The sequence below is a fragment of the Ochotona curzoniae genome, unplaced genomic scaffold, assembly GCF_017591425.1.
Source record: "Ochotona curzoniae isolate NIBS_2020 unplaced genomic scaffold, NIBS_Ocur_1.0 contig_4064, whole genome shotgun sequence".
Classification (NCBI taxonomy): Eukaryota; Metazoa; Chordata; class Mammalia; order Lagomorpha; family Ochotonidae; genus Ochotona; species Ochotona curzoniae.
The window spans coordinates 8,237,878-8,307,740 of record NW_024466107.1 but is presented as its reverse complement, the minus strand read 5'-3'; the positions used below and the strand labels follow the sequence as shown (position 1 = coordinate 8,307,740).

General features: G+C 51.3%; 1 protein-coding gene across 3 annotated transcripts; it reads left to right on the top strand.

Annotated features, from left to right (window-relative positions):
• The first annotated feature begins 25,641 nt into the window (after nucleotides 1-25,641).
• TFAP2A (transcription factor AP-2 alpha) lies at nucleotides 25,642-46,447 on the top strand. Of its 3 annotated transcripts, none has more exons than XM_040983990.1 (7): nucleotides 25,642-25,880; nucleotides 34,890-35,324; nucleotides 38,320-38,371; nucleotides 40,066-40,297; nucleotides 41,882-42,000; nucleotides 43,911-44,052; nucleotides 45,696-46,447. In XM_040983990.1, exons 1-7 carry the CDS (start codon nucleotides 25,848-25,850, stop codon nucleotides 45,982-45,984), a joined length of 1,302 nt encoding a protein of 433 aa, XP_040839924.1. In that variant the 5' UTR covers nucleotides 25,642-25,847; the 3' UTR covers nucleotides 45,985-46,447. The 3 variants fall into 3 exon arrangements, with proteins under 3 accessions (XP_040839924.1, XP_040839923.1, XP_040839925.1); XM_040983989.1 differs by lacking the exon at nucleotides 25,642-25,880 and adding an exon at nucleotides 30,089-30,227; XM_040983991.1 differs by lacking the exon at nucleotides 25,642-25,880 and adding an exon at nucleotides 33,261-33,571 and having other exon boundaries at nucleotides 45,696-46,012.
• Nucleotides 46,448-69,863: the final 23,416 nt, after the last annotated feature.

The window sequence follows — 69,863 nt, the reverse complement described above, 5'->3', positions numbered from 1 at the left end:
GCACTCCAGACTCCTGGAGGCAACCTGCAGCTCACCTGCCTGAGGGCCAGGGTGGTGTGTCCCAGCTCAACTTTTCTTTCCTTCGCCACATATCTTAAAAACAAAAACAAAAACAAAAAGCAGAGGAAGGAGAGCAGAGCAAATTGGTCAACTGCCCCAGTGAATCATGACAGCAAATTTCTGGACAAACGGAGATTTGGAGGTGGACTGTGTCAGCCAATGGCCCTTGGCAGGGTACCCTCATCCTTGCATCTGCAAGATCGACAGCATTTCAGAACTATCAAAACCACCTAGGCAGAACCCTCGGGGCATGACCCACATCGGGGACCTTGGGAGACATCGCGTGGCTGTTGCCCATCCCTGGGTACTGAGGTGGTTGGGAGGCTGGGCATGGCTTTCCCCCTTATCTCTCCCCTTCCCCCAGATACAGGAAGAAGGAAAAAAAATGTGGAAACAATGGTCTCATCCACTTCCCCCGGATCTTGGACCCCTCCCACCTTGATCAACTATGTGAACATCCTCAAAAGAAAATAATAAAAGAAAAATAGACTAGAATAAACAGCTATGCTGGCACACTGGTATCAAAACAATCGGGCATTAACCAGGCCCAGAACGCCTGGCAGCTATTGGCTTTTTTCTCCCAGGAGTGTAACACTTGCCTAGTCCAAGGCAATCCAGATATGGCCTATAACTGGGGTTCACTTGTGCTCAGTGGAATTTTCCAGAGGCTATAGGATATTGTAGTTACATATTGTGGCAGTGACTAATAGGATGTGTCTTTGGCCACTTATATTTCAAAAACTTCTTAGTCGTAAAGTTTGACAGAGTAGGCATAGAAACAACCCATTTTTAAGATTGTGAAATGCCCTTACCCCAAATCCAGGAGCAAAGAAGCAGGAACTCCATCTGGTGTCCTGTGTGCCTGGCAGGGGCCCACAGCCTGGTACATTAACAAGGACCCGGATCGGAAGTGTAGCAGCCAGGGTGTGAAATAGTTCTCATCTGGGATGCTGGCATTGCAGACACAGGCTCGGCCCACTGCAGCACCCCGAGTTCTTTCTAGGATGGACTCAGGAAAACTGTCCAGGGCTCCTGCAGCCACACTGCCTATTTTACTGTCCACCCTAACGCTGTGTGTACAATTCTGCAAGAAGCAAAAGCACATTAGTTTAGCCACAATTTTCACTTTTTATCACTTCCTGTGCATAAACCGTCTCTGGTTTCCTGAATGTGCTGTGCCCTGGCCAATGTGGGCCTGCAGGGGCTAGTGAGCCTTTTAGGTTTTCTTCTTCTGGCTCTGAGCTAGTCAGATAAAGCATTCTCAAACGGTCTTAGTGAGAAGAACTCCGGATGCTTCAAAAGGATCAGCGAGTGTGGCCGTTCTTCATTGAGTTGATAGCAATCAGATGCATGTCAGCTAGCAGTGGTGAGGGAGGTATTAAAACAACAACAATAATAAGGATGATGAAGATGCTAGCAGAATAAACCAATACTCTGGCACCCTCTTCAGGTTAGCTTGCAAACTGCAACACTTTGTGTTCATCGGGTCTTTTACTGGGTGGTCGTTTCTGCAACTTTGAAATTCCTTTTTTTTTTTTTTTTTTTTTCCTAACGTGCTTCCTGATGGGTGAGCAGCCAGCAGCCTGCGTGGCGAGTAACAGGACGCCTGAAGCCAGACGTTCTGGGCTCCGTGCGTGTCGAGCTGGGCTTCCCCTGCTGCCCTCGGCTTTAAATGCATTCTCCTCTGAATTTTCCACAGCAAAGACCCTCCCGTGAAGGTGAGAAAGAAAGAAGGCTCTACAGATTGTGCTCAATCGCTCCCCAGGGTTGCCTTAGTTCCTCGTTTTGGGGCACCTTGGGTTCTTCATGCCCTGAAATGAATTTGTTTCTGCAAAGGACCCAGGAGTTGAAGCCAAATTTTAAAACCCTATAAACAGTTTGAAAAAATAAAAATTAAAAAAAAAAAACCCACACACAAAATGTGTTCAGCGTAAATATTAAAGAGCAAAAATGATGAGATGTGATTATGGAATATTCCGTCACTTGGCATATGGTGCTCAGACAACAGGGTGGGCCCAGACCAGGTGGGGGCTCGGCATCGAACCCGTGTCTTTCTGCTAATCACAGCTTGTGTGTTGGGGTCAAGAAGTTCTTGCACGTCTCCCTTCCGGGCAGGGTGTGGGGCTCATGGACCCTCGCCGGGGTCCCGGGTTCCCCGCATCTTTGCTCCTCTCTGCTTTCACTCTGTCCTAATTCCTGTCACTCTCCCACGTTTTTCCTTCAGTCGACCTCTGTCGGTTTTCTTTCTGCAAGGAAGGCCAGCCTGGTTTCCTTCTCCTCAGCCGGCGCGGCTCCTGACGACTCCATTCCTCTGCAGCGCCATGAACTTTCTCCTCCAAACGGCAGGCTTTTCTTCACTCATCAAAAAGGACCGTTCATGCGAGAATGCAAGTCCAAAGCAGGGACCCGAGATGGTCCCCGGCGTCTTCAGTGGCAACGTGGCGGAACTGTTCCTGGCGCGGCTTTTCCTCACGAGACTCATAAGCTTGAAGGAGCCGACACCATCTTTCATCCCTGAACTAACAAGGATGCGCCCCGAGTGGGCGCTTCCAGTGACGCCTCACAGGGGGTGTCACGTCACAGCTCGCGCCAGAAAGGACGCAGCTTGGGCTGGTAAGGACGCAGTCCTCGTTAGCAACGACGCAGCCCTCGTTAGCAACGACGCAGTCCTCGTTAGCAACGACGCAGCCCACGCAGGGGAGGGCGCAATCCTCGTTAGCAACGACGCAGCCCTCGTTAGCAACGACGCAGCCCGCGCAGGGAAGGACGCGGCCTCCTTAGTAACAACTAAATTCTTCATTTTGAAATCGCAGAAACTCAAAACTTACCCGAAACATACTTGCTTGCTTATATAAGAAAAACGTCTAAGTCATCATGAGTGAGATTTTCCTTCCTAGTGGCTTGATACTAAAATTTGTTCTCTACGTTGACTTTCTTCTTAGAAACCCCCTCCGTGTTAGGAAAGGTACCCATGGAAAGTACGAATTAAATACACGTGTTTATAACGCACCGGGGCTAGAAACTTTATTTTGAAAAAAATTGAGATTCGGGTAACCAGGCGATTCATGAAGATGAATAGCCACTAATAAATATAGTAAAAAGGTGAAAATTAATGAGATAAGTAGATACCCAAATTAGGAAAAGAACAGCAAGTCTAAAAGGAAGAAAAAAAAACCCAGCCAGTATAGAAGTTCCTTTTAGACCAAATGTAAGTTGGTTCTTCAAAAAGATTAATGAAAGTTTGTTCCTGACCCGGAAAATATTTTTAAGTTAATTTCTGTGTTTCTCCTGGTATTGTTTGTGTAAGAATCATAGTGCCTGTTAGGATGGACATTCTGACAACCGCGAAAGTGCTAATTTTAAGAGACTATACAGCTACAAAATTGAAGTCATTGTAGTTTTAGGAGGGTTTTTTTATTTTTAATAAGACGAGGATGTCTGCAGCAGATTCTGAGGTGTTCACAGGTGCAATTCCATGCACGTGGTGCCTTGCTCTTCCTCCCTCCCCCTCTTCAGCCTCCTCTCCTCTCTTCTTTCCTTTTTTTTTTTTACTTTCTGGAGATAAAACTATATTTATTTTTTAAAGGTTCATTTTATTTTCATTACAAAGTCAGAAATACAGAGAGGAGGAGAGATAGAGAGGAGGATCTTTCATCCTATAATTCACTCCCCAAGTGACCACAATGGCCGGAGCTGAGCTGATGCGAAGCCAGGAACCAGGAGCTTCCTCCAGGTCTCCCACACGGGCACAGGATCCCAAAGCTTTGGGCCGTCCTCGACTGCTTTCCCAGGCCACAAGCAGGGAGCTGGATGGGAAGTGTGGCCACCGACATTAGAGCTGGCACCCACATGGGATCCTGGTCCAGTGTTGTAGAATGTTTTGATATAAAACATGGCAGCAGCCTCGGTCCTTGTCTCACAGGAAAGAATTTTCATGCGGACAAACCCTAGTTCTCAAAGCAGGATTTATTTAGGAAAAAAAAAGAAAGAAGGGGGAGGGCTCCTGCTCTGGTGGCCTGAGGGCTCCATGTGTCCGGAGGAAAAAACCCAGAGCTCGTGCCATGGCGGGAGGATGGGGCTCCAAGGGAGGAGAGACCAGGGCAGGGGGTACTGGCATCTTTTAAAACTGCACTTCAAAGGAGTTTCTCTAGAAACAAGATAAAAGTCTGGTGTCCTTGGCACCTGGCTCTGAGATAAAGGGCTCAGAAAGGTGGAATCAGTTAGCTGCCTCAATTCCTTTCTAAACTGACGCCATTCAGACTCTCCCCTCCCCTCGACACCGGCCTGGAGGTGGAATGGGGTGGGTACTTTAGGTAGGGAGTGAATTTGTTAATTTTGCTCTCGTCTCTTGGGAGAAATGTGTTCTGCTGAATTTGACATAAGGAGAGGAAATATAATTTTTATGTTGTAGAAAAAAATAACTCGGGGACCTGGAAAACCCCCAACCCTAGCTGGCGCATGAAAGGCGAGGACTTTAGCCGCTAGGCTACCATGCCGAGCCCTGCTATTTCAGCCCGTATGCTTCCAGTTTAAAAAAAAGATTTTTTTCAGATTATTTTTATTGGAAAGGCAGATGTACAGAGAGGATGAGAGACAGAGAGGAAGATCTTCTGTCCAATGATTCACTCCTCAAGCAGCCACAGTAGCTGGAGCTGAGCCAATCCGAAGCCAGGAGCCTGAAGCCTCTTCCGGGTCTCCCACGCGGGTGCAGGGTCCCAAGGCTTTGGGCCGTCCTCCACTGCTTTCCCAGGCCACAGGCAGGGAGCTGGACGGGAAGTGGAGCTGCCATGATTAGAACCGACAGCCATATGGGATCCTGGAGGATTGAAGGCGAAGGTTTAAACCAGTACTCTACCACACCAGGCCCCAGATCCTTTTCAAGATCTATTTTGAAATTACAAACAAAAACCTACTGAATTTGTATGCATTTAAAGTAAGAAAAGTATCAATGTGTAGTTATCGATGCTAAATGTCTAAACATCATGTGTTGTGAACAATTACCGACATAGAGCAGGGGAGAGGAAGAGGCCAGAGGCATCTCCCTGGACCACAGGGCCACTGCGAATGGTGTCTTTGTTGCTGCTCCTGTCTTGTGTTTAAAATGAGAAATGGCTACACCTCCAGGAAAGAAACACAATTCTTCCAGAACATTCTCAGCACTGGTGCCCTCTCCCCAGAAGCCTCGTAGCTCTAAGCCACAGTGGCTCTCCTGACATTAAGGTGTCTTTCTTGCTCAGGGCCTCAGCCTGCCTGTCCCCCTCAGCCACCACTCCATGCAGTCAGGGTCCCTCACCTTGGGACAATGTGGGTGTGTCCTCCATGCGCCCCTCCCTCCCACCCCAGGCCAGCTGGCCGACTCAGCCCCCTCCCCACACACCTTTCTGTTCTCTCTGTTGACTGTGCAGTGAAAGCTTTTATCTTGTGTTCAAGCAGCAGGGGTGGCAGGCAGGCAAGTCCAGGCCCAGCAACTGCTACTGCAGACACACGTGACCCCCCGCGCCCTGCAGGGCACTGAGCCTCTGACACCCCTGGACGCCCAGCCTCCCTCTCGAATGTGTTCAATCAACGTGAGGTCTTTGTTTAGGATATCCGATTCCATTGTGCAAACAGTTGTTGTTGTTGTTTATTCAAAGTTTATTTTATTTAATTGAAAGACACAGTTAAAAGAAAAAGAGAAAAGGAGAGACAGAGAGAGATCTTGCATCCGCTGTTTTGCCTCCCGGTAAGGCCAGAATGGCCAGGGTTGGAAGACGTCAGAGCCTGAAGCTTCTTCCAGGTCTCCCGTTTGGATGCAGGACTCCAAGGACTTGGGCCATTCCTGCTGCTTTCCCTGCTGTGCTAACAGGGAGCTGGGTGGGAAGCGGAGTTGCCAGGACTCGAACCGGTGTTGATGTTGGCACGCAATGTCAGCCTCTATTTTTGTTTATGAATCGTGCAACCCAAGTGAAGCAGTAATGCAGTTAGTTAGTTGCTGGAAAGGGTCTTTCCTTCTTGAAGCATTTGTCCCACCCACCTTCCTCGGTCTCCGACCCTGCTTACTCTAATCAGAGGCCTCCCTGGGGGTACATCGCTAACTATGTGAACAATATTAAAAATAAATGTAAACGCCTTACCAATAGCGTTTACGTGTTTCCAGTTGTTGTTGTCGGAAAACATTCCACGCCACATACACATCTCCATCATTTGATGCACTTGCAGCCCCAAGTGCGCGACTGACACCTGCCACGCGCTGGAGTCACTGGGTTCAAGGGCATGCGTGCATCTGTGTGGGCGTGTCTCATAGCGAGGTCATGAACTTACGAGCAGGTGGGCAGGTCTCGTGTCTCGGGTCTGCTGGCAAAGCAAGAGAATGTCGCCCTGCACCACCCCGGGGGAGTCTCCCTCCCGAGCCGGCGTTCGCTCCCCCCTGTCACACAGCGTTTGCTGTGATGCTGGGACTCGGTCCTTGCCGTCAGCAGGTGAGCCTCGCTAACTTGCAGACCTCTCACTTCATGACATTTTTGCCATCAGCCTCCGGACGGGGACTGCCATGTCCCTGGGACGCCATAATGTGAGACATAAAAATAGAACTACTGCTGCTAATAGTTTGAGTCTCCATCGCCACCTCCTCACCCACGACTTAACGTTGCTTTGATTTGAAAGGAATCCCGGGGCTAGCATTGTGGTGTGGCAAACTAAGCCACCAGCTGCAGTGCTGGCCTCCCATTCAAGTTCTGGCTGCCTTGCTTCTGATCCAGCTCCCAGCTAATGTGCCTGGGAAAGCAGTGCGAGATGGCCTCATAACTCACACGGGGGACCCGAATCGCATTCCGGGCTCCTGGATTCAGCCTGGCCTAGTCCCAGCTGCTGCAGGCAGTGGGAGAACGAAGCAGAGACCGGAAGATCTGTCTGTCTCCACTGCCTCACCAACTCTTGTCAGTTTGTCAGTCTTTTTTTTTTTTTCCTAGAAAATTTCAAACATGGGAAGAAACTTAAATCTGTTGTATTCAAATCTTTGTGTATTTCTTAGCATTGAAGTGTTTAGGATTAAATCAAAAATAAAATCATGAAATTTTACACCTATCAGAAAAACTATCACCGCAGCAGGTTGACAAAATATGCAACAATTGCACTTGGACAAAATGCCAGTAGATGGCAGCATTGGCCAATTTTAGTCTTAAAATTAAGTTTTTCTTTTTTTCTTTTTTTTCTTTTTTTAAGATTTTTATCTTTATTGCAAAGTCAGATATATAGAGACAGGAGGAGAGACAGAGAAGAAGTTCTGTCTGATGATTCACTCCCCGAGTGAGTGCAACGGCTGGAGCAGTGCCCATCTGAAGCCAGGAGCCAGGAACTTCATCCAGGTCTCCCACACAGGTGCAGGGTCCTAAGGCTTTGGGCCGTCATCAACTTCTTTCCAAGACCACAGGCAGGGAGCTGGATGGGAAGCGGGGCCCATATGGGATCCTGGCGCTTTTCAAGGCCACTTTAGTCACTAGACCACCGCACCAGGCCCTAAGCTCTTTTTTTTAAGAACCTAATTAGCTCTTGCCTAAATTAAGTGCTTATTTTTAAAGTACATATTCATAAGAATTTAACATGCGTTTTATTATCTACTGTGCTCTAAAGTTGTAAATATAATGAAAGGCTGCCACTTCCCATCCAGCTCCCTGCTTGTGGCCTGGGATAGCAATGAGGACGGCCCAAGGCCTTTTGACCCTGCCCCTACGTGGGAGACGCGAAAGAGCTCCTGGTTTCTGGCTTTGGATGGGCGCTGCTCCGGCTGTTGCGGTCACTTGGGGAGTGAACTAGCAGATGAAAGATTGTCTGTGTAAATCTGCTTCTCCAATAAAAATAAATAAACCTTTAAAAAATAATAATCAAAGCCTTAGAATGGTTCTAGCAGACCACAGCAGCGTCATAAAAGGGAAGCTTTGTGGTTTTGAGCAGCAGGTGATGCTGGGACTTTGATAAGGCTGAGCTGTCCCTGCTCGCAGAGCTCGTAAGCCGAGTCTCCAACGTGACTGTAGGCAGAGCCTTTAGGGAGGGGATGAAAGACTGTGAGGTCATAAGGGATGGGCCCTTATCTGATAGCACTGAGAGCCTCTTCGGGAAGGGCACCAGCGGCGTGCACAGGTACTGGCAGGAGACAGCTGTCCCTCACCCAGGATGCCAGCCCTCCCGGGAAGCCGTCTTGAACAACCAGCCTCCAAAACAGGGGCACAATACTTTGAAGCCCACCCAGCCGGTGGTGTTTTACTGTGTCAGTCTTAGCTCGCTAGTGTAAACCCTCGTCATCTCAACTCGTAAGACCTCCCTACCCAGAGGTGGGCAGCATTGCACCTGCTCGTGGCAGCAGGCGGAGCCAGCCCCAGCCAGGGTCTCATGTGGTGAGTGTGGCTAAAACGTAGGAGCTCGTGACCCCCACATGCCTGCTCGTTTTTGCCAGATCCACTGGCCTCTGTGTGGCTAAAGCCTGGGACTCCCCCTGCCCTCCTCTCTGTCACCCTGGCAGCCGTCTTAGACTCGGTGATTCCTCCCGGGCTTTGCTCCTCCTTCGCACGCCATGACTCCTTTGGGTGTGCTTCATCACCCTAGTTCTAAGCCCGGGGGACCACCCACCCCCACCTCAGCCCAGTGCTCTGTGAGCTCGCCCAGAACGCCCACCAGGCTGCCTGCGGTTGCTAACACGTGCATCGGGTCACTTCTTCCATTGGCTCATCTACCTTGGCAGAGAAGCCCAAGCCCCTCAGTGGCTCAAGGGACATGTCCCCAGGGACGCCTTCACCCACCGTTGCTCAGCGTTCCCGTGGCCTTGGCCGTCACCGCTGTGCTCACAGGCACAGCACGCACCAGGCAGGGTTCTGCCTCGGGGACTTTGTGCCGCTGCTTAGTCTGCCTGGCATATTTGTCTGGTGACACACAAGTCCCCTTGTCCTTGGATGTCCCTTTTCAGATCACAAACCATCACCGTCTCAGTACTTCCTTCCTTCGTTTAGATCTTCTGTCGGCTGACTCACTACACAGTGGCTGCAATGGCTGGGGCTGAGCTGATCCGAAGCCAAAAGCCAGGAGTCAGGAGTCTCCTCCAGGTCTCCCATGTGGGCTCAGGGGCCCAGGGATTTGAGCCATCCTCGACTGCTTTCCCAGGCCATAAGCAGGAAGCTGGAAGGGAAGTGGGACAGCCAGGACACAAACCGGCACCCAAATGGAAACCCAGAGGATGCAAGACTTTAAGCCACTAGGCTGCCATGCTGGGCCCGGTCCAAGTCATTTTCCAACTACATATTTTATATATATTTTACTGATTTACCTTATTCGTTGTCTGCTTTCTCCCCTCCAAGGGCAGGAACGTCCTTGTCTGTCCTTGTGTTTTGGGCTCAAAGCCTAGAGCAGAGCCCAGCACGTAGAAGATGTGCATACTTACTGAATCACTGGAGAACCGTGTGCACATGATGACTGAGAATGGGAGAGGTCCCTGGGCCAAGCCAGGTCCCAACAGCTCTCTGCACCTCACTTAGAAAGAAAAAGGAAAAAATATATACAATCCCTGTGGAAGGACTGGATGAGAAAGGAAGAAAGAACAAGGAAGAGAGAAGGGAAGGGGAGCGGAGGGAGGGAAAGAGGGGGGGATGAGACGGAGGAGAGGAGGGGAGGAGGGGAGGACGTTTCCCATCTTATGAGTTACTCCCCAGAGGGCAGCAGTGGCCAAGGCTGGGCAGGGCCCAAGCCGGCAGCCTAGAGCTCCTGCAGGCTCCCAAATGGCTGGCGGGGGCCAAGCACTTGGAACATCGTGTGCTGCGTTTCCAGGGATCCACAGGGAGCTGGGTTGGAAGTAGAGCCTTTGGAACACAAATTGACGCTCATATTAGAAGTAGCATCCCAGGCAGAGGCTTAATGGGCTATGCCGCCGGGCCAACCCCTGGATGAAAGCATTGGATGCCCTTCCGTGCCAGGGTGAAGCCACCAAAGCGAAGGCCAACTCTGCAGAGGCTTTGGAAAGCAGCAGAGAATCCAGGCCCATGCGTGATGTTTACGCTCACGCTGCATAAAGGCATGGAAGGCGGGGCTGGCCAACTGCTCGTGGTTTTGAAAGTGCTGGTGTCCATAACCAAAAGTATGTTTTAATCCAATTTTTGGGCATTTAAATATCCAAATGCAATATCGTTGCAGGCTTAGAAGGTTTTATAGGCAATAAACAACTTTATAAAGCATTCTTTTTCTGAAAAAAAAAAATCTCACAATAATGACAACTATAAAGTTAATTATGGACAATCCTTTCAAAGATTGCATGATTCTGTGCCCTAAGGAAGTGTTGCATTGTTTATGGTATTCTTGAGTGTTATTGGCACACATCCATATAGCACTCTTCGGAGAAGCCCGTAGTGTGAATGTGTCTCTATGTCAGACACAAGTCATTTGCACATGATAAGTTCAGGTTTGCACATCACAGGAAATGTTCTGACACGTGGCCAGCGGTCAGTCCCCAACTGGATTCTACACATGCTGATGGAATTGTTTACACAAGTTCCAGCTGAAAGTGACGAGACAGGAAGACATTCCATGACGTCTTTGGGTCTCATGACTGCTTTCGTTTCTAGGATCACTGTTTCCGGGCCCTGTTTGGAAACTCAGCTGATGGGTTAGGATGTGATGCAGGGGGCTCTCGGAGCCGAATGGGCCTCTGGGACCGATGCGACTGACTCGCCTCTTGCACTACAGATCAAGCAAATGCCGCCCACTGGCAAGAAGAAACTTGCCCCAAATTGTCCAGCCTGGTTGTGGCCAGCTGACCCTTGGGTCCCAGTCGCATGCTGCTCCAAAAAGCCCGTAACAGTCCCAAGCAATCAAGCTGGTTCCATGGGAGCTGGTCCTCCGTTTCAGCAAGGACACATGTGGTACAGATCTAGGCTAGCCACGCACCTCTGGCAAGACCCAGCATGGCATGAGAATGCCGGCATGGCATTTGAGCACCATGGCAGAAGTGACAAAAGTCTGGTTAGGGAGATGGGCAACCAGAAGGCCTGGCACTTTGCTCTCCTGCTGGCGGGACCCTGGCTCTGACGAGGGTGACCTCATGCCCGTTGTGGGGCAGCAGGTTCTGCCAGACACAGCTGCTCACCTGTGGCTCTCCCCAGCCTCTTCGGGTTACAGTCGGTAGTCATGTCCACCAGGTGGCTTTGGCATCTTGGTACACACAAAGACGCTGAATAATGGGGCCTTTATTTAGGGAAGGATACATCAATCCTTTCTCCACCCTAAATCTGGTCTTTAGTCGGTTCAGTATTGGGCCATCTTGTAGTGGAAAAAAGTGTTTCAAAGACCATGCAAGCTGACCTGAAGTGTTGCGTATGAATTGTTAAGTTGTATGTTGCAGTAGTTGGCTACCAGGGTGAAAGTGATACCTCCTCAGGGCAGCTGCTCATTTGGAGTGTAGGTACATGTGTGCCCAATTCACAGGACAAGACCCACCCTCTACCAGTATGCCCCTAGGTCTGGGAAACCCAAGGATGCTAAAGACTTAGACTCAACTGACGGAACAGCCACTAGTCCCACCGCCTCGTCAACACAGAATGCTGTATAAGCATTCTGGAACTAACATGTGATAGTCAAAGTCAAGTTCATAAGAATGAGCTGAAATTGTTTCGCATCCCTGTTCCTAATGATTCATGTATGCAAACGGTAGAACCCAGAAGAGTAAAGGTGTTAAAATACAACCACAAAAGCCGACAACAGAAAAGCTATCGAAAGCTCCTTCTTCACATTAGGAAAATTAATTCTGATATGCTTTGTGGTACAGTGGGTTAAGCTGCCACTTCCAATGCCAAAATTCTGTATGAACGGAGGTTCCAGTCCCAGCTGTTCCACTTCTAATTGTCATGGGAAAGTAGTGGAAGATGGCTCAAGCCCTCGGGCCCCTGCACTCCCCCTGGAGATCTGGAGGAAGCTCCTGGCTGCTGGCTTTGGTCTGGCCCAACCCTGGCAGTCAAAGCCATTTGGTGAGTGAGTCAGTGAACAGAAAATATTTCTCGGGCCTGGTGCAGTGGCCTAGCGGCTTGGGTCCTCTCCTTGAACGCATCGGAACCCCATATGGGCGCCGGTTCTAATCCCGGCAGCTCCACCTCCCATCTAGCTCCCTGCTTGTGGCCTGGGAAAGCAGTCAAGGACGGCCCAAAGCTTTGGGACCCTGCACCCGCGTGTGGGAGACCTGGAGGAAGTTCCTGGCTCCTGGCTTTGGACTGGCTCAACTCCAATCTTTGTGGCTGCTTGGGGAGTGAATCATCGGGCAGAAGATCTTCCTCTCTATCTCTCCTCCTCTCTGTATATCTGCCTTTGCAATGGAAATGAGTAAATCTTTTTATAAAAAAAAAAAAGGAAGAAAGAAAACATCTCTCTCCCTCTCTCCCTTTCCTTCATCGTAGCTCTTTCAAATAAATAAATCATTAAAAAATAGATAAATAAATTCTAAATCAAAAGTTTTCAGAGAAATTGCTATGAACAATCAGAAGATTTTGCTGTGACAGTGAACACCGAATGAATGACTGATGGGGATAGCGTGGACATCAGCCGTGCTGTGTGGAAGGTGACAGCAGTAAACATGGCACTGGTGACGGAACGGATGGTGACAATCCAGGGGCTGCAGCTGCATGAATTCTAAGGAAAAAAAAAATCTCCTTTTTAGGCTTAAGTTTATTCAAGTGAAATAACAAATTTTCCACTTGTAGCATACTGCTTCTCTAATCCTTGGATTCTTTTTTCAAATAAACAGATTTCTTTACTTTTCTTTTCTTTTTTTAAGATTCTTGTGCTGATTTATTTGTTTGAAAATGCAAAGTTCTGGAGAAAGAAAGAGACGGGGCAAGAGAGATATCATCCAACCAATACCTCAGTCCACAGATGCCACAGTGGCAGTACGGGCCGAAGCCAGGAGCTCCATTCAGACTGCCCGTGGGGTTGGCAGGGGCCCGAAGGTTTGGACCGTCCTCCGCAGCTTCCCTGGGTGCACCAGCAGGTCGTGCTCGGATGGGATGCTGATGCTGCGAGCAGCAACTTAACTCACAGTACCACAATGCTGGCCTGGAAGGAACAATGTGTCTAACTTGTGCCCTCATCCATTTACTATGTGGATACACACACACACACACAATCGCACCTACAAAAATGGCCCTGTAGCACATAGCAAAGTCCCTTAGGGTTCCGGGGATTCAGTGGACATAGCTTAAGAAATCTGATTGAAATCCTGTACTCCTGGCTACTCTTTCAGTACTTTTTCTGTTATCACAATGAGTTGGCTGTGACAGCACGCTGCTCAGTGACCTACTTGGGTAGTGACGAAACCATCCAAGGCCTGACATCCTGTCCTTGTTTTAAGTTTGTTACATGGGAGCTTTGTCTATGCTCACAATATGGCTGCAGCAGCTCCAGATATTACAGCCCTTGGATTCTTGCATGCTAACAGCCAGCTATCCACAAGTCCCATCTCCTATAAGATGTCCCTTATAGCTCCTTGGTGTTAATTGTGTCCTGTGCTCATTTCTTTTTTAAAGATTTACTGCAAAGGCAGATGTACAGGGAAGAGGAGAGACAGAGAGGAAGATCTTCCGTCCGATGATTCACTCCCCAAGTGACCGCAACGGCCAGAGCTGCACCGATCTGAAGCCAGGAGCCAGGAACTTCCTCTGGGTCTCCCACGTGGGTTCAGGAACCCAAGTCTTTGGGCCGTCCTCAACTGCTTTCCCAGGCCGCAAACAGTGAGCTGGATGGGAAGTGGCGCTGCTGGGATTAGAACCGGCGCCCATATGGGATCCTGAGGCATTCATGGCAAGGACTCTAGCCATTAGGCCACCGCACTGGGCACCCTGCGCTCATTTCTAAACTAATCCAGAGAAGGGAATGGAATATTTTATTCATTGACTTAGAAAAGTCATCATAATGCAGGGTACACATTAGCATCACCTGGAGAGTTTTCAAAAGCTGTGTATTGCATGTTGGCTAAGCCTGAATCCCTGCAGAGGCTTGGGTATTTATTTTTCTAGCGCTCTCCAGAAGACCGGATCAACACTGAGCTTGCAAACCAGCCAAAGAGGAGTTTACCTCCTCAAAGAAGCAAAGGAGCCAGCATTTCTAAAACACGTGAGTGTCAAATAGCTGAACAAAACCTAGATGCCGTTACCGAGGAATTCTGCGGACAATGAAACAAAAAGGCCAAATTGGAGGGTCGGTACAAGGCATAACAAGTTAAGCTGCGCCCTGGGACGTCGGCCCGCACGTGACTGCGTGAACTGGCGCGTGACCTCTCTCCCTGTGTCTGTCGCTCTCCCCTTCAAGTAAACAAATCTGTTTGGAAAAGTTAAGTTTATTTGGGTGCTAAAAAACTGAAAACTCAAATATAAGTTTCTTCATAATAACGTACATTTTCCACGACACTTTTGAAGACCACTTATATATGTCTTCAAATATGTGTGTGTATTCGCGTGTGTGTGTTAAAACAAACTTGTCTCTTCATCTGCTTGGAAAGCGTTTTCTAGTACCTGTGTAAGACAAGAAAGCAACCCTCACGTGAAGTAAGAACTAGCCAGGGGCAGGGCCCGTTGGGTTGCCTGTGCCCCACACGGCAGCGCCTGGGTCGGATCTCCACCACCAAGTGCTCCCCGCAGCTTCCTGCAAGTTCTGGGAGGGATCTGGGAGCTCAGATCCCTGCCACTGCCACTCACCCGGCAGACCTGGATGTGACTGCTGGCTGCTGGCCTCAGCCCCTGCCAGGCGATGGAGAGTGTGTAAGGAATTAACCCCGTGGACTCAGACGCACACACTCTGTCTCCATCTTTCAAATAAATATATAATAACTACAATGTTCATGGAAGAACCAGGGACCTGCTGCAACTTAAGTTACCACTTGGCTACACCCACAGTGCGTAGTGGAGTGCCAGTTTGAATCCCAGCTATACCACTTTTGGTCTGCTGGCTCATGCTGGGCGGCAGCAGACGATGGCTCACAGATCTGGGTGCTTGTTACCCACTGGGAAGCTTGGGCAGAGTTCCCAGCGCCCGGCTTCAGCCTGGCGCAGGGTTGGCCATGGCAGGCATCAGAGGAAGGGACAAATGGAGGACACTCTCTTTCTCTCTCTGTTGTTCCACCTTTCAAGTAGATAAAACTAAATCTAAAAGTAAACATTAGAAAAAAAAAAATAGAGGCTGAAGGAGTCAGAGCCGTTGAAGTATGTGTTACCACCAAATGCCATGCGCACAGAAAATGATTTTAATTTTGAAGACGCAAGCAGTGTACTGCCTAATTGTTGAGCATTAAAGAAAATGAATTCCTTCTGTTCTCAGGCAGGCTCAGGGCTCCTCAGACACCGAGGAGCAGGTCCATCAGGATGGCAAAGCGCTGAGGTCATGGATTCCAAGTGACGAAACAGGAAATTCATTCATGAGTCTGGCACGCCTCCCACTTGGTGACTTCGCTTGCAAGGGAGTAACCGGATTCTCCCCGTGTCTCTTGTATTATCTTCCATGCGAATGGTGGAATGTGAGAGCTGGATGGGGCCTTGGAGCAGCCCTCCCCTCCCAACACTCCACCTGTCTCAACTTGGCAGAAATCAAGACAGAGAAGTCCGGGAAGAAATCAAGACAGTGACCCGGGGACAGTGTGTGTCCATGACAAAAGCCATGCTCACGGCGTCCCCTGCCACATCTTAGGGCTCAGGTCTCTGGTTGTATTCAGTGCCTTGTGGGAGGTGCTAAGGGAACAGATCTTGCTTTTACGCTGTTTCCTAAAGGGACACGTGGGGGCAGCAAATGTTTAGGGAAAAAGCAATTCCAGTTTCTTCAACTTAGACCAGCGACAAAGGTAGATTTGGGAAGGGCATAGTCCGTGTTTTTGTTTTGGGTGAGTTTTCTTTGTGGGTTTGTTGTGTGTGTGTGTGTGTTTTGGTTTATTTATGTGATGCTTTTGAGGTTGTTTCACATCTAAATGTTTCCATATGAGATGAAGAATTTCAGAGAAAGGAGTGGTAGCCATGATTCAGTTTGGCTTTCCAATCTACATCTGCTAAAAGACTGTGAAAAGCACTTTTTCTATGTAGGACATGCATCTTTAGAACATTGAAAAGCTAGGGGAGAATATATTCCTTATAGGAATTAATGCGAGTTGGTGTCACAGAGATTGAAATAAGTATAGTGAAACACATTGGCGAAGATTTGTTTCAATTATCTAGTATCATAACCTACTTTTTCCTAAGGCTTATCTAATGAAGGAGAAAGCGAAAAAGGAGAGAAGATCTTCCATCTGCTGGTTCACTCCCCAGTCGGTTGCAACGTGCACGGCTGGGCCAAGCGGAAGCCAGGAGACCGGCGCTCCATCCGAGTCTCCCACACATGTGGCAGAGACCCAAGCCCTTGGGCCATTTTGGCTGAGGGGCATTTGCAGGGAGCTGGTCTGGAGGCAGAGCAAGCAGGACTTCACTGGTGCGCATCTGGGATGGTGGTATCAGAAGGCAGCTGCTTAACCCAGCATAATACAGCACCAGCCCCATGCTTTGGGAGTGATGAATAGAAGAAGCCCTTTTGGTAGATGGTTCTGATGTTCATTGCCCTGCTCCTTCATGGTCTCACTGTCACCATATCATTTCTCCCCAATAGTCTCCAAGTAATTATTGAGTTTAGCCTAGGATTATTCCTGCTTTCGTACGCACACTAAAAACTAAATGTGACTTTACTGAAAGAGAAAATGATGATAGTATAAGACCAAGCCTAAACTATGAAAAGCTCTCCCACAGAAACGTTAGCCCTACTACCTGCCCTAAGTCCAAACTGTTTGAACAGGTGTATCCAGGCCAGTGGTTCACAGCTGTGGTTCCCCCTGGAAATTGAGTGGGCAGCAATGGCCTTGAACCCCAGAGCTCCGTCTCTAAGCTCAGCAGCCACTGCATGTGACCTGCATTCAGTTAACAAGAACACACACTATTGTGTTCAATCCCACCCCGGCTACAGCAGACGGAAGGCTGTGGGTTAGAAACATTCTCTAGTCACAAGGATGTCTTAATCAGGCCTTTATTGTTGAGCGTGATTCCCCACACTGGGAGGCAGTGAGGAGGGGGAAGGCCACCATCTGAGGCCACTAGTCCTGATCCCCCGGCCACCAGCAGCAAGCAAAGTGACGTGGGAACTGGGTTCAGTATATACCTCTGGACTGGGCTCAGTATGCACTCATACAGAGAGAGGGACATCACGATGAGACCTGCAAGGCTCTAAAATTCTTTGATTCTGATCATTTCTTCCTCCAAACAAAACACTGGAGAACACATTGAATACCCTATCTTTAGAAAATTTGAGCCAGGCTGCTGCTTATGCCCAGTCATCACAAATAACATTTTTCCTATGGAGGGTTTGGCATTAGAACATACAACAACTTGTCAAGGCTGAATAAATCCCACTGTTTTAAGAGGTTGTGCTTGGTTAGCTTCTTTTTCTGGTAGTTAAAGTGGAAAAGATGTCAAAGATCTTGTCAATATCCTGGGTAATATTTTTCTTCTGGTATAAAAATAGCTGAGTGCAGTAAGAATATGTAAATTGGATTTGCATTTTTCACTTAATCTGTTTTCTATAATAGTCACTTAAGTGCCTCATTAATGAAAGGAGAAAATATGCAGGCAATTTTAAAGTAGTCCTAACCTTTAAACAAGTTTAAGAAATTTAAAAATTAAAAGCAGTCACATCTTGCTTGTCAGAGTCTTTGTTCATACCCCTCAGGCAGTACAGGCTGTCAGTTCCTCAGAATTAGAAATAAAATATTGGAGCTGAAGATCAGTTAAGTGAGTACCCCCAAACTTTGGCATTTGAAATGGGGAGTCTTGAAGGGGTGAGTGGAGCTATGAAGGGAGGGGTGTGTGTGCGTGTGTGTGTGTGTGTGTGTGTGTGTGTGTGTTCTGGTAAGTTCTGGTTCTTGTTTTCAAACACTTTCCAGAGAGATTTCCCTCCATTCTTCCGAGTGCCACACTTCAAAGAAGAATTGTGTAATTCCTATATTCACAACATCACGGCTGAAATTATCTAATTAGAAAGGTTATACAATTTACATGGTCAGAGGCAGAAAGAGCACGTTTGGAGTTTGGAAACAGATGAAGTGATGTGTGTGCGCTGTCGATTTTTTTTTTTTTTTAAACCTCAAACACATGATCTGGCCTTGTTGTCAACTTACATTTTAAATACAATTTGCCAAGTTGAAATACATACAGAAAAACAGGCCATTGGATCAATGCGTCCCCAGGGTTCCAGAGTCAAGTTAAATACTATTTTACTTGAGAGAGGAAGTTGAAGGGATGACTTAAAAAAAAAAAAAAAGGAAATCTCGCCATACTCAGGAGGTAAGGTTCTCCTGGAGGTTTGAAAATGTGTGATTGAAACTCCAGAGATAAGCTTCTGAATCCTTTTGTGAGCTTTGATTTTAAAAAAAAAAGTAAGGATAGCAAAAATAAGGATAGCAAAATGCACTTCCACTCTTGCAGCACGGCTGTACAAAGCTCCTAAGGCCCCTCGGATAGAGACAGGAGCGGATTCTAGCAGGGCGACAGAGATCCAGGCGGCCCACTTGAGCTGTTCTCCGGTCCGTGGCAACGCGGTGGGGAGTCGGGAACCGACGGTGCGCACTTGGTCTGGGTGCGCCTCTCTGCAAAGCACCAGAGGGCAGGGGCGGGTGAGGCGGGCCCCACTCTGCAGAATAAGGCTTGAAGCGCGCAGTTGTCAACTTCCACGGCCAATCCCTGAGACACTCTACTCACGACATCTTCAGCCATTAGTTAGCCAAGACAAACTAAAAGTAAAGGCAGCCCTGCTACGAGTGGATCGGCTGCCCCATCCTTCTTCCCTCATCCTTCCTCCCCCACCCTTCCTCCTGGCAGCGGCAGGACAGAAAGGACACCTGGGGTCCCAGCACGCAGGACAGCGGGCCCGGCCCCGACCGCAGCCCGGGCTTCTCCCGGCACCAAGCTTTTGAGGCTTCCTCTCCAGACTTTCAGGAGACTTGCCTCAATTTAGGAGACTGACTGTCTTCACCGACGTCTCAATTCTGAAAGGGAATGAGCCCCGTAGGCTCCCTGGCCTGCCGGGGTTTGGCGCCAGCGCGCAGCGGGGTCGGTCCCTTTGGAGGGGGTAGCGGCGGGGGCGGGGGGCGCATTCCACCAGGCGCGGCCGCCCCCACTTTAGCCGAAGCCGGGGGCTCGCGGGAGCTGGCTGGAGTTGGCTGGGTAGGCACTGCACAGCGACAGCGGCCGAGTCCGGGCCCATCGCTTCCCTCCACGCCACTCCTAAGGAACACCCACCAGTTTGCCACTTCCAGAAAGAGACACTCGTAACCTCGAAGGGTGACCAGGCCACACCTGTGGCAAGGCAGAGCCACCTGGGGCACGCATCCTGCTGTTACATAACAGCAGTGTGGAGGGGCAGCGGTGCCCCGGTTGCCTGATGCCCGGGGAGCAGGGTGGTCGCGGGTGGGCCCGGCGCTTGCGTGAGGGTGGGTGCCAGAAGACGAGACCGCCACGCGCGCCCAGCCCAAGCTGGCTGTCAGATCTGGCGATGGGACTGCGGGTGCACCTGCTCAGAAACCAGCCCGCGAGTGGTGGGTGGGACTTCCACTCCTCTTGATTTAGCAGCAGCAGGTCGGTGACTGAAGAGTTTTGGGTCTCTCCTCCCAAGCACCTGGTAGTTAGGTTGAAGATTTGGGAGTTGGGGGTGGGAAGGGGAGGGAGGACAGACATGGGGAAACCCAGGAAGAAAAGATTTCGGAGCTGGAGTAAAAGTGACCTCTGATTCCAAGTAGGTTTCATTTCAACCCAGAATTTGTCTGAATTTCGTGGAGGTGGGGATACCCTGCCGCAAAGGTCCCTGATACTTGGTTTCAAATCGCCAGGGCCGCGGAGGAATGGAGGGAAATGGCTGTTTGCAGGCTCTTGCAGAGCAGGGACGTGGGTTGGTTCTGAAGTTGCTTGGCTGAACAGGTTTTCTGCTCCTCGCCCTGCCTTGGACTGGACAGAGCCTAAAACGGGAGTCTCTCACAGGAGCAGCGGTAAGGAGTGGGTGCACTTTGAAAAGTCAGCTCCGTACCCCCAGTTCGCCTCAGCCAGGGGCATGCATGTTCCGTAGAGGTCTCCACGTTTAGATGGGCACCAGCCTGATCAGTAAGACTCTTTCAAGAACTCGGTGTCAAGTTCCACCCTGAGAATGTTCGCTAGACCTCCACGGGTCCGCTGAGCATCTGCACCTGTCACAAGGAATGGTAATCTTCCCATTCCCATAATCGCATTTTGAGAATCGCTACCCTAAGCCTAAGCCATCCTCGGATTTGCCTGGGCAACTGCATCACCTATGGTGCTCCTAAAATGCTAAGTCTGGGTTCTGTCCTCTTACCCGCAAGAATTCTGAGTTAATTGTTTTGGGAATCTGTTTGGGAGTGAGGAGAATTAAAAAATATATATATTTAAAATTGTTAATTTATTTCAAAAGTCTGTGTTAGAGTTTTTCACTTGCTGGTTCACTCTCTGGATGGCTGAAAGACGGAGCCAGATTGAAGCTAGGCGCTCCACGTGGATGCCTGGGACTCAAGCACCTCGCCTGGTCTGCTGCTGTGTTCCCCAGGTCATTAGTAGGGCAGCTGGAAACCGGGAGCAGGTGCCCACAGGGGATGCCAGTGTCACAAGCAGTCCTCTCAGGCAGCAGCTATGTCTACTGTGGGCACATCAAGAATTTCCAACTGTTCACGTGATTCAGATCCTCGGTAAAGTGTGAAGCCACTGCCTCCATGTCATTCACTGTCCCCAGACAGCTTTCCGCCGGGCATGAGAGGCGAGAACCTTCTTGATAATTCTGCCTATCTGCTCCGCTCCAGTTCCCCACCCTTTGCACAGCAAGGTTTCACCTCGCAGAAGTTTTTGCACCGTGCAGTCAGCAGGGACGCTCCACTTGGGCCAGTCAGGCAGGAGTGACAAAAACATACTCTTCCGGGGCTCTCAATACGCACAAACTGGAGGTTGACTTCAGCCTGCAACGTGAGGCGAACTGCTTGCCCCTTGGGGGCTCAGGATAGCTTTGTCATGAGTGGTGGTGAATAGTCAGAAAATGATTGGCACACTTTGCAGACTAGGGTTCCAGGGACCAAAAGCGCAAATGCGGACTGCAGCACACTCACCTGTGTGAGTTTAAAGTCATCAAATGCTGATCTGCCACATTCATAAATCTTACTGCTGTCTAGAACAGGGAGGGATGGCTGGGCAAAGAATGGGGGCGGAGCCAGGGTGTCCAAGATGGCTCCTGCATAACCTAAACTGCTGGTACTCAAAGGTGACATTTTGATTCAAAAACTACCAAAGTAGCTGCTTCCTGCGGGACACCTGAAGGACAGGTGTCTTAACCTTTCTCCTTGTGAGAAGCTCCCAGAAGGAATTTGCTCTCCTCCCGGTCCTCCCCATTCCACTGGCCTTGGGTTTGGCCACCTGAAGGAGTGAGGTGCTGGGGGTGGCTGACCTGGGCAGGTTTGCTCAGGATCCCCACTGTGGCGGTCTTGCTGTAGTGTCTGCAGTATCCTTCAGTGGCCTTTCCTGAACTCGCACCTCTCCAAGAGGGAGCAAGTGTGCAGGTCTGAGCCAGGGGGATGCAGCAGAACTGGAGGGAGCAAAATCCTTCTCCCAGCCCCCACGCCCAGCTGGGAATTGCGCGCCAAAGAGACAGAAGCACTCCAAAAGGGGCTGCGGATCCACCTGTTCCAGAAAGAGACAAGAGGGTGATTTCTGGTTCCAAAGTTGGCTCAGCTCCGGGCATTATCAGACCCCTGCTCCAGGTCTTTTCTGACCTGTCCGGACTGGACACAACCCCTGCCACGACTCACTCATTGGAGTTGAGAGAGCTCTCCTTTCCAGGGTCTCCCCTCTCCCCGCCCCCCACACCGGGCGCGGTTCTCCGCTAGGGTTTCCCTCCGGGCAGATTACTTTATGACAGGGTGTGATAAGTGGTGATTTGGTTCCTCTTTTGATGGCAGGATTGCTTTGTAAACAGAAGCGTAAACTCACTCCGATAGTGGTTCCGCACCAGTGCGCGCGGCAGCAGCTCTGGCACAGCGGGCGGCTGAGACAGCGGCTGAACCTGTCGCCCTGGACCGGAGAGGCCCTGCGTGGAAGGGCGCACCCAGAGGTGACTCTCTCCTGGGCCTGGGAGGCGTTTCTAGGATTTTAGCCTCTGGACTTGGCGTCTTGCTACGCACTGGGCTTTGCGTACCCACTGCTCTCAGTTCAAGGTGTGCACCAGGGAGTGACAAGGTAGCTCATTCCACAGGGCTTCGGTTGCTCCATCGCTAACTTCTCCGTGGGCATCTGCGCTAAGTAAGAGTTTGGTTCCTCCCCCACCCCCACGATTACTGGTCATCCTATTTCTTTGCGCTAATCCAACTGAAGAGCCAAGAGGTTCCTCCAGGAAGGCCTAGAACCTTGGTGCAGTTAAGATCGCCACTGGGTTTCCTTTACTGCCCTTTGCTTTCTGCCCTGCTGGCTGCCATCCTAATGCCCGTTTGACCATTCCTAGAGGTCCAAGAGAGAATCCAATGTTTGCTTGGCTCAAGCACAGAGAGCGGCAGCTCCAGAAAGGTAGATGCCTGGAACTCGTGGATGGATGCTTCACCCTGCCCAGTGACCTCGAATCCCATGAAGTTGAAAGTCAAGCGGGACCATCACAGGAGTTAGCCCATTACTCAGATTCAGATGGAAATTTCCATGTGCCTTTGTGAGGTTTGGGCCAACGAGGGCCCCAGAGTGTTGAGGCACAAACAAAGTCTCAAGGCCTCTGGTAGCAGATCACTGCCGCACCCAGGGGCTGCCAGTTCTGGGAGGAGGATCCATCACTAGGTAACCACTTCCTGCAGCCCAGCTCTCCAGCAAGAACAGTGCACAGACAAGCTTGTAATCCACGGGGAGAATTCCAGGTCCTGCAGAGCCTCCTTCCTGGGGGAAGCACCTGCTGTACAATCCCTGAGGCTCTGATGCTCTGATCCCCACAAAAAAGTCACAGGACTGTGGACTTCCACAAAGACTGGAAACCTCCTCCAGAGGCTTCCTGGGTGCTGAGGCCAGCAGCCAAGGGCTGTTAGCATCCTTGTCCCTGGCCAACCTTCCAGGATGGCCAAGGGGAGCCCAGGTGCACAGTAAAGCTGAGAGACAGCTCCTCTCCAGCCCCTGCCACTGCCTTCTGGGAAGGGGCTGAGCCTGGAAAGACGACTGTATGAAGAAAAGCTCTGATAAATTAAACAAGTGTCCAGAAATAGGGGTGGCAATATCAGAGTTCCTGGGAGGGAGGTGTGTGTGTGTAGAAGGTGTCTGTGAGAACGGCAAAACATCTTACATCACCCTGAACTGAACTGGCCTGATATGTACCTCAGTATTCTGGTGGCAGAGTGCTGTCCAGGAGCATTCAACAAGAGGACTCAAGCCAGCTGCTTAGCACAGCCTGGGGCCTAGGGGGTTAGTGACAATGCTGACCACTGCCCACAGTGTCCACTCACCTGACCGGACCATCGTACTGAGCCCCATCTGCCACTTTGCTTCCAGCTTTCAGTATGTGAGCATACGTACACACATTCTCAAAAGCACTGGATGAGGAGCTGGCAATGCTGGCACCGGATCCCAAACCCCAGCCCTGGCACTTGCCCTCTTGCCCCTCCTGGGCTGGCCCTGGCACACCCAGTGAGGTCCACCCTGCTTGGAGCTAAAGTCCCTCACTGCTCAGTTTCAAGAACTTATATAGTGGGTCTGGCGCCATAGCTCCATAAACTAATTCTCCTCCCTCAAGCACCAGTATCCCAAGTTTGTATCCTGGTTGCTCCACTTCCCATCCAGCTCCCTGCTTGCAGCCTGGGAAAGCAGAAGAGGATAGCCCAAGTCATTAGGATCTTGCACCCACTTGGGAGACCTGGAAGAGGTTCCTGGCTCCTGGCTTTGGATCAGCTAAGCCTGGTCATTGCGGGCCATTTGGGGAGCGAACCAGTGGATGGAAAATTTTTCCCTCTGCCTCTCCTTCTCTCTGTAAAGTGCCTTTCTAATATATATGTTTTTAAAAGAAAAGAATGCTCAGTGCCCTCAGCGCTGGTGCCCTCTCCCCCTTGGGAGGAAGGAGCACGGCAGAGTAGATGCTCAGGAGTTTAAAGTGCCCCTTTTTTGCATGAAAATATTGCTCAATGAAAAAGAGACCCCTCCCATTTAAAACCCCCAAATCATCCATGGAACAAACCCCAACTTGTTGAATACAGCTATAAGCAGGTCCAAGACATTTTTCATTTAACTGAAGAATCAGAACTGGACAGAAAGTGCCCCGTGCTGCTGAAATGCACGAGAAAGGCCTGCACAGTTCTCCTGAGGTGGGGGGAGATGGAGCATTCTTCCCCTGCCCAGGGTCCCCAGTGAGAGCTGGGGTGCAGGAAATGGGAAAGGGGGATGTTGCTGAAAATCTTCATTCTGCACCTCCGCCGATCTTTGGCAAGTGATGGCCTGACTTGTCAGAGAAGAAACCAGTTCTTTGTTCATCCAGGATCGCCCCACCTGGAGCACCCCAATCCCAAACACAGTCAGATCCTGTGGTCACTCAGAATGGGGATGCCAACACGGCTGGGCGAGCGCCTCTCTCTCTCTCTCTCTCTCTCTCTCTCTCTCTCTCTCACACACCTTTCTCCCGGCCAGGTGTGGTTCCTGGGGCTTCTTTTAAAGCTCCCCTCTAATTAGGCACAGCGGTGAAATCACCCGGGCGATTTTTATCTGTCCTGGGAAAGCACATCCCAACTCAAACCTCAGTTGCCCATCCCAGCGCCACCAACGCCCCCACTCGCCCTCTAAAAAAGTTTTTAGAGCTAAAGAGAAAGGGATGGGGAGGAAGGACCGGGACCAGAGAAAGCCGGGAAACGACAGCGGGCCTGTCTCCGAGTGCAGGAGGGTGGAGGAGAGATTCAGGGTGTAGCTCTATGTGATTGTAGGGTGTTGTTTCTCTCTCCGAGGTGGGAGGTGACTAAATCTAGAAGCCAGAAATGAAACAGAATCACGAAACGTACTTCGTCCTTGCCGTACTTCTCTGATCTGGAATCCAGCGCTGCCACACTCCCTGCCCCGAGGGTGGCACGCTCAGGTCCGCTAAGACCAACAGTTCCCTAAACCCCGCGGGCTGGAGAGGAGCCGCGGCGGGAGCGACGGCCAGGCCCCAGCCACGTGCGCCCGGGTGCGCAGGGCCTCTCCTGCGCCGCGCCCTTCCCGGGGTTGTGCCCAACACCCGCTGCAGCCCGGATGGGAAGCGAGCAAGACTCCCCGCATCCCCAAAGTTCTGAGGGGAGAAGCGCCTGGGGAGGAGCGTGCAGATCTCCCCCAGGAAACACACACACACACACACACACACACACACACACACACACACACACACACTCACGCAGTCACACTCCCGGAGCACCCCTCAGCAGTCAGTCCGCTTCGGTTCTCCTGTCGGGGCATTGACCGGGAAAGCGGGTTGGGGCTGTTGGGAAAAGCTGGAGTAGATGGCGAGATTGGCGCGGCTATAAATCCATCACTTCCCAGGTCAGTTCCGCGAGGTGCTGGGACTGGGGCTGACGGAGTGAATTCCTGGGCCAGCGCGCATGCGTCGGCAGGTAGCAACCCAGCTCTTTATGACCAGGTGAGATGTTGGTGAGCAGGTAAAAAAAGGACGATTTGCCTAAGCGATTCCAGGGAGCGGGCCCGGCCGAGCCCTCCAGCCCATGCCCGGCGGGGACCCGTCGCCAGGAGCGCTGAGCCGTGATGTCCCTACTTGCCAAAATGGGGGACTGGCAGGTACGGGGGGTGTTTTGCCTTGGCTGGGGCTGAGGTGGGCGGGGGTGGAGCGGGGGAGGGGGCCGGGGCGGGAGACGGGTGGCGAGGCAGAGAGGAAGCGCTGTGGCCCAGGGCAGGGGAGTGAGGCACGCCTGGCAGCGCCCGGGAGTTCTCGGGAGAAAGACAGGAAAAGCGAGCGCAGGCGGCGGCCGCGGCGCTGGGGGCAAAGCGCGCCGCCCGCGGGCCCCGGATCCGCGCAAAGTCCGTCGCACGCTCCACAGGTGGCCCCGGGGGTCACTTGTGGTTTGTGCTGCAGCCGATTCCCTGCCTTTCCACCCCCCCCCCACCCCAAGTACAAACTTGGCTGAATGACTAAGTCAGCAGGGGGGGGGATGGGGAGGGCGCAGGGCTGGGGTGCCCGCGAGCACCTTGCTGGATCCCCGAGCCTACGGACCTCGCCCAGGACCCCTGAGCGGCGCGTTGGAGTAGGGTTTTGGTGCACCTGTCTCCGTCCGGGAGTGTCCCCAAGATTGGGAAACCCGGGGCGGGTGGAGAACTGGAGTCTGGACGCCTAGGGCTGCGGAGGCGGCGGCGGGACCAGCGTTTTGTTTTAGGAGTTGGCCTGAAGTTTAACTACCGGATCAGATAGGTCAGCTTCCTGAAATGGGATTTTCACCTCTCGCGCTAAGGATTTTGTGTGTGTGTGTGTAGGGGGGGGGGGACGGTGGGTGATGGGGGCCAGAGGTGGTGGTTTTTGCTGAAACCAACGCTTGCCGAAGTTGACCCAAGTTAGGCCGTGGCCACCAGCACGCGGCGGTCTGCGCTTTGGGAATGGTTTTTCTGGAGCCCCGAGTGCCACCAACCCCAGACCGAAGGGGGTTTCGCTCAGCCTCCCACTTTCAGATTTGTTCCCTGCAGAAGGCGGGGGACCACGCTCTGGGCCGGTGGACAGACAACTGAGTCTCCCCTGACCACCTGACCACCTCACAACTTCTTCCGGGGAGCCACAGGATCTCTTGGTTGCCCCAACCAAATGAAGCTCCGTCGTCGGTCGGTCGGGACCCACAAGCCTGCCTGCCTGGAGCTTGCCAGAGAAAAAGTCAGGGCCCTGCCCCCCCTGGGCCTGGCTCTTTGGCACGGGGTAGGGGTGGGGGACGATTCAGGCCATTGAAAGTAAAGTTGGGAGAAGCCACCACTTTGCTCAAGTTGGGAGCAAGGCAGGCCCGCGAGTGTGCTTGCGTGATTTTCCTGCTGTTGGGGGGCCTTACCAGGAGGGATCGCCTATGCACCCCTTAAGTCCCAAGAAAGGCAATCTGAGTGAAGGATGCAGCGCCATGCGGACACACCTTTCCGGTCGCTCTGAGCCTCCCTCGCTGTCTTTCTTTCTTCTGTGGGCAGGAAAAGTCCTTTGGTAAGGATAGTGAGGGCCTTTGCAGGCCACGGGAAGGCAGCCTCCGTGGCATATCCCACCTGGGGCTAGGCCTCCGGGGCTACAAAGTTGCTGCTCCCCGAGAGCTGCACAGGTTGACAAGAGGCCTGAGGCCTGGGTCTCGTGGAGCAGATCTGCCAGGCTTGACCTGTCCGGTTCCCGGGGTCGCCCTTGTGCAGTGACAGCCACCAAAAATCAGGTTGTCCTGGTCCGTCCCAGCTCCCTGTCCAAACATTTTTGGCAGGTCAGAATTCCCTCCACCCACTCCCCCAGCTCCAACCTTGCAGCCTGGCGCTGCCGATTTGGGGTCCCTGTGGGCTGCAGCATCGACTTGCGCGAAGTAGTGACTTGTGGACAAGAAGTACACACAAATGCAGCTGGGTGGGCTCCAGTGGAGACCCAGGAACTCTCCAGACCCCTTCACGCGCGCCCCACACTGCCAGGCGGCTGGCTGCTGGGAGCTTGCTGGTTCCAATCTCCACCTCAATGGAGCTTTCGGTGGGACGACAGCCTATAGCCCCTGCAGGGGTGGCAGTGTGTGTGTGTGTGTGTAATCCTGCAGTGGCAGCGGTGGGAGTGGGAGGGAAGAGGACAGTGTGGAGGTGGAGGTGGGGAGGGATGAGGGGTTCTGATACCTTCCCAGCCCATATCCAAAAGGAATGAAAAATGAAACTCCCAAGAGTTCCCCGGCCGCCTCCTCCTCGCTCTGCGGCACGGAGGTGTGGGTTCAGAATCCAAGCTCTCAGGCCTTGGAGTTGGCCTGCGGCTCCCCGTGGCTGAGTGGTGGCTGAGTGGCAGCTGGGAAGCTGGTGGTGTTCCCTACCGCTCAGGTCCTGAGTGTTTGGTGGCAGCCCTGGGGACAGCCCTGCAGCGTGGGGAGTGGGGGCGCTCCAAGTCTGGTGCAGCCCCGAGGCTGGGGAGTAATAGGGGGAGAGGAGGGGTCAGGGCAGGACTTTGGAAGGGGCCCCTGGGCTGGGAATCCTTCTGTCAGCTCTAGTCTTTGTCCTAGCTGGTTTTTTGTTTTGTTTTTGTTTTTTTTGGGGGGGGTGTCGGGGAGGGCTGGCCACTGTCTCTCTACTTGGCTTGGGGAGTTTGAGTTCTCTTGGAGGGAGAATTAGCCCTTGGCAGTTTTAACTAGAGTGTTTTGGGTGGGGTGTGAGTGTTGGTGGGGGATGGAATTCTTCCTCCAGTAGCCTTCTTTCCACCTGTTAGGGAACCTCCTGGAATTTGCAGACCTGCCACTCTCCCGGTGAAGAAACCTGGTCAGGCCTGGGGAAATGCAGCAGGAGGCCCAGATGAGGGGGTGCAAAACAAGAGCTACTCTCTTAGTAGAAGTCGGTGCTTTTTTTTTTTTTTTTTTGTAGGGGGCAGTAAACGCTTTTAATAGGGAGAAAAATGGAAGCTTTTTTTTTTTTAACAACACACGGAAAAATTCAGCCAGAGAAATGCATTTCTCTTTACATTTCGAATTGTTACATTAGGGCTTTTTTTTTTTCTACCTTTAAAAAGTTGCTACAGCAGAAGGGGGGAGGGGAAGGCTGCGTGAAGCCAGCAGGAGTCCCAGAGCTTGGACCGGCCGACCAGGGTAAGGGGCTGGCTGGGGGACCTCCGGGTTCCGCCTCAGCCGGGCCCTGAGCCGCCAGCGCGCCCGCTTTGGTAACATCAAACCATAAAGGAACTCTGCCTGCTTTAATTAAAAAGGGGAATCTTGGGAAAACTGGAGCAGATTAGCACAGAGAAACGTTGCTTCCCAATGATTTATTTTGATGCACGCATGACACGGTGTGTAGACTTGCAGGCGCATGCGAGTCCGTAATGGGCTCCACTCCAGAGGCGCTGAGCGGCTCCACCGCTCCGGATTCTGCTCCTTGTCCCACCCGAGAAACCCTAGCCCCAAACACCAAGTTGAACTGTCAGTTGGCTCTAGTTTCCTACAAACGGGAGGAAAGCCATTTAACCCCTGGAGCTGTCAAGTAACCTCTTCAGGGTACAACTTTTATTTTATATGCCGCAATTAAGGGATCGCAAACCCCAGCCGAGCTACTGGAGCTGTCTGGCAGAATCTCCAACCAGGGGGGAAGCGCTCAACCAATAAAACTCCCTAGGCGCTGCGGCCCCCGGGGGCAGCTGCCCGAGCGGAGGCGACCTCTCTGGTAGAGGAGGAAAAAAAAAATCCTGGACTGCTTTCTCCGGTCTTGGTTTGCTGGTTATGTTTAATTGCGAAAGGGATAATGATTTCTAATGAAATTGGACGGGGCCGAAAGGGCAGCTCCGAGAGAGGTGGCAGGAGTGGGGGCAGGGGGTTGCGGGGAAAGAGCTACAAGCCAGCCCCCGGTGCCTCCGCTGGGACCTGGCGAACAGCTGAGTTTTACCGGAGGCAGCACGGTCTAGGAGCAAGCCAGAAATGGGCGAGGGGAGTGGGGCGACAGAAGGCTGGAACGGGGAGGAGGGTGCGCTGGGAGCAGGGGAGTGAGGGGACGCTTGCAGGTTTCGCCCAAGCGGCAGGTGTGCGCCCTGGGGAGCGAGTTCCTGGCCAGGAGAAGCCTTTATACCTGGGTCGGAGCAGCCGGCGGCGGACCGTGGTACTGGCGAGCAATTGGACTATTGTTGATATGCTAATGAGGCGATTAGACTGTTGGTAAAGCGCTGGAAAAGGGAAAAGTTTCTACCATTAGAGGGAGATCTCCGAGCGCACACAGGAGCTCCTTCCCTTCTCTCCTCCTCCTCCTCCTCGCCCTCCTCCTCCTCCTCCTTGCCCTCCTCCTCCTCCTCGCCCTCCTCCTCCTCCTCCTGCGCTTACGGCCGGCAGCCGGCACTTTGCGCTTACCCAGAGACTAGCTCCACTTGGCTGCGAGGCGGAGAGGGGGCAAATCCATTCACGCCGATCCATGAAAATGCTTTGGAAACTGACGGATAATATCAAGTACGAAGACTGTGAGGTAAGCGCGGCGCCGGCTCAGTCATTGCTAGCGACCACAGGCTCGGAGCCTGACTCTCCTGTCGGCGGAGCCGGCAGCGAAACGCGGCTGGGACAAACTTTCCCCGGCGCAGCGCCCGCCCCTCGGATTCGCTCGAAGAACGTAGGGGCGCACGCGGAGGGGAGCAGTCCCTTTCGTCTCCTTCCGTCGAAGCCCCGTGTCCCACTTTACCCCGCTTTTGGTGTGTGATCAGTTTTGGCTATGCCGAAAGAGTGGGCGAAGGGACAAGTTTTTTTTTTTTTTAAGCAATTGCTCGCAACTGTGCACGCGCCTGTCTCGACAGAGCGATTCTAGGGGCCGAGTCACTAGGAAGAGAGGCGAGGGCAAAACCCTGTTTCCCTCCAGCTCCCTCTTTGATCTTTAATATTCCTCCTTTTAGACCTCCTCTTTCCTTTCTTCCACCCCTCCCCCTTTTCTGCAGAGGCCCTCGCCCCGGCTTTGGAGGTGGCCCCTTTATATTTCGCTCTGAGCTGCCAGCGGGTTCAACTTGGGAACACTCATCCCGGCTGCCCGGGTTTCGCACCGGACCTCCTGTGTTCTAAGAAGTTCTGAGTGGCTTGTGCCGCCCTGGGGGCGGGTTGGGGTGGGGGGGAGCGCTGTGGGGAGCCTTACTTGACCGCGGGGTCCCCGCCCCCCACCCCGAGCACCGGCCCCTACACCCCTTTCCGTCGCGCCAGCGCGACCGTGGGAATCTCGGTATGGCTGCCCACCGCCACCTCCTCTGGCGCCGCGAACTCGGCCGGTCGGCAGGACGCTCAGCTCCGGAACCCCTTTGAAAACCTAGGATCCCCAGACCTTAACTTCTTGGGGAGGGGTCTCGGGGAGAGCCAACCACCCACAGAAGCGCTGGGAGCCGGCTTCAGCTTCCCTTTGCAATCCCCGCGCGGTTGGGGGCGGGAGGCCCCAGATTGTCTAAGTAAAGAGCTGGCAGTTACGAATTTGCTTCTCTCTCTCTCTCTCTCTCTCTCTCTCTCTCTGAGCTGGGAGTGCCAGGCACAGGGGGTCTGGGTCGGGGCGCCGCTGCAGGGGGCCCGTCTTCACTTGAAACCAGATCCTGCGTTTATGGGAAGCTGTGTACCGCGCGCCGGTTCGTTCGTTTTCTTTTCTCCTTTCAAGCCCTCCACTCTCTCCCTCTTTGGCCTCCCGCTCCCTCCCAAGGGTGGATGGGGCGCCGGCTACTGGGCACTTTGTGGGGGGTTCCTGATGTGAGCAGGAAAAGGCGCAGGGACTCCAGGTCCGACCCGTCGCTTTGCGTTTCGGGACTGGGGTGGGGAGTGCGAGGCTGTGGGAGCAGGTTGGAATGGAAAGTGAGACCCCTCGGCGTCCCGGTTCGCTTGGTTGGGGTCTGGGCCACGTTGCTGAGGCCCTGAAGCCGGGCTCCGGGTGCCGGCGCCCTGGGCGGGCAGGGTGTGTGAACCTCAGCTCGGCTCCAAGTGCTGAAGGGACGGGTGCGGGAGGCGAACTTGCACCCCTAGAGGGACTCTGTGAAGGCGCGTGTAAACTTGCAAGGGTAGGAGAAACGAGAAAAAAAAAAAAAAGAGGGTGGTAGTTGGGAGAAATCTAGACAAGGGAAACAAGAGCCAGCCAAGTCTGTTCCCACAACTTTGGCGGCAGCTGGCGAGCGCTGGAGCGGGGTTTCGCAGCCGGCTCGGGGCTGTCGGCTTCTGCCCGGCCCTGCAGGTACACGCACGAGGCGAGGGGCCGCTTGTCCTGACAGCCCCGGCGGGCGCCGGCCGAGCGAGCCTTGTCATCCGGGCGGGGGCTGGGGGGCGTCGGGCGGGAGTGGCCCAGCCAGTCGGACGGGTTTGGGCCGGGGAGCCGGGAGCCCGTGCCAGCGGCGTCTCCGTGCGCGCCCCGGGGCCCGCGGCGTCTCGCAGCTTCGGTCCTGGGGAGCCGCAGGGCGCAGCGGCAGAGGGCCGCGGAGCGCCGGGCCCTGGTGTCCGAGGGAGGCTCCAGAAGGAGGAGGACGAGGAGGAGAGGGGCCGGTCGGAGCTGGCGGGTCGGTCCTGGGCCGGAGCGCCGGGCTGATGGAGCAGCCGCGCGGCAGCGGGCAGCGGAGTCCCGAGTCCCAGGCCCGGGTGCGGAGCAGAGGAGTCCGCGGCCAGAGCCGGCCGGGCAGCATCCCGCGCGCCGAGAACCCGACGGACGCCGGGCAGAGCTCCCCGGCCGCTCCAGCCCGCTCCGCGCTGCACCCCGAGGTCTGCCCCAGCCTTTAGGTCTGACTGTCCTCGCTCGCTTCCTCTCCCCCCTCCCCCTCCCCGCGGCCTCCCCCTCCCCCGTGCGCTCCGCTCCGTCCCCTCCTCCTCCTCCTCCCTCTCTCCCTCCCGCCCTCCCTCTTTCCCTCCCTTCCTCCTCGCGGGCTCTTCCTCCTTCCCTCCCTCCAGTCTCCCCACTCCCGGCTCCTCGCCCTCGCCCACACTTTCTTTCTCACACACGCACGCAGACACATTGCTGCCTCCCCGCGCGCTCCTGCCTCGGCCGCCCTCGCTCCCTCTTTCTCTTTCACTTTTGCATGCCCTGCAACCTTTTAAAATGTTGCCCCTTCCTTGTGATTCGCCAGACGCCGCGCCGCGGCCCCCCGCGCGCTCGCCCGCTCGCTCTCTCGCCGGCTTTTTGTCTCTCGCTCTCCCTCTCCCCACCTCCGATTTGCTACACTGAGGCGCCCGTCAATGGACTGCATTGAGAGCCGGCTCCGGCGCGAGTTGCCTCTCCGCTTCACGCTCGATTTCCAGGCATTCTTCCCTTATTAAGTATTCGTGTAATATTAATAGTCATGAATATCTGCTATTAGGAGACTCCAGGAACGCTGCCCGGCGCGGTTATTAGAAGCTCGAGCGAAGCCGCCGCTGAGAAAAAAGGGAGAGAGACACGGATTCAGGAACACGCACGCACGCACACACTCACCCACAGTTTTCTTCCCCCTTTTTTTGGGCTTTTAAAAAAATTTTTGGTTTTTTTGCTTTTTTATTTAATCAACATTTTTTTTTTAAAAAAAAAGAACTTTGCAACCTAACTGACCGCGGCACGATAGCGCGGGGTGGAGCAGCTGAAGGCGCCGGGCGAATCGGTGGTTCCAGTTCGGATGGACCCGAGCGGGGCTCCCGAGCTCGGGGCAGCGGCGCCGTGACTGCGGCGTCCTGGGCGGCGCGGGGCTCCCGGAGCCTTTTGTGTGGGGCGGCGGCCGGGGCTGCCGGGCGCTCCAGGCTTGCGTGGTGGTTTTTTTGGTTTTTGTTTTTTTCCTTTTTCCACCCTGACTCGTTACCCCAGACTCTTCGCAGATGTTAGTTCACAGTTTTTCAGCTATGGTGAGTCCCACCCGTCCCCTCCAAACCCCCAGCCCTGTTTCCTTGGAGATTTCCTTTCTGGAGACTTGGGGTGGCACGCGCAGGTTTCCTGCAGGACACCTTCCCCACCCCACCCCACCCCATTTCTTTGTGCATTTCGTCCTCCTTGCCTCCTTTCTCTAGCTTTCCCCCCCACCGATCTCCTCCCCCGAAATCCAATGCCATGCCTCCCACCCGCGCCCCGGCTCGCCCTCTCCGCGCGCAGACCTACCCGGCCGCCGCCGAGCCTGCCGCCCGCTCGAGGCGCGTTCCCCCGCGCCTTCCTCTTTGATACTCCACTTTGCTCCTGAGATGTTCTCAGCATTTGAGGCTTACTGGGTCTGCAAAAGAGAGAGAACGCAGCCCGGTGAACCTCCATCTTCCCCCTACACACACTCCCCACCCCACCCCGGGGGCCCGAGGCTGAACCTTCGAGCGTGCCGGCGCTCTCCCGGACTCAACTCTTGGCTAGTTTTGCAAGCGAGATGTAGTCGAGGAACCAAAAGAAAAGAAAAGAAAAAAAGTTTGGCGTTCCTTTTTACCCTTTGGGGCTAGGGTGGTAGGGCAGCAGCTGGTTCTTCTACACTCAGTAAGGTCCTGCATTTGTGGGTCCACGTCTCTCTGTTCTCATTGAGAACATTGAGGGTCCACCGAAACGGACCCTCGCCGAGGAAGCGGAAAACGCAGCCCCGCGGATCCTGCAGTTGAAAGCCCCCCTTGAGCTGGTCATTTAAAAGCGTGCTTGCCTTACTGCCCCTCTGCGAAATATGTTTCTATTTAAGTCTTTGAAGGTTGATGATTTCGCCCCCCTCCCTCCCCTCCGAAAGAACGGAAGGGGGTAAACAAGGCCGTGGGTAGTGGCGGGCAGCTTTAGATCCCGAGGGCCAGGGCAAGGCCGCTTCTGCCTGACGCGGTCAGGAGCGAATCCTTAATTTTGCTCGAGGGTGTGTGTGTGCTCCACGCTGCCGCTGCACCCGGTGTTATTGCCGGAGGCTCCTTTTCTCCCTCTTTTTTCCCCCTTGGAAAGAAACGCACCCGGGAGCGTCTCTAGGGCAGACCTTAACCGTATTTATGCAATTTGGACAGGGCCTGCTTCGCTTTGGGGTGGGAGGTGATTTTCAAATTGCACCGCACAGGGCTGAGTTTTCTTTTCTTTCTTTTTTTTTTTTTTTTTCTTTGCGCTCCCCACCCACCCCCACAACCCCGGCAGGCTCGGGCACAGTCTGAGCCGGATAGGTTTGGCGTGGTCCAGCCCGAGCCCTTATTCTCACCTCCTGTTCTCTGCCCTCCTCTCTTCCAGGACCGTCACGACGGCACCAGCAACGGAACTGCACGGTTGCCCCAACTGGGCACTGTAGGTCAATCTCCCTACACGAGCGCCCCGCCGCTGTCCCACACCCCAAATGCTGACTTCCAGCCCCCTTACTTTCCCCCGCCCTACCAGCCTATCTACCCGCAGTCCCAAGATCCTTACTCCCACGTCAACGACCCCTACAGCCTCAACCCCCTACACGCCCAGCCGCAGCCGCAGCCCCCGGGCTGGCCCGGCCAGAGGCAAAGCCAGGAGTCTGGGCTCCTGCACACGCACCGGGGGCTGCCCCACCAGCTGTCGGGCCTGGATCCGCGCAGGGACTACCGGCGGCACGAAGACCTCCTGCACGGCCCGCACGGGCTCGGCTCAGGACTCGGAGACCTCCCGATCCACTCCTTACCTCACGCCATCGAAGACGTCCCGGTAAGAGGCCGGTGGACTGGGGGGACAGTTCCCTTACAATGAAACCGTTTATTTTATTGGGGGGGGGTACGGGAGTAGGAGAGGGGTGTTTTGATCGAATGAGATCGTAGCAACAATAATACATATTTAAAAAAAAAATGCCAAGTAGTGGAGATTTCCGCCGCCCCCCAGAACAATGGTTCCTGGGGTTCCATCGAACAATGCCTACCTTACCATTCTCCCAGCAGCTCAAGGGATAAAAATCAGGGGAGTGTCACCGTTGACAACGTCTTCCCCTCTGGACTCCCCTAAACTGGAGGAAGGGTTTAACTCCACGGGTGAGGCGTGGGGTCCCTGGCCTGACAGGACCTTGAATAGAAACCCCAAGAACTTCCTTCTTTTCACGTTGCAAAAACAGCCATGAAAGATATTCTGCGGAGATGATGATTTTATTCGGATTGTATCAGCTCTGGGGCAGCTTTCGGAGTTGCACTGCACCCCCTATCCAGATCAAAGAAAAAGTCGCAAATCCTAACCAAAGAGCATTCAAACACAGACTTGTCTTCCTAGGGGTGCTAAGTGGTGACCCCGTAAATCATTAGCTGGGTTCCCAACGCCTATCAGACCCGGCCACACCCCATATTTAATTAAATGTTTTCAGACTGTGGGGTAATAATGTTATTTGAGTTCTTAATTCAGTTATCAATAAATGTAGTTTAAAATGACTTCCAAGTAAGTGTGGCATTAGCACTCTTCCTATGCAGCGTGCAAATCAGGCTTTTGGTAATTTGAAAATACTTTCTGAAATGAACTTTAAACCAACATCTCTGCTTGAGTCTGTACATTTATGGTTTCCTCCCAACCTTCCTGAAACGGAATAATTTTATTAAAGCTGTAAAGGCTTCTGTTAAAGCTGGTTTTCTTTGCAGAGGAAATGTATCTGGATGTGATTTTTGCTAAAATGCTATTTCAAATTACTGCATCAAATATTGCAGCAGTATGTCCCTTGACACTTTAGTGATTACTGCATTAGATCGTAAGGAAATTGGTCAGATAAACTTACCTCCTTGCTTGGTGGATACAAGACTTTTTTTTTTTAACTTCCATAGGAAAATAGGAAATGTATTACATCACTCATTTGATCCAGTTAACCACTGAAATTTGTTGGTTATATTTAGTGACCTTGCACGGACCACTGAAAGTAGGTACCTGATTCAGCGTAGGGGGCAGTGAGCACTGGCCTGGGGGGTGTGTTTTTTTGGAGTAAAAGGAGAGGGGCCATACCTTATAAAAGAGCACTTAAAGTGGAAATCATGCTGTTTTTCGGTTTCCTCCCCAAAGAAGCTTTCTGAATCCTTGTCTTCTCTGCAACTATTTGTATTGCTTTTGGAACTAACGTGGATTAGAATTGTCCTGTTTCACAACACTGCCAGTCGCTGGTGTGATTGCTTAGCACCTGAACAGTCGCTGTTTGTGGCAAAACTGTTCAGTAGGAAAAAGTAATCCAAAAAAAAAAAAATCAAATAAAAACAAGGAATTGTAGCTGCTGTTCTTGCCTTTCCCTCCCCTACCTCCGAAGGAAAAAAAAAAAATCTTTCAAAGGAATTTGGGTCAGCGAGGGGGTTGTTTCCAATTTTCCCACTGCTGCAACAGTTAACCTTTCCAAAGAATGCTGCTGAATATTTGAGAAAATCAAACCGTTGGTGAAAATTATGTAATCGTTAATATCTCCGTGGGGTTTTCCACTGAACAGTCTTCTCTGTATGGACAAGGCCTAGAAATAAGGCAAATGAAAGCCCCACACCACACTGCATTTCCTGCATGGGTTTAGGGTACATGCATCAAGGGATCATATTTCCCCATATAGTTAAAACACAAGAACTGCAGTAGTCATTTCTGAACATTTCTCAATTTAATTATACTTAAATCCAGAAGCACTTTAGGCAAGTTACAAATGAGAGCATTGAGTATAATAAAACCTGTAATAAAAGAACTTAGTGCCATCCAGCCGGAATCGTTGCGATCAGGCACAATTAACAGGAGCATAAATCCAAGACAGAATGGAAAATGCTCGAATCAGTATTATTGTTGGACAAAGACTAGAGAAGGAAGTAATAGGTTTTTAAATGGTGATGTCTGTGTTTGGTAACGATTGCGGAATCCTCCGTCTCAGCAGCCCTGGTGCTAATTTGTAAACACAGCCAGACATTATATTGCCTGTCAGCTTTCTGCATTAGAAAACATGATTTCATTTTACTTTCTAATCACGTTTTGACTCTAGCACACACATGTATATCCATCCATCTGTTAAAAAAAGAGAGAGAGAAAGAAAAAAAAAAAATCCGTGCCAGCAACAAACCTGCTCCTGGAAACAGCAAAGGAATCTCACACGGGGCTTTTTGTGTGTTTCTTTTTGATCATTTTCGATCATTTTCATGTTGTTGTCATATCCAGTTTGGGCAGTGATAGAATGTTCTTGAAGAAAAGCATTTCTACTTTTCCGTAGGTGAACGCGCTTGCTGTTTATTACACTGCCTCCGTGGTTCACCCTCTCCTGGTCCTCCCGCCCCTGTCATTTCTATTGTGTTCCTCTGGCTTCTGCTGCCTTGAGACACTGGACTCTCCAAGGTCCAAAGCCTCTTAGGCGCCTGACTAAAGCTAGGTGCGTTTCTAAAGGCTCAACTGACTGGAGGAAAGACTGGGTGCTCCAAAACTTTAATTTCCAAAGAAAAGTTTATTCCCCACCCCCCCCACACCATCCCCTCCCAAAGTGGATTATTTGCAAGGGGGTATGGGGTGGGGGGAGGAGAAATTGGCCCTGGATGTGCAGTGAAACCTCTTGAGTTGCAAAGCCCCAAATTCCAATAAGCCGAGATGAGATGTTTATATATAAATGTCATTATATGGGAGAGGGAATTTCAATTCTCCACCTTCCCCTCCCCCCACCTTACAGGGAATATTCATTTCCTTTTGTTTTGATGAGACGCTTACATCCATGTGCACCCTTTTGTTGCAGCACGTAGAAGACCCGGGCATTAACATCCCAGATCAAACTGTAATTAAGAAAGGTAAGCCACTTCCTTCTGCATTCCAAGCATGTCCTTACAGGCACAGCGCTATTTAAAAGAACTTGCAGAGCTGTATTTATTTTTTTTCAAATAGGATTTCCTAAAGGCTCAGAATTAGCAAATAGATAGGCACAGCACAGCAGTGCTTAAATAATCGGCTTTCAGTTATCTTCGTAATGGCAACAAACTAGCTTTGTTCTGACCCAGGATTTGACTGCTTCTCTTCATTTTGGGGCATTTGGACCAACAGAGGAGGTGTGCAGTAGAGGCAGGGATCTGGTAGTCGCATTTCAATTTGGGAACGGTTTTAGGTGTTAATCATGTGGTTAATCCATTGTGTGAAGGCCAGAGGTGTTAAGAGGTGTTATGACGCTAAGACAGTGTCATTTCGTATTAATATTCAGTCAGAAAACAAGAGACACTGGGCATATTGGCAACTTTCTTCTTCCTCGGGTTCCTGTTAGCTGTGGAAGAGTTTTTGAAACTTTGTGAATTGGGTTAACAAACATTTAGCTTTGGGTCATGTTGAAGATGTCAGAATCAACAGCTTGTTTGTTCAGAACAGAAACTATGAGAAGTGTCAGTGATTTGCATGGATTTGTAACTTAGTGAGTAGGAACAAAGTTCCTCTGGATTAAATGCTGTTGACTGCTGATAGCGGCTTTTTTTTTTTTTTTTGTGGTGATGGTGGCAATATTACATTCCATGATTCTAGGCACCACCAGAGGACGATGCTATATAAAACTGTTCTCATTTCTAACCCCAATCAGTTTTGGTAGCTAGCTTAAAGTTTCATTTTTGCATCTGTGAAGTCTCTGTCACATCAAATTAGATGTGCAAGGGATAAATCTTAAGAGATGCTCTTTCCAAGTCGACATGATAATTGGCTCTTTTATTAGTAATCTCTCAAGAGTTCGTTTAACTCCTATTGTCTCTATTAGCCTCCCCAGAGCTATTAATGTCACAAGTGATCTATCCAAAACCTGCAGTCCCCCACCTCCCCATCCAGCTAGGCTATCCCCATTAAAGAACGCTCGCACCAGGAGCGCGATGCACTGCCAGGCAGGCTGCAGCCCTCCGCCGTGCAATTGTTAACTGCAGATGCCACGCTGCAGCCTACACACTACAGAAACTTGCTCCGGCTCTTCAATTCCTCCCCCGCCCCCAGCAATGGCGGGTCCCAGCATGTAGCCTTTTTCTGGTTTTGCAGGAGGCCGACTCCTTCCCATGGGAGGTATTTTAAAGGGAGAGGGGCAAGCAACTGTTAGCTCCACGGGACACGGGCTGCTAACACTCGTTTGTGCTTCACCCTCCTCCTTCCCAGGACTGGGATGTATCTGCAAAAACGCCGGGTCTTAAAAAAAAAAAATTCTTTCTAGACTCGGGTCCATCTGTTTACGGACAGGATATGGTGTGGCCAGCCTGATGTCTTAAGCCAAGGGCTCTGGGCATCTAAGCCCAGACTGACCACCCCGCTGCTTCCGCCCGACCCGCACCTTGCTCGGGGCCCAGGGGTCACTATGACACCACTCATGTCTGAAACCGCGCAGGCAGTTGGCGGCGGCCGGGAGGACAGGGAAGGCGAGGGGGAAAGGGCTCCGGATTTCCAGAACTGAAAGGGAAGCAAAGCAGGATTTCGGGGAGGAGACGTCCCTTCGACGAGGACACACAGCCTCCCCTTCTTGTCTCCGCAGGCCCCGTGTCCCTGTCCAAATCCAACAGCAACGCCGTCTCCGCCATCCCTATCAACAAGGACAACCTCTTCGGCGGGGTGGTGAACCCCAACGAAGTCTTCTGTTCAGTTCCGGGTCGCCTCTCGCTCCTCAGCTCCACCTCGAAGTACAAGGTCACGGTGGCGGAAGTGCAGCGGCGCCTCTCCCCGCCCGAGTGTCTCAACGCGTCGCTGCTGGGCGGGGTGCTGCGGAGGTGAGGCCCGCCGCGACGGGGCGCGCGGGCGGAGCGCAGTGCGCCTGCGCGGCGCCTCTCCCCGCCCACCTCGGGGAGGAAAGGGGCGGGGAGAAGGGAGGGGGCGGGGCGGCGCGGCGCGCGCCTGCGCTCTCCGCCGCCGTGCCGCGCGCTCGCGGGGCTCTCCGGGCCCCTCCTCCGCGCGCACGCGCAGCTCGGCCGCGGCGGGCTCATTGCCGGGCGCCGCAGCCGCGGGGCGCCGTGTGGCCGCCTTTTTGCTCTTGGCGTGTGCCTTGCGAGCCTGAGGAAACTTCCTCGGGTGGCTCGCTTTTGGGGTCTCCCATGGCTGTCCCCTGAGGGTTTTAGGAGGATGGCTTTTAACTAAAGGAAGAGACTAGTGGTTTCCATTGGGCAACGGCCTGGCTTCCATTGGGGAAGGTCATGGAGGTGGCGCCCTTGCCTCCGAGTGGGCTTCTCCCAGGGCTTCCCCAAAAGGCCGGCTGTGGGGCTTGCGTTGAACTGAACCCAGAGTGTTTCTCCTCCTCTGCCCAGAACTGAAAAGTTGGTCGTGTTGACTTTATTTATTGAGCTGCGTGTGGCCTCAGGTTGCGCTCTGGTGGGAATACCTCAGCCGGGCCTGGGAGGTGGTGGGTTTTTGTGGAAGGTTCTGGCATCCGTGATGGCGGTGTGCCGTTTTGCCTTCGCAACGTTCCCCTGACACAGATCTCTGCCCTCTGCTCTGCCGTCCCTTCCCCCAGCCCAGGATTGGAGTCTGTTTACCTAGGGGAGTATAATCTAATCCACGCAATTAAGGAGCACGTGAGGAGGGAATCAAATCTGGAATTAATTAATTTGCTGTTTTATTTAAACAATTTATCTTAACCACTTTCTGATTATGGGAGTCTATTTAGACATCTCTTTAGGCCTGCCTCCATTGTCTGTGAAATCGGTGAAATTTTTGCAGGCGGCTGTCAGCCGTTGGCGTTTCCAGTTAAGCTGGTGACACGGCATGTAAACAGTTGGTGAAATGCATTTCCCACTGGGGCTCCAGCGCGAGCAGAGAAACGCAGGAGTGATGATAACTTTTGGTTACTCCGTACAACCTAACAGCAGTTCTTGCAAAGACGAGTTAAAGACTCCTTTGGGGGTTGTGTGATTGTAACAACAGGAAAAATATACAGTCATCTGCTAACTCCAGACTACGTCAGACCCTGGAGATGAGCCGTGTGTGTGCCTGTGGCTCCTCCTTACCCAGATCTGGGGGAGGCAGCCCCTTCCAAGGGGCCGCGGCCTTTGCAGTCAGCAGCAAACACCAGGGCCGCTCTCCAGTTGAACAGGCGCTGTTGCTTTCCTATGATCTTTCAGGGTACCCTTCCTTCCAAGATCCTCACCCTTTTAATGTCGGGGAGCTGTGCCTCCTACTATTTTTTTCTTTTCCGTTATTTCATTTTCGGACACGGTTCCATAGGTTCTGGGATTCCCCCCCAACCCCTCCCGCCTCCTACTTTTTCCAAGCGCGTTTGAGGAAACTCCGAAATGACTTCAGTGGGACAGGAGCAGCTGGATGTTTTCTCAATCCTTTTCTTGCATGTATCTGTGTGACAGGGCGAAGTCGAAAAACGGAGGAAGATCTTTAAGAGAAAAACTGGACAAAATAGGATTAAATCTGCCGGCAGGGAGACGTAAGGCAGCCAACGTGACCCTGCTCACATCACTCGTGGAGGGTAAGCGAATCCACCTGCTGAGTGGGAACAAACTGCCCTTTGGGAAAACGGATGATATTTTGTTGGCCAGATGTTGGCTTGGATTTGGTGTCAGGTGGGCAGTCTCATTTTTTCCAGGGCATCGAGCTGGAAGTGAAAGAGAAACTTAGACACCAAAACAGACCTAGGAGTGTGTACTGGTCCTTCCTGCTTGCCGCCTCCCTCCAAGTCCCAGCTCTCTCTCCTGATACTGACCTGAGCAGTGTGTGAATTTAAGAGCTGCACATTTTCCAAGTTCCTGTCTCCTTTCAAGAGCTCAGCAGTAAATCACTTAAGTTGTTCTGACATCTGCGTTTGAGAAATCCGTGACCATTACTTCCTGAATTAATTTGGGAATCTTTGACCTGCATCCTGATTTAAGGCCGTCCTGAAAGCTCACGGTTGTACGCTTTTCAGGTTTTGGTTTTCCGACTGCGGGCTCCCTTATCTCCTGTGTAATTGTGCTTTTGCTCCTGGAGGGGAAGGAAAGTGAACAATTTCAGACTTGGCTTGTGTGGCTCTGGAAAGAAAAGAAAGAAAGAATGTAATAGGGCCAAAAGTTCCTCGTGGCAACTTTTAACACACACACACATCCGTGCACAGAAGCACACACACACACCTTTCCTAACTTCCCAAGCAAAACCAAAACATCCTTCTGTATCCTCTGCTTGCTTTAGGATAGAAACCATCACCAGTGTCCATTCACATTTCCGGTGCCTGTTACATTTTTTGAATACTTAATTGACTGATTGATATTTTGCTGTGTTGGAAAAAAGTAGAGCTGTCTTTTTTTTTTTTTTTTTTTTTTTTTACTTTGTGCCTCATTGTAAATGTCTTCAGCTAATAGAGACAAAAAAGAAAAAAGGGAGAGGGATACACTTATATTGCCAAGCAGATTTAAAGACAGCATGTATAGTATAAAGGAGTCATTTTTGTTTTATTTGCATCTCAAATCTGAAGCTATTTCCATTGAATTCAGGTTCTCTGTGCAGTTCTTAATTTGAAGAGCAGTCCTATGAATTCCATTCGGTAGTTATGGAAAAAAAAAGTTGGTATTAGTGTGACTGAAACCTCAGCAACTGTGTTGTGCCAGAAACTCGATGACAGTAGCAGGATGTTTAAAAAACAGTGCCATTCCTGTCCCTGGAGAGCTGTGCACCCAGAGAGAGCGTGGTGGCGATGGCCAGGGCTGGAGCAGGAGGCCTGGTCTGGACTTGGGGGCTGAACGCCGAGACAGGGAGGCCGTTTCTGAACTGTTATTGTTTGTGATCCGCTCCATTTTATGGAAGCAAGCTCTGCGGAGAGAGCTTTGATGCTCTAATTGGCGCATGCGTTCTTCCGGAGCTGGAGCTAATGGCAGGAAGCCCTGCAGTAAAAACCAACTGGTTCAGGAAATTAAAACCAAAGATTCGAAAATCAACAACACAGACAGACTCAGTGGAGTGACCTCTCAAATCCTTTTGGTTAATCGGTTTGGATGAACAGATAATTATAAGTGATCAAGTTAATGTAAACCCGTAGTGGGTCCCTTGCAGAAAAGCTCAAAGAGCAATTATGAATATCATTTATGAATGTGTTGATAGGTGTGAAGTTGGAGCACAAGAAACGTTTTAAAAGAGGAATGTATGGGGGGAGCTTGTCAGCAGGGTTAGTGCATGGGATTCACATTTTCAGATCAGGCCGGCAGGCTCCTAGGGCCACGTGGTCGCGTCCTCCTGGTTAGTGCATCCCATCGGGTCCTTCATAAAAGGCCTGAAATGAGAAAACAGGTTGTTTGTGTTTCCGTCAACATCTGGGTTAAGAAAATAAGGGAGTCGGCGAGCGGGGAGGAAGTCGTGATCCTGACTTACCTCCAGTTGGCCTCACCTCCCCTCTCTCTCGCCTCCTGCCAGGAGAAGCCGTCCACCTAGCCAGGGACTTTGGGTATGTGTGCGAAACCGAATTTCCTGCCAAAGCAGTAGCTGAATTTCTCAACCGACAACATTCCGATCCCAATGAGCAAGTGACAAGAAAAAACATGCTCCTGGCTACCAAGTAAGGCATTTCCCGTGGTGGGGGCGGGCGGCGGGGTCTCCGGGTCCAGAGACTGCCAGGAGCAGCTTCGCTCTTCCTCCTCTCCCCTTCTCTGTGCTCAGTCCCCAGCTGAAGCACAATCCTCCAGACCGGAATCTGTTGAAAGGGAAATGCTGCGTGTCCAGCCCTGCCATCTCTGGGCTCTCGCGCTCTGTCTTCTCTCTCTGTCTCTTCCCTCTCGTCACTCTGCTGAAACATGTAGAAGTGGGGGAGTGTAGCAGTTTGGAGTCAGTGGAAACTCCAAGTGGATCTGGGGCCCCGGACCATTTCAGAGACCAGCATGGAATCCTCAGAAGGGTCACACCTGGGCCGCCATCAGCCCCTGTCTCCTGCTAACGTCCTCCAAGGGCAAAGATTAAGCCCTGGCCTGCAAAATGTGCAAGGCAGGAGCTGTCCTAGTTTAACCCTAATCCCTTATGCCACTTCATTTTTTCCTCTTCAAAAGTCACACACACACACACACACACACACACACACACACACGCATGCACACCCCACAGGTTTTAGCCTGGGTGGCAGGGGAAGCTGCCAGGGAGGTTTCTGAATGGCCCAAGTTCTATTCTCATGGGGCCCAGGCTCAATGGGTCCCTCCAGGTGGTGCGTGAAAAGAAAATGACTGTTTTGATATGTTTTGTGGAAATTAAAAGGCTTGTTTGGAAGCCCTTAATTATCACAAGTCAGTGTCACAGGAGGGCAAGAAGCGGAGGCCTTGGGTGGGACACTGTTTCTGGCCTGGGGACATCAGCTGGCCTTGGAGAAGGAGCCTGGCTAATGTGCCTCCCCACCCCCAGCCCTGGGCCAAGCTGCTGCCCAGCCATAGGTGCAGGGCCCAGGCTGCTGCTGCGGTGTGGAGGCCTTCTCAAAGCCCCTTCTGAGATTCCAGTTTCTCTGCCATTGGCTTCCTGAGTTTTGTGGGGTTTTTTTTGTTTGTTTGTTTCTTTTTGTTTGTTTGTTTGTTTGTTTTTAGGCAAGAGGGGCTAGAAGGGAGAGGAGAAATGGGAAATGGAAACACCTCTTTCCCCAAATCACCCTGAGTTGCCTCCTAGTAAGAGGCCCCCAGGCTTTGACTTGTTGAAGGCCAAATCATCCCCAGGACAGGCTTTGTGCCTGTTTGAACAATCCCAAAGTTGTGCCCTTCTGTCTGAATTCAGCTGAACTAGAGGGAGGGCTGTGGGGAGGGTCTGGGCTCGGGATCCTGGGAGATCTGACAGCTGCCTGGGCCTGGGGAGACGGAGCTTCTGACCTGTGGTCCCACTGTCCTTTGACTTCCAATGTGAGATGTCTTCCTGTTGTCGGGGATGCTTGGTGTCGGGAGAAGAAGTGGGGCAGAAGTCTGACACAAGTGAGAATGGGGTGTGTGTGTGAGAGAGAGGTGGGAAAGGTACACCTCTGAGGAAGGAGAGATGGCTTAGTGGACACGCATGCGCAGGGACTGGCGTCCGTGTGGCCACACATGGCTGCCTCTAGCCTGGGTTCAAGTCAGGTGGCTGCTGGAGCCAGGTAGCGGCAAGCTGTGGCCAGGCCGCTGGGCCTGCTCCAAGCAGAGCCTCACCTCTGTTTCTCTCTCTCTCTCCCTCTCTTACTCTGCTTCTCTGGTGTTGCAGACAGATATGCAAAGAGTTCACCGACCTGCTGGCCCAGGACCGGTCTCCCCTGGGGAACTCGCGGCCCAACCCAATCCTGGAGCCTGGCATCCAGAGCTGCTTAACTCACTTCAACCTCATCTCGCATGGCTTCGGCAGCCCAGCCGTGTGCGCCGCCGTCACGGCCCTGCAGAACTATCTCACCGAGGCCCTCAAGGCCATGGACAAAATGTACCTCAGTAACAACCCCAACAGCCACACGGACAGCAGCGCCAAAAGCAGCGACAAAGAGGAGAAGCACAGGAAGTGAGCCCCGCCCGCCGCGCCCCTGCCCTCCCCACTCTCCCACCGGCAGGTGACAGCTGGGGACCAGCCACCCTCACTGCCGCTGCTACCGCCATCGCCGCCACCTCCGCCGCCCCGGCTCCCCCAGGCTCCCGGGGACTGCTCCACCGTCAGAAGTGGGCAGCCAGCCAATGCCGACTCGACCCCCTGCCTCGACTTACCCCTTCAGCACCCACAAGCCTCCCCCACCCCCGCCCTCTTCTGGAGCCTGAGAGAACAGAACAGGCCGTGAAGCCAGCAAAGAAAAGTTCTGTCGAGTTTATGAACTTCTTTTTTTTTTTTTAATATCAGCAACAGCAACGAAAATATAAAAAAACTTTTTTTTTCTAGAAAAAAGAACATAAAAATTAAAAAAAAAATTATCTGAGCTTCATGGGACTGAAGCACCACCTTCCCTTCCATACTCCAGTTCAGATTGTAGCCATACTAAAAATAATAACAATAAAAGGCAAAAAGGATAATGACCTTTTTATCAGTATTGTGAATAAACTTGAACACAAATACACGAAGTTCCATGTCATGTCTTCAGTTGTACAAGTTTTCCCTCAAGGTAAAGCGACCAACTGGAACTCTGGCACGCGATTCAGTTCCATAAGGGAATCAGTGTTCATGATTCTGTATATATTTATTTATGTGTAATTTAATGGGAATTGTAAATATGGTGAGTCTGTTTTAAGCCATTTTTTTTTAATTTATCTGGTGATCCTGTTTACCTCTTGTTTGGTGGGTTTGGAATCTTCCCTTTAGTTCTTCGTTGTGGTTCATGGTACTTATTCAGAAATCCAAGCATTGGGGATTTTTTTTTTCTTTCCCTCTGGCATTCATGAATTTAGCCCTGTTGTAGCATGTTAAAGGCGACAGTGAAACAGCTGAACAAATTTTAAAAAGCCAAATAAAATTTTATTTATAATTAGTGTTACATTTAGCTTTTCATTGAACTGAAAGTAAAAAAAAAAAAAATGCTACTGGACCCCAGGAGGATTCTTAAACTGGAGTGGCTCGATAAGCCTTCTGTGTGTTGTGGGGAGGAAAGAAAGTATTCCACTGTCCTCCCAGGAAACCATCTCTTGAGCAATAAATGAATATTGTCTTTAAACCAAGGGTTAGGGACTTTCTCTCTTTTTATTCAAAGAACTTCAGACATTTGGGACCACCTGGTATTCTGTCTTTTCACTGGCCATATTGGAAGCAGTTCTAGTTGTATTGTATTGGGTTGTGCTGGCAGTAGTTTCCATGCCTGTCAATGTATCATCATAGTCCTTTGTTGCCCAGATAAATAAATATTTGATACGCTTTATGTCGATTTTTTTTTATTCAGTGGCTGTCTTTACCCAGGCGTATTTTTGTTCTTGGCAGTATTTTTTATTCAGTATGGTTACAGTAATTGAGTTTAACTCTCCCTTGCCAATTGCTCCTTGCAATAAGCAGCTGAACCCATTGTTTCCCTCAAGTATAATAAAAACTTACTTTCAACTTGGAGTTCAGAGCAGGGTATCATTTAGATATTCCACTGAGTCTGTATCCAGACAAATGACACAATAAAACCCAATGTATTCTTTTGGATAAAAAATGGTTTGTACCGCTAAAGGAATGACATACTATCTTTTCCTGACTAGAAACATTAATTTTACTATTAAAAAATAAAGTGTAATTTTATTTATGTTGTTCCTTTAGGTTTTCATTTGTGTTTTGGAAACCAAAATATAAACATTCAGGATGACAAGGAAGATGTGGAACTGAAGCCCCCCAGAAGACTCTCCCCCGCCCCCCTTAACTGCTTTGGAATCTGTCTCAGGATAACTTAAAATTTAAACGGCTTAGTTCATTAGCACAAAGGAAACGCCCTGCTTGGCTCTGGCTGAGACTTGGACTGGAGCTGAAAGTGCCTGTCGGTTAGTGGCAGGAGAAGTTTGTGGAACATGGAAACAGAGCCCCGGCTCAGGGAAGATGACCTTTCCAGGCCACTTTCCTGCAGCTGCTCTGTCCTGGAATCTTTGCAGCTGGCCTCTGAAGGCCTGTGTGCCGGCCCAGCCCTCTCTACCTAGGCCCTTCCAGAACATTCTGAGGTGGGGGCGGGGAGGGCTGTGAAGCCGGCCTCCCACTGCCTTCCACAATGCGGGCCTGTGTGTGCTGAGCTCTAAGAGGGAACTGCTTCCTGTGCCCCAAGATGGTGAATTCAGAGCTTTTGTAAAGTGATTGGGAAATTGTTGGCTTTGAAAGTGAAGAGGCTTCTGGGCCAGACTAGCAAGGTGCCTCCCTGGAAGGTTTTCAGGAAAGGGTGGGAGAGCAAGTGTCTAGGTAGCCAGACTCACATTGGCCGCCGCGCTGTGACGCGGTGGAGGACCGAGGAGGCAGGGCATTCCAGGAGTCCATCTTGCAAGCTCCGGCTTTCTAATCTCCTTACTGAAGGCAGTGTAAAATCAATCTTGACAAACGAATGAGAGTTGCTGGAGTCTAAATTCTATTTTCCAAAGCTGGAGAATTCATAACAATGGTGGGTTAAAAAAAAAAATTTCAAATGGAAAGTGTATTCTCAGAACGCAACGCGGCAATTGTTTTTTAAAGCGGTTATGTATTATTTCCTGGAGAGACTGGTTAAATGTAATGTAGCTGTAACAAAATAATGAGGCGAATGAACCCTAACTGTACATACTCTTGACAGAAATGAAATGCACGCAGCGTTGGAGCAGGTGAAACGAAGCATTGTCTATTAGGCCTGCTTTTCTTGGCTGCATCTCAGAATCTGTGGCGGACCCCTAACCTCGGGCACCACCGCATTCATAAACAGCCAACCATCGCTGCTCTTTCTCCAGTGACACATAAATACTCATTTTAAAACGAAAACAATCTTATTAAATACCATTCATTCATATCTGGATTTACAGACGCCTGTTATGTTGGAAAGCCAGAACCCCCGTATAATCCTTGCATCCTGAGAAAGAGAGAGAGGAAATAAGTGGGTTTGAAACACTACAAGGTCACAGTAAACAATGGCTTCCAAAGGCACGGAATTAAGTTATTTTTATTCTGTCCGTTAGACATTTGGAGGATCACGAAATGGTCATCCCTGCTTTTTCTCTTTTCAACAAAGAATGTAAAAATAGACCAGAGGTTATTATTAAAAACGGTGTTTTATTGGACTAACCAAAGGCTGTTTAGACCGGGGTATACCTTCTCTAACGCAGGAGGTTTACTTGTCAGGGCAGGTGTTTCTATGCCAACAACAGCCATTCTCTTTGGATTCCACCAAATTAGGATACATTGTCAATTCAGAGGGTGTGCAGGCTAGGCTGTGTGAGTCATCGCAGCCAGTTTTTAAGGAAACAACCACACTCACTCCGCTTTGCTGGTCATTCCGGCCACCACCTCCTCTCCCACACCTTTACAAAACCACAATCCAATCCGTTCCTCCCCCAAATCGAATATTAATATAATTTGCCTTCTTGATGGGAGTACCATCAGGACTGCAATGCCCCGCAGCTGAAATAATATTTAAAATAGAAGGGATTTGACATTTGAGAAGGCAGTGGCTTGAAATACCCAGTTGTACTTAGCTAATTCAGTCCTTAACCTCTGGTTTCAAATAAATCAATTACAGTCGATTCCACTTCAGTTCAGAAGTGCACAGGGTTTTAGTTAATTGAATACATTTTATTCACTTGCTAGGAATATTCATTTATCAAAATTCCAAATTTAAAGTGCATTTCTTTACAGGTTATATTAGATTGCACCATCAAATCCTGCTTGAAGTCTAGGTTTTACCGGACTAGGAGGCAACGCCTGCCCATTCCTTTCTCAACCAAAAGTCGATTCGCCACAGTTCTATGTCAGGCGGGAGGGCTGCTTTTCTCTACAAATTAAAAAAAAAAAAAATCATTTGTGGTCATCAGCCTTGTGTTAAGTTTAAGTAGGTTAAGAACAAAGCTGGATTAATTAAGTTTTTAAAAAAGTATAGACCTGAAATTAAAAAAAAAAAAAAGCCGCATGGTTTCCATTAGAGCTTAACTTCACTGCAGCTGACAGGTATGACAGCGGTTGTGGTCTTAAAGCCATAGGCCCCTTTTCTTCACCCTCCCCACCCCCCACCTCCCTCTTCTCGCTTTTGGAAAAGTGCTGGAACACAAGCTGAACTGTGAGCTGAGAGCCGTGGAGTTCAGGGTGCCCCAGTGAAGTTGTGCTTTAAGCAGATATTGATGTATGCAGTGTTTTCTAAGTTATTGTTTGTAGCATCCTGCTGGCAGCCGTTTGCTATTTGGAAAGGAAAGGGGTTAATTAGCGTCATTATCAATCACTAATGCTTGCCTAACGTGTCCAAAGAATAATCAAGTTAGAGGACGGCAAGAAGCCAACAGCTGCTTCCTCCCAGTTACAGAGCTCCTCAGCCACCCAGGGATGGGGTCGGGAACGAGGAGAGGGAGTTGGGAGTCGGGGAAGAAACCTCACTGCTGAGTAAAAGGGCTATGAAAAAGGGGGTCAACTCACTGGAGATCTGAAAGGCGGCTAGTGTACCCAGCGAGCCTGGTTTGATTTGCTCAGTTCCAGGTGCAGCAGAGACAGCCAGTGCGACTGGGGCAGAACCCTGACATGGGTCCATGTATTTACTGTTATCCAGGTGGGGTACCTGAAGAGGTGTGTTCACGTTGCCTTATTTCTTAGTGTTCCGTGGCAAAAGCTGCGAAGGAGGAGAAGAAAAAAAAAAAATCATCCCTTCCTACCCCAGACAAGCCCAGATCAACATCTAAGATCACTCCCACGCCCCATCCCAGAAGAATGAACCCGTGGCAGGTGTTACCAGTTCTCACACCCCTGCATCCCCTCTTGGGACTGCTTAGGAATGTCGTTCCTGGTGAATTTCAATGGACAATTCTTTTCTGTGTGGGGACTGGTTGAACACCTGAGCTGGCTGTACCGGGGCCCTGCCTTTTGCCTCCTGCTCTTAATACTTCTCACCCTATTGGGCCCCTGTGACCCGTGGTGGGTGACAGACTGAGAAAGTTTGGCCCTCTGAGCAGTTCTTGCTAGGAAAAGTTTATTTTTAAAAGATGTAGTATTTATCAGTGAACCGTGAGTTAGAACTAAAGACCCCCCTCCCTCCCCGTATAAAAAGTGCAACCAGCCGCTTTTCTGAAGGTAGAGACTTTGTTGGCATTCGTGCCATCCAACAAAAGTAGCTGTCCAAACTCCTTGGTGCCTGGGTGGCTCCCTATTCCGATGGTGGCCGCAAGATCATCTCCTGCTCAGAGAAGCGCCTGGTATTCCTGCTGGCTCCAGGAAACGGTACAATTCACGTACTTGGGAAACTCCTTTAAAAAAAAAAATTAAGTCCTGTTTTATTGTCTGAGATCATGGTTACAAATAGGAACAAGAGGAAGAAAAAACAGATATTGAGGGTTCTAAAATAGTAAAATAGAACTCTCAGTGCTATTCACACGCAGAATTTCCTTTGCATCCTTGGTGTTGGAACAAGACCTGCACGCCCAATTTCGCTTTTGTAGCAAGGCGTACTTCCTCACCCCCACCACAAAAAGAGAAAAGAAACCTCCAAGATGGAAGCTGGAAGATACCTTTGCACAGTGGGAGTTCCAACTCTCTCCCTTGCTCGCTCCCTCAGTTTGACCCTGTTGTTGGGTCTCTTCAAGCCTTTGGCAACCTTCATAGACTTGGACTTTGCGAAAACACTGTCCTCTGAGAAGTGCAGAAATTTCCAACTGCAGGTGGGGGCTTTTAAAAAAAGAGCCCAGGGCATGCCCCTGGTTGCGCGTAGTTCTTCTCCAGGAATAAAGTTCACATCTTCTGACTTCCAGTACCAGCGGTCAACACACGCTCTGCCACTGGAGGCGAGCGGATCGCTGTCCCCACCCCATCCTGACCCCCAACTTCAGTGTCTTGGGTACTCCAAGTCAAAAAGCCTGGATTCCTGCTTTTGTCTCTGAACATCTCTCTCAGCTCTCTCCATAGTCACCCCAGCTCATGGCCTTTAAAAATCCAACGCATCCAATTCGTGCACCCTGGAAAGACTAGATAGATACACATTTGGTCACACTAAATGTAATTGCTCTAGCTTAGAATACACACATACACACGCACTTTTTTTTTTTCTTGGAGCACCAATTCAATCCTAGGATTAAATTTCCATTTGCTTTGTAGGCTACCAAATCCTATTTCAGGATCTTCCTGTCTTTTTCTTTCAGGAGTCCCCCAGTCTGAGCTTCGCTTTGTCCACAGCAAGGAGTCGGTCCCTAGCCTCGCAGCTCAGCTCCGGGAGTCTCGACCCCTGCCAGGAAGGAGGCGGTGCGCGAGGTGCACCCCCGACTCGCTCCCGCTCGCCCTCCCCCACCCTACTCCACCTCCAGGCGAGGGTTACACCTTCTCAGCTAAATACTGCCCCCCCCATCATGCCACGTGCCCCTTTGTATTAGGAGCAGTTGGTAACTTGGTTTTGTTGGCCTGCCGTTGGGGCAGGGAGTGCGGTGTGGTGGGGAGTGCTGGAGGTGCAGTTGGGGCCAGGTTCGCGCCCTGCGAAAAGTGGGATGGGTGGGATGGAGGGAGGAGAGGTGGGCAAAGCGGGAGGGGGCCGGAGGTCCAGTGTGTGCGTGCATGTGTGCGTGTGCGCAGCGGTCATTGGCGCGCAGGTCCGGCCTGGACTTCAATAAACTGCGGTAAAAGCCGGCAGGGAGAGGTTCGGGACTTGCCCGCGCGTCCCGCCGGTCTTGTCTTGGCGCGCTGTAGGGAGCAGCCAGCTAGAGCCGGGAGGCTCCAGGTCAGGGGTTTAAGGGCCTTTTCACGGGCGCGGCGCTTTAATTAATGACTGGAGGAAGAATCCGGGAAACTTCCTGGCTCCTGGACTCCCCTGGCAGCGCCAAGTTTTCGTCATCCCTGGATGTCTCCGCAGATAAAGCTGCGTGGGGTCCCGGCGCCAGCCCACTGTCCCGCACTGCCAGCTGCCCGCGGCCTCCGAGGTCGACTCTCACCTGGGCTCAGGTGCGGCCACAAGCCCACCGTCTCCCTCCCGGCACCTCCCTTCCCAGCTCCTGGAATCTTGATCAAAAGAAAAAAAAATATATATATCCTTATGCTCTTGCTTGATTGCTATAGGAACCGTTGACCTTCCGGTACCCCCATTCGAGCCAGCATCGTGGACCTAAACTTACTACCTTGGCGGGGGTGGCGGGGGGTTCCAAAGCGGAGCCTTAATTTGACACTAGCTTGGGTGTGCCGTTAGGGTCGTCACGGCCGAGAGGCCACCTCTGCTAGCTCAGGCCCATTTGCGCCTCCGGGATCCCCCTCCCCCAGCCTTCTCCCCTCCCCTCCTCCTGGTAAAAATGCGCTCCGACTTTTCCGGGCCGGGGGCGGGGAGGCTGGCTGCACGGGAGGGGTGGGGGCTTCGCAGATAGTTGATATTCCGGGTCCAGCCGCTCTCCGCGCTCCCATTCTCTGAGCTCAGCCGGGGGGAAGTGTCGCCCCGGGCCAAACATATGCTTCTTTCCAGCGCGCTAATCCACCTTCAGCGTGGAGGCATAATTGCTCGAGTGTCCATGGATTCTCAGCGCTTTGTCCCTCTCTGGCTCCCATCAGCCCTGGCACACGCCATTTCAATCAAATCTTTTCAGAAAACTGTCTCCTTTTATCAAGTCCCAGCCCCTGCGAGCAACGGGAGCATTTAACAAAACACCCTTGGTGTTCCGCCCGCCTCCCTAGACCCCGGTAGAGTGGGGAGCGGCGATTATTGCAACAACTTTTCATTGAGCTGAGTCTCCACGAGGGAAAGAGAGAGAGAGAGAGAGAAAGAGAGAGAGAGAGAGAGAGAGAGAGAGAGAGAGAGAGAGAGAGAGAGAGACAACAAAAAGCAACATCAACATCCCAGACCCAAACAGGTCTCCCCTAAGCCTGATCGTGGCAGGTGTTTGGGCAAAGAAGGTCAAAGAGAAAACAAGGTTTCATCTCAGTTAGTTCTTTTTCTTGCAAACCACAAAACCAGCCGTTTCTGTGGAGTGCTTGGGCCAGTCAGGTGGGATCAAAAGTCAGGCAGAAACAAGCTTGAGGGAAACGGGCCCCTCTTGGTGGTCTCTGCCACCGGAAGTCCCTATGCTGCTGAAGCTCCAGCCCATGTGTAATGTTTCTTTTGTTGCTGGTGACAGGCGGAAATAGAAGTTGAATCTGAAGATCTCTGCCTCATGGCATGCCTTCTCAAAGTCTCCCACATTCCTGGCTTTTCATCTTTATACATTTTTGGGAAAAAAAAAAAACATTGATGGTCTGTCTATCCGTATTTTGATATTTTTTAGTGAAAACCAGAGAAGCCAAATGCAAAAGAGGAAGCCTGGGGTTTGAGTCTGTGTAGCAACTATTATGTAAATACAAGCAGAAGAGGCGGTAGTCGAGTCAAAAGAACGCAGCTTTGCCACTTGTTTAGGAAAAGACAACCTGGGGTAACCTTGGGGTTCTTCAAACCCCAAGACACCCTGTGCTGAGCCGGTTTCGGCGACTTAGTCTTCCTTTTGCGATAGCTGATTTTGCGACGCTCTAGGGACGCAGTGGGGCCTCACTGAGCCGACTCCCTACTCTACATTCTAGGGTACAGTAGTAGGCCTTTAGGGACTGAAGCCAGGGGACTTCTGGAGGTTGTCCTCTCCCCTTCCTATACACGTCGAGGCCAAGGACGAATTGGAAAGGACTGAAGCGACAGGCAGGGACCTTCAAGGCCAAAGCCTGCAGCCTTAGTTCATGTCCAGAATCAGATGGAATTCTTGAGATCTCCTGGATTGACAAGTGGAAAAGCCCAGTTCAGGGTGCTAACTGTAAGTCACAACAATGTGGTCACAGCTGTACCATGTACACAGTGCACTGTGGGATGGGAAGCGGGCTTCCTGGAGTCCTCTAAGATCCTCAGGCCGCAGGCTAGGAAGTGCAAGGCCTCGGGTAGGGGTTGCTGGTGGGGGTGGAGGAACATGAGCAAGCAGGTGCATATTTTGAGAGCAAGAAATTGCTCTGTTCTGGTCACAAGATGGGTAAGAATGGATACAAACCTTCATTAACTCCCAACCAAGAGGAAGAGGGAGAGTCAATTTTGATTTGAGAGTTTGATTTTGATTTGAGAGTTTGATTCAGTTGCTTAATTCATGTCCCTCCCCTCATGACAGAACAAAAGAAAGACTCCGTATCAGGGGTGGGGGTCGGTTCTGGAAGAAGCATCTTGAGGCTGGAAAGCTGTGAACTGCTGGCCATAGGGTGGAAGGGCCAGGAGAACCCCCAGTGGTGACCAGGTCCTTGCCGGTTCTGGCTCCCACACTCACCAGGCATAGCCAGGAGAAAGGAAGAGCTAAGCCAAGGCTCCCTGAAGGGAAGTGCTTCCCGGGGATATCCATGGCCAGTCCTAACCTTGAAGATATTTCTTTCAAGTTAAGGTTGTCTTGAAGACGCCCACGAAGTTCAGAGGCAAGGTTTTAGCTTGTGCCTTGAGCTCTGAGCATACCGGCTCATCTTCTTGGATCAACTGGAACAAGGTGGGTTAGGGGGAGGCCTCTTACTGGGAGCCAGAGAGCTCCAGGGACCTTCTAACCAGTCCCGAGGCCACACCTGTCACAATTGTACGCACAACAGGGAAGCGAGTTCTGACCTGGATAACCCAAAGCTAAGCCTGCCTGGTAGCCTGGTAGCAACCATTAGACCATAGCAGAAGGAGTTTTTTTTTTTTTTAATTTTTATTTTGACATTCTTTACATAGTTAATTAGGGTAAGAAGGTTCAAGGGCTACAGGAAAGTGGATAAGACCAGAAGGAGTTTTTTAAACAGTCAAAAAGCTAGAGTTCTCTTTGAACACCAACTACGCCACTGCTTCCCAACTCTCTGATGCCAGGTCCAGCAGCATCCTGTGGATGGGCACCCCGAAAAGCCAAGGGAAAGGCTGCCAGGGGTGTCTGGAGTGGCCGTGGTGGTCCTCAGTGGCAGAACTTGCCAACAGGAGGACACCTCCTGCCTGTTTCTGCACGGGTACTTTGCGACTGGGACAGCAGAAGTCCCTGAAAGTAGCTTCTAATATAACTGCTTCCAAGAGGAGGAAGGTGGGAGGAAACAGGATTGGAGAAATACTTTTCCATTTCTTCCACCTTGTCCTCCCACGGAGCCTGTGGCTGAACTTAGGGTTTCTTTGTATCCCCCCCCCGCCCCCCACTTTGCTGAGAAAACCTTAAGAACCTTCCACCAGGCTTAGATTTAACCACAACCTTTACTGAATCTGACTTATGAAAACCAGACTTTGCTAAGAGACCGCTCTTCTGGCAACAATTAGTCTGACGTCTCTTTAACAAAATTCTTTGTAATGCCATTCAGAAAACGGGTTGGTGGGAGTTTGCTGGGGCAGGGAGTGCTCATGTGTGTGGGTGGGTGGGTATAGAAGGGGGGGAATGGAGTGGGGGATGGTGTTACAGTAGGCCAATTTGTATGATTTGGTGGGAGGAAAAAAAAATCCCCATGTTAGCACATTAACTTTGGGAGCTGTGAAATATTTAATTAGTGCATTGGTTGGGATCTTATTAAAACTGGCTCTATTTCTGAAGTTGCCTTGAAAATCTGCCTGTTCCTTCCCGAAGTGTTTGGTGTTACCTGCTTTGCTGTCACTGGCTGACCTCAAGCAGTTTACCGCAACAATTTATGTTGAAGAGCAGGGCTGCCTGTAATGAATGAAAGCACAATGCCCATTAGTGAGTACCCTGCATGGAGGATTCTGGGGCAGGACCCCAGTGAACGTGGGGGAGTTAGGTGACAATCAGCTGTCACCAGCTGAGTAGACGCTTCTGTGGTCCTAACGGGGGGGGGGGGCAGCCAGATGGCCCCAGTGATGCCCCCCCCCCGACTCCCAGATGTTTATTTAAAAATCTAACCCCACAGCACACACCACAAACAAGAGACCCATTCACAGAGGACGCAAAGCCACCTTCATCTCCTGCTTATGCAAATACGAAATTGAATCAACCGGTTACAAGGTTCAGCCCATTGCTGAAACATGATAGAAAAAAAAAAAAAAGTTGAGTCTTCCAAGGAAATTGATTCCAACAGTTCGTTTTCAGCCGCTGTGAGTGTGTCTGTGTGTCCTGAAGGCGGAGGCTGCCGTTCTGGCCGCGCAGCCAGCCCTCTCCTCCTGGGGAGGTGAGCCGCACAGACACTGCAGAGGCCATGCAACCCGGCTGGCCGCTCCCTGGCGCACTGGGCGCTTTTCGGAACCCCACTCCCTCCGCAGCTGATTGGACCGACGGAGCTCGGGACCGGGGTCCCAAAGCCAGCTGAATTGACAGTCGGGCCCCAGGCGAGAAGGCAGCCACCTTCGGGCCCCAATCCCGCCCCGAGGAAGGAAGGACGGAAGAGCCGGGGGTCCAGCGGCTGCTGGGAGTGGACGCCGGCTGCACTCGCAGGCAGACTTTGCACCCGACCCTGTACGCTGGGGCGGGGGCGTGGGGGGCGACAATTGTGCATCACGCTCCTGCTCCTCCCTTCTCTAGACCCTCCAGACTGGCTGATTCCTGCCAGTTTACGGACAACCGCAGTGCCTGCAGTACCTGTCTACCCAACGCAGACACCGAGCTGGGAAGTTTCTGAGTGGGCCAGGACCGTGTTTCCCGTGGATTCAGCGTAGGGAGCCGGCAGCAGGGTTGGGGGTATCAGACTCTCCTCCTGTGGTCCAATGCAATACCCGCAGGCAAGGGACTCTTACCCCCCCCCCCAAAGTTTCCAGGAACCCAGTCCCAGCCCCAATCAGGCCATCGCGCTGCGCGCCTGCCTGTCCGCTACCATTTCCATCTTAAGGCCTCGTCCAAAAAAAAAAAAAAAAGTCCAATCTTTCTGCACACCCAATACATCATTTCAATAAGAATGACTTCACTTTAATAAAGATTTAATACGTTAAATCTGTCTTTGTCGCTGATGGATGCTCCTTTGTCTTGAAAACGATTTGAGCTTTCCTGATCAAGAATTCTGGGGGGAACGCTGTCGCCGAGAGTCGGGGGGTGGGTATTGTTTGCCAACACTTCTGCTGGAGTACAACACGCCCGCGTGCGCACTGACATGCAGGCGCTCGCACGCGCAGGGGCCTGCTGGCGCTTCCTCCTGGGTTCCCACCCCCCGCAGCAGGGAAACCTGAAAGCTCGCTGCGGCTGCTGGGGCTGTGGGTGTGGGGGGACACACACTCTGTGTGTGTGTGCGCGCGCGCGCGTGTTTGGGGCTGGGGTCCCCCCCACCCCCCCGGGCAGGGGGAGAGCATGCGGGTGGGGAGGGCTGGGAGGCAGCGCGCAGCGTCTGTCGGTAGAACCATTCGCCCTGAATCACAAATTTTCACGGCTTAAAAAGAAAAGGTAAAGCTAATGTCTGGCTCAATTAATAAACATGGTAATTTCACACCCGGAGAAGGACATAATTTCACCCGAGCGCTATCGGCGCCATCACAAAGGGTGAGGGCGCAGCTGCGGCGAACCCGGGTCATTACGGAGTCGCCAAGCGGCTCCCGCGCCGCGGCCCAGCGCGCGCCTCGAGGCAAGGGATGGCTGCGGGCGAGGCCGGGGCGTCCCCCGATAAAGGACTTACCCACCGTGCGGGAGATGGAGGAATAATCAACTCGCAGACGTAGCGCTCGCCAGGGTCTGCCCTCCTCCCCCTTCTCCACGGACTTTTTTTTTTTTAAATAATAAGATGAAGCCAGCCCAAACGCCCCCTGCCCATCCTCCGAGTCCCTCTCTTCCCTTCTTAGGTCTTTTGATAATCAAACCGTGTTCGGGTCCACACACACACACACACACACACACGCACACACGTACCTATTTTTATTTTGTCGAGGTTGTTTTTGATTCGCTGTCAATAGCAACCTATTGTATCTAGCAATTTCAGGACAGTTGTAGTTGATAAATTTCTGATGTCAAGGTTTGGGGCCAGGAGCTGGAAGACAAGATATTAGCTCCAATCTCATAATCTCTTAATCACATTACACTTTAAGTGAGCATGTGCAATTTCACCCATCAATGATTTATTTAAGCATTGGGAGCACAATTACTTGTCTCCTACACAAATACCGATCGCAGCATTGTTTGCTAGAGAAAAATCCTGAGATTTAGAACACACAACGGATCTTTTCCCCACCTCCCTGGGGCGCCCCAACTCGGGATCAAAATCCATGTATAACTCAGGCCCGCAGGGCCCGCCGAGTCAAAGCAAGGGACCCCCCCTTCCCCAAAGGGAAAACCCACACGGGCTGCCAGGGGAAGTGCCCCTCCACCCTCCCCGGGTTTGGATTTTTAAGCAGATCTTCAAAGCTAAAATAAATGCCCATTAACTAGTCTCATGCAAATAGGATGGAGTCGGGCAGCTAAACACACAAAGCACAGCTCAACATAAAACAAAAGCATGATTGATGGCGACTCCGATGCTCGTGGGTCGGGGAGGGGGGGAATTATCCTTGTCCAGTATCCCAGGTGTCTAAATTATTGAAGAGCGTCGTGCATATTTCAACGGAAGAAGGTGGCCGAGGTTAGGGACCCCACGGCCCGCACCGCGAGCGAACGCCAAGATGTGGATCCTGGTGGTGGTGGTAGCTGGGTTGGGTGGGGACTCTCTTGGCCAGCAATTTTAACACGTTCCTCCCTGAGCGGCCCTAGAGGCAACGCTGAGCGGACCGCCGAGGGTTCGCTGGCTCTCCCGGAGCAGGCTGCTGACTCCAGGCGCGCTCGCGCGGGTGTGAGAAGCCGCGTGGCTGCGGCCAGGACCCAGCAGTGACTTTTTCCCCTATGTGGTGGATCCTCCAGAACCACGTTAGCGCTTTGTTGGGTCATTGTCCTGGTCGCCCCGTCGGGCAGGGCAGGAAATGCGGAACTGGGGCGCCAGGTTAGGTGTTGGAGGTGGGCGGCCCCTGGGATTAAGCCGGACGTGGAAGCACGGAAGGTTCCAATGTTTGTTTTAAATCTAGGAGGAATACCTTGTGTGTGCGGGGGCACCTCTCTCCTCCCCCCGCTGTGTTTCTCGGACTCTGTATGCCCCCTTCCCTGTCTAGTTTTTCTACTCTCAGCTCTTCAGCCCGCTGTCTTTCTGATTACCTGCCCTTTCTTATCCCTTCTCCTCCTCCTCCCCTCCTCAACTCCCTCCTCCTCCTTTACCTCTCTTTTTTCCTGCCTCCCCTCCCTCTACCCACATTCCTTTAACTAATGTGGACAGAAAAACCCGGCGCTGGCCATCCTTGGCCATTGACCACTGGAAGCGCATCTTCTCTTCCTGCCTTAGTCCGCCCCCCGGGAATGGGTCAGCTTCCACTGCAGCCCAGACGCTCCTTTCTGGAGGAGCTTGGAAGGGGCGCGCGGGGTGGGTCCAGATGCTGTCCCGCAGGTGAGGGAAGACGAGCCCGTGTGGACCACGCCACCTGAATCCGTCCTGCGGCCCCAGCCAAGCCCGGTGGATTCCTAAGAGCGACAAAGAGTAATTACATATTAGCAAACAAAGCAATAATTACACCGCCAAGTCGACGCAACAGCCAGCGAAGCCCAGTCGCCTGGGTTGCGCGCCGCGGCTGACTCAGCACATCCTAAAAGCTGCCCAACCCCTCCAGGGTCGCCACCATCACCCCCAGACCCCGTCCACCCGGGGTCCCGCATGCAAGCGCTTGGAAGGCTGGCTGGCACCACCTGCCCACAGGCCTCAGACGTTTTCTCTGGCTGAGAGGGGGCAGCGGGCCCATCCTGCAGGGATGACCTCTACCTAGGACCGAACGCGGGGTCTCTGTGAGTTTTGTGTTCCGATCCAAGTTAGGCGTGCAGACTCCAGAGCTGGAACCAGTTACGCTGAGAAGGGAGAAAGCCAGTCCGCACTGCGAATCCTTCCTGCCATCACTGCCCGGCACCTGTCACCCGGTGCCTGGTTTGTTGCTGTATCCTCTAACCCCGGTCCTGGCGTCTTTGGAATTCTGCTTCATTACCCCCAGGGTCCAGGCTGGCAAAGCGTTTGCCTTTCCCGGAGGCTGGAGAGTGGGCTCTAGGTTTGGGACAGAGAGAGTCTTGGTGAGCGCGTTCCTTACCCAGGGACTCTGGCCAGCGCCCTTGCACCCCCAGCACCCCCTGGGGAGGTCCCTCCTTGAGTCTTGGATCCTGGTTTACTCCGAGGCGGTCTTTGGGTCTGACCAGGAGCAGAGGCGTCACCCACCCTGGGGAACGAGCTCTGCCCAAGATCCTCCAGGTCGCGCTGGCCAGCGAGGCTAGGCTCTGCCTGAGGATCGGGGAATCTGACCCTGCTGCTGGAGGCTGCCACAGGGCTCGGTCTCTGCCCCAGGCCTGTCTCCTGAGGTTGGTAGGAGCCTGCCTTTCCCGCGAAGGGAGTGCTGGCTGGGGTTGCCAGTCCCTGTGGAGGTTGAAGGGGCGTCGGAGGCAAGAGTACAGCTTGGGGGAGTGTTGGTCCAGAACTGCTCCTCATTCTCTGAGGCCCCTGGGAGGCCACCTGCACTGCCCTTAGGCGGTACCGTGCACCCAGGATGAAGGCGTCCGATTTGGTCCAGGAGAGAAAAGGCCGTGTTGGCACCTGCTGGGCACGTGGTGGAATCGCAGGCGTGGGGGGAGGCCCACACTCGTTCTAGTGCCCTCTGTAGCACTCGCAGGCCCTCATCCCCGTGGTCGGCTGTCCATTTTTACCTTCCCCCTCCCCTCCACCAAGGGCTCAAGGAAGGACAAAGGACCTGTAAACACACACACACACACACACACACACACACACACACACACCCAACAACAAAAAAATATCAGCTCGACCCCCAAAAGAACACTGTTTAATGAGGTGGAAAATTCTTCCACACAAATTGCTTTTTCTACTACTTTATGAGAGTTCATAAATGTTAATGAAATCCAGTTACCAAAAAGTAACATACATCATTGCAGCTGAAGGGAGGCTGAGGAAAGGAGGTGGTTGTTAACGCACAATCATAATTAAAATAAGAGCGGTGGCGGCAGCAGTAACACTGCCCATGGCAAATGTGCTCCGAGATCCTGTCCGGTCACACCCGTCTGTCCCATCTGGGCTGGCCGGGGACCCTTCCTGGACAGGGAGGACAGGGCTCCACCTAACTATAGGGTGGCAAAGATGTGGTGTGTGTATGGCTGCGGGTGGAGCGTGGATGGAGAGGTGTGCCAGCCAGGCCAATTAAGCGCCCCTCTGTGGCTTTTCCTTTGTAGTAGGGGCCCGATGCCAATGCCCTAGGGGACAGAAAGGGAAGGGGCAGGTGCGTGGTCCTCATTTGCTTTTTTCCTTCCTCTCTGGGCTGGAGCAAGCAATCTTATTCAGCATTTCTGTGTGTAGCACTCAGCCTAGGATTGGGCTGCTGTTGAATAAGTGGATAACTAAGATGTGAATCAGCCATGGAAAGTTAAACAGCTCAACTGACCATCAATTAGCTAACATCCGAATGCGGACTACGATGTTCACTCAATATTTTCAATTCAGAAAAAGATGTATTTATTTGAAAGGCAGAGAAAGAGGGAGAGAGAGAGAAAGAGAGAGAGAGAGAGAGTCTCCTAATGGCTGGCTTGCTCTCCAAATGCCTGTGATAGCTTGGGCTAGGTCAGGCGAAAGCCAGGAGCTGGGGCTGGGGAATACTGGTTGTACCTGTGTGGTAAGAACTCAAGGTCTTTGGCTATCATCTGTTGCCTCCTCCCAGGTCCACCAGATGGGAAACAGAGTGATGGGGACTTGAACTAGGTACTCTGATTTGGAATGTGGTATTCTAAGTGATAACTTTATGCACCACAGTGTCAGCTCTAGGAAGGTTTTTTTTTTTTTTAAGATTTAATTAATTAATTAAAGATTTATTTTATCTTAATTGGGAAGGCAGCTCAGATTTACAGAGGGGAAGGAGAGACAGAAATATCTTCTGGGCCCGGTGCGATGGCACAGTGGTTAAGGTCCTCGCCTTGCACGCCCAGGAGCCCATATGGGCGCCGGTTCTAATCCCGGCAGCCCCACTTCCCTTCCAGCTCCCTGCCTGTGGCCTGGGAAAGCAGTCGAGGACGGCCCAAAGCTTTGGGACCCTGCACCCGCGTGGGAGACCCGGAAGAGGCTCCTGGCTTCGGATCAGCATAGTATCGGCCCGTTGCGCTCACTTGGGGAGTGAATCATCGGACGGAAGATCTTCCTCTCTGTCTCTCCTCTCTGTATATCTGCCTTTCCAATTAAAAAAAAAATTAAAAAAAAAAAAAAAAAGAAATATCTTCTGTGCTCCCTAAATGGCAGTCACTGCAAAGCTGAGCCGATCTGAAGCCAGGAGCCAAGAATGTCTGTGTCTTCCACAGGGAAACAGGGACCTGGACACTTGGGCGATTCTCTGCTGCTTTCCCAGGCCACACGCAGGAAGTTGGAGGGAAAGTAGAGCAGCCTGGATGTGAACCGGTGCCCATTTGGATCCCAGGGTTTGCTAGGTGAGGATTTAGCCATTGAGCCATCACGTTGGGCCAAGATTTTATTTTTTATTTAAGGGCAGATTTACAGCGAGACAAGGAGAGAGAGAGAGAGAGAGAGAGAGAGAGGGAGAGAGAGCAAGCAAGAGAGTCTTCCATTTGCTTGATCACTCTCAAATGGCCGCAATGGCCAGAGCTGTGCTGATCTGAAGCCAGGAGCCAGGGTCCAAGCACCAGGACCATCCACCTCTGCTTTCTCGGGTACATTAACAAGGCAGCCGATTGGAACTCAAAGTGATGCCCACAGGGATGCTAGAGCAAAGGACTACACTAGCCCCAGTAAGCATTGTTTTTTTGTCTGTTCTTGGCACTTGGCGATGCAGTCAGCAATCAAAGCTCACACAAATCTTACATTTGGATGTAACCTGCTAGGGCAGAGGTATTAGGGAGCCTGTGAGCAAATAGATCTGGGGAATTAATTTCAATTTTATGATTGCCTCTTTTTTAAAAAATTATTTATTTGAAAGACAGAGCAATAAAGGGAGAAATGGAGATGGGGAAAGATCTCGCTTCTGCTAAGTCTCTTCCTAAAAGGGCTGCAATAGCCAGGGCTGAGCCAGGCCAAAGCCAATGGGCTGCAACGGCTGGGCCCGGGCCAGGCCAAAGCCAAGGGTCCAGAACTCTGTCAGGTTCTTGCAGGGGTGCCAGGGGTCCAAGTACTTGGGCCGCCTTTGACGACCCTCCCATCAGCAGGCAACTGAATCAGAAGCGGAGCAGCTGGAATGCAAAGCAACACTCCCCTGTGAGATGACAGCGTCACAGTGGCAGCCTCATTGGCTCCTTCCTGTTCCTTCGTTTGTTTGTTTTTAAGATTTTAAAAAAGATTTATATATCTTTATTTTATTTATTTTTATTGCAAAGTCAGATACATACATATATATATATATATATATATATATATATATATATATATATACATGCACATATATGAGGAGAGACAGAGAGGAAGATCTTCTGTCTGATGATTCACTCCCCATGTGACTGCAACTGCTAGAACTGAGCCAATCCGAAGCCAGGAGCTTCTTCCAGCTCTTTCGGGTCTCCCACGCAGGTTGCACGGTCCCAAGGCTCTGGGCCGTCCTTGACTGTTTTCCCAGGCCACAAGCAGGGAGCTGGCTGGGAAGTGGAGCTGCCGGGATAGAACTGGAGCCCATATGCGATCCAGGAGCATTCAAGGTGAGGACTTTAACAGCTAGGCCACGGCACTGGGCCCTTCTGTTCCCTTTGAAAGCTGGTGCAATCCAGTCCTTTCGGTTTTGCCCACATTGCTTCATATTTCGTGTCATCTAAATGTATTTTCGGAAATCATTGTCTTTTTTTTTTTTAACCCTGTTCCTTTGCTGCTGATTGTAATCAGTTTGCCTCATCTAAACCCAACAGCCCTTTATGAAATGGTCTATTGCTTGTGTTTTTGTGTTTTTTGGAAGGTGGGTCCCCCAGACTGAGAGAAGGGGAGGGATGTGCTTAGGTCACCAAGGAGGAGCTGGTGGAGCCTCATCTGGAACTGAGGTCTCTGACAGTTGCCTGGAGGGTGCACTCGTGACCCCAGAAAGGCCCTTCGCCCTCAGCTTGCTTCTCCATAACAGGCAGAAAATACCTGCGCATTCTACATGGATCACTCTGGAGTCGGAATACAATTTGACCTATTCATGACAACACTTTCGGAAATGTGAAACAACGCCATGAATATAGGATAGTAGGTATCGACAGCACGGAAGCATATCTATAATTAGTTAGTAGGTTTGCTATCATCTACACCATCCTACTGAAATTGGTGGTTTTGGGCTGTAGGTTGGGTATGTGATGTGTTTTATGAGATGGGCAGATAGTGCTGGGATTAGTGGAAGAAATACTGCTTGTTGGAGAAGGGCGGGCTCTTTCTGCTGGGCACCTCTGCCTTCCATGGCACCTTAAGGTCTGGCAGGAGTGGGTGTCTGAGGCTCCCCACCCCCATGCCCATCCACGCCCACCCCACACCGTCTACCTTGGGGGCATCCTCCTCTTAATTGTAGGGTGCTCTCCTGTCCTTGCCTGGCCTATTAGCCCTACTGCCGGCCATCATCAACTCAGGCACAACAGTGGGAGAGGTTAAGTGTTCATTTTTGTAAGTAAATCTGCAGTGCTGCTTTGAGACAACATAATTAGTACTTCCCGCATCTTATTGTGTCTGGAAAAGAAATGGTCACAAAGACATCAAACAAAGCCTCTAGTCTCTTCCCCCGCCTCCTGCACCTGTCATCCTCCAAAAAGTGGGCAAGAAACAGCGGGTGTTCGGAAACCTTCAGTGCCTTTTCACCTTAGTCCCTTCTCTAGGGCAACACCTGGAGATGCCTTTAATGTTTCCAGCTTGGGTCAGTTGGTTGAGGAAGGAAGAAATAGAGCCTCAAAAGACACATTGACTTCTTAATTGTCACAACAGTCAGTCTTCATATTACCTTCTTTCACCTGGTCCTGTGTTTATTCAACTCTTTTGTGCTCTTGGGAATTGAAAAGTTGGAATGAGAAGTTTCCAGGCTGGTGAGGGAGGAAGAAGAGTACAAATATCATTACGGAAGAGGGATGGAAGGTCCAACGGAGATTTGTTTGTATTGTAGGTCTGTATGAGTAATGTTTTTTAAAGACTTATTTATTTTTATTAGAAAGGCAGATCAGATTTTATGTAGAGAAGGAGACAGAAATGCCTTGCATCTGTTGGTTCACCCCTCAGCTGGCCACGATAGCTGGAGCTGAACCTATCTGAAGCTAGGAATCAGGAGCTTCTTCAGGGTCTCCCATTAGGGTACAGGGTCTCAAGGGCTTAAGCCATCCTCCTCTGCATTCCCAGGCCATAAGCCTGGGAGCTGGAGGGGAAGCAGAGCAGCTGAGACAGGAACTGGCACCCATTCAGGATCCCGGTGCTTGAAGGTGCGAAGTTAACCTGTTGTACCGTGGCGCCAGTCTCTGTTTTGATCATTTTTGATATGAGGGATCAAGATGAGAGAGTGTTCATTGTCAGGTGGGGTGATTCGTTTTCAAAGGGGTAAATCTCTCTCAATGGATTCTTTGAACATTTTAAAAAGATTCGTTTATTGTAGTTGAAATTTTGTAGATGGATCTCTCTCTCTGTCTCTCTCTGTCCGGCAGATATCTTCCACCTACTGGTTCAACAGCCAGAGCTAAGCCAGTCTGAATCTGGGAGCCAGGAGCTTCCTCTGGGTCTCCCAGGGCTGTAGAGGCCTGAGCCTCATCCTCCATTGTTTTCCCAGGCAGGGACCCAGATTAGAACCAGAATAACTGGGAACAGAACTGGAAGGCCTAAATGGGAGGCTAGTGCGCCCGATGAAGGATTAACCTGCTATGCACTGTGCTGCTCCCACAATGAATATTTTTTTTTTAAAGATTTATTTTTTATTATTTTTTCATTGGAAAGGCAGATATACAGAGAGGAGAGACAGAGAGGAAGATCTTCCGTCCGATGATTCACTCCCCAAGTGAGCACAAGCGCCGATGCTATGCCGATCCGAAGCCAGGAGCCTCTTCCAGGTCTCCCACACGGGTGCAGGGTCCCAAAGCTTTGGGCCGTCCTCGACTGCTTTCCCAGGCCACAGGCAGGGAGCTGGAAGGGAAGTGGGGCTGCCGGGATAGAATCGGCGCCCATATGGGATCCCGGGCGTGCAAGGTGAGGACCTTTAACCACTTGCGCCACCGCGCCGGGCCCCACAATGAATATTTTTAAAATATTTATTTTCTCTAGAGGCAGAGTTACACAGAGGGAGAGAGGGTTGGAGAGGTGGAGAGAGAGGCCGTCCTCCATTTGTTCACTCCGCAAATGGCCACAATGGCTGGAGGTGGGCCAGTCTGCAGCCAGGAGCCAGGAACTTCAACCGGGTCTCTGGTACCAAGTCCATTTCCGGTTTACTTCAGATGTCTTTATATGGCAAAAAAAAAAAAATATCTTCCCACAACTTGGGCTCAGAAGTTTCTTGGTTTAAACCTTGGGCAAGGTATAGAAATTGTCACTAGGTAGTCTAAGAATAAAAATTGCAGGACCAGGCAAAACAGCTCAGCGGCTAAAGTCTTTACCGGCATGTGCCAGGATCCCATATGGGTGCTGGTTCATGTCCTGGGCACTCCACTTCCCATCCAGCTCCCTCCTTGTGTCCAGGAAAGCAGTCGAGCACGGCCCAAAGCCTTGGGATGCTGCACCCATGTGAGAGACCCAGAAGCAACTCCTAGCTAGTCTGGCTCTTGATCAGCTCAGCGCTGGCCATTGTGGCCACCTGGGGAGTGAACCAGCGGATGGAAAATCTTTCTCTCTGTCTCTTCTTCTCTCTGTATATCTGACTTTCCAATAACTGAATAAATCTTAAATAAAATAATAATAAAAGTTGCAGATCAAGAGCATAAAGTAATAAGACCTTGCGGAAGGATGTTATTGTTTTCTCTGTATGTCAAGCATCGATCTCCTTCCCTGTTCATGAATGAAAGACATGTTTGGCCACCCAACAAATTCTACTTAGAAACAATAACACAGGTGACAACGCTGTCTAAGCAGACATGTAGGGAGTGAACCAGGGGATGGAAGATCTCTTTCTCTGTAGCTCTGTCTTTCAAATAAATAAATCTTTAAAAAAAAATCGAGTAGTTAGACGTAAATAATTGAGGATGCAGAAGTGGTGATGCTGACTGGGCGATCGGAGCAAAAGGAGAGAAGAGAAAGTGGCCCCCGAGGGCAGGGAGGATGACAATGTTGGCAGCAGCCTGCAATGCCCTCATTACAAACAGTAGGAGAATTTCCTGTGTCTGCTTCCAGCTAAGTGTAAAAGCAACAGGTCATCTTCAGGAGGCCGGGTGCACGGTCTGCAGATGGAACCGGAAAGGGATTTCTCATCAACAAAGGTCAAAGGGCAGGCAGGGGGAGGAGCGAGGGGCTTCCCAAAACAGGGACCGAAGAGGGAAAAATTGCAACCTGCCGAGCTTCTGGAATCGCCTCCAACCCACCTGAGCCCAAAGGCTCCTCCTACAGGGTTATGTGTAGGGATAAACCTTTCCATAGAAACCCTGCTGTGTGAAGTCGCTGCTTGTTCTGGGACACGTTCTGGTCACAGAGGCAGTGACACAAAAGCCGTTTGTTAACCCTGCAGACAGGGCTGCAGGGGGGAAGCGGGAGAAAGTTGCCCCACATTCCTCATCAACTGTGACTCACAGTTCTTCCCACTCACACCATATTGGTAGTGACTGTTTTATTGTAGTCTCGGTATTGAGGTTGTTATTCTCTTTACGACACCATTTTCAAAAGTTTCAAAGTTGACTGCTAACATTTGCTTCAGTCTAAATCTTAAAGTTTTTGATGGGGAGAGAGAAAGAGAGAGGCAGTTTAGTGTAAAGGGATCTTGTTCTTAAACTCCTCCAAATTCCTTTACTTTTTAATCTGTGATGCTACATATAATGTCATTATTAATGTAATAGTGATAAATGGTTCTTGTCGGAAATAAAGAGGGTCACGCTTCGAGTTGGTTGTGGCTTAAAGAGATGAGTCGGTGTGGCAGCTGAGGGCAGTTTTCAGCTGTGGGCAAGTAACTTTCTGTGTGCGCCATGGCCATCATCATCATCATCACCATCATCACCATCTTTGTCATCAAAGGAACTTTGGGTGGATTGAGTGAAATCAAGGCTGCTATAAAACGGCAGGGGGTTTTGAAACTGCCCAGGATCTATCTGATCAGTAGGCTCGGTGGGTTGACCCAGCACTTCCCCTTTGCACCTCTGGACTCACTTTTTCTTCCCTGAAGTCACCAAAGGCGCCAAGGATTAGTGCAGAGTATTTCATGGTAGCCTATAGTTGTGTTCCCAAGTGCAGGTCCAATGCTATTACCTAATCCTCACTGAACTGCCATGCTTGCCTTGCCCAAAGATTAACTTTCCCACCTTTGAAGCAGCCAGATGAGGTCCCTGTGGAGTCTAGCCATTGCTTTTCATTGTTACCTACCTCCAGACACCCCATGCTTTGGCTGCTCCGATCCCCCACCTTGCACACAGCGAGAATTCCCAGACCACCTTACCTCTCCTGGCCTAGAGCAAAGAAAAAAAAAAAAAGGATACATTTTCTTCTCCGTGAAAGCCCAGCTTATTAACTCCTCTCAAGTCAGAAGCATTCAACCCTTCTCCTGCCTTCTTACTGCTTTGACTGTATTTAACTCTAATGCTGTGCGAAGCTCCCTGCCGCGAGCTCAGTGTCATCATTGTTTATTGAGCATCCTTTATCATCAAGTAACCGCAATGCTGTGAGTGCTTCAGGTATAATGAGGCCTTGTCTGGCAAAGCAGGAGGGATGCTCTTACCCGACGGTAGGTTTGATGAGCTGTGTATGTCTGTTTCCTTTATTGGATGATGTGTGTAT

What these genes read in the sequence shown, in the direction of transcription:
- TFAP2A (XM_040983989.1), top strand. Translation starts at nt 30,177, where the DNA reads ATGAAAATGCTTTGGAAACTGACGGATAATATCAAGTACGAAGACTGT. An exon ending in GCTCACATCACTCGTGGAGG is followed by an intron (nt 42,001 to 43,910) that starts GTAAGCGAATCC and finishes GCCTCCTGCCAG; the next exon opens with GAGAAGCCGTCCACCTAGCC. An exon ending in AACATGCTCCTGGCTACCAA is followed by an intron (nt 44,053 to 45,695) that starts GTAAGGCATTTC and finishes CTGGTGTTGCAG; the next exon opens with ACAGATATGCAAAGAGTTCA.